This window comes from Mercenaria mercenaria, chromosome 1, assembly GCF_021730395.1.
Source record: "Mercenaria mercenaria strain notata chromosome 1, MADL_Memer_1, whole genome shotgun sequence".
In the NCBI taxonomy this organism is placed as follows: domain Eukaryota; kingdom Metazoa; phylum Mollusca; class Bivalvia; order Venerida; family Veneridae; genus Mercenaria; species Mercenaria mercenaria.
Genome location: NC_069361.1, coordinates 96,438,531 through 96,491,211, shown reverse-complemented (window position 1 = coordinate 96,491,211; position 52,681 = coordinate 96,438,531). Strand labels below are relative to the sequence as shown.

General features: G+C 34.9%; 2 protein-coding genes across 2 annotated transcripts; one reads left to right on the top strand and one right to left on the bottom strand.

Annotated features, from left to right (window-relative positions):
* Positions 1-4,417: 4,417 nt before the first annotated feature.
* LOC128548989 (EF-hand calcium-binding domain-containing protein 11-like) lies at positions 4,418-15,548 on the top strand. Its single transcript, XM_053524891.1, has 5 exons — positions 4,418-4,423; positions 6,279-6,336; positions 9,465-9,566; positions 13,593-13,683; positions 14,976-15,548. Exons 1-5 carry the CDS (start codon positions 4,418-4,420, stop codon positions 15,058-15,060), a joined length of 342 nt encoding a protein of 113 aa, XP_053380866.1. The 3' UTR covers positions 15,061-15,548.
* Positions 15,549-29,158: 13,610 nt separating this feature from the next.
* Positions 29,159-38,516, bottom strand: LOC123529629 (uncharacterized). The gene is made up of 3 exons (XM_045310030.2): positions 37,939-38,516; positions 33,910-34,146; positions 29,159-30,179 (listed from the first exon to the last, which is right to left on the bottom strand). The coding sequence occupies exons 1-3, from the start codon at positions 38,420-38,422 to the stop codon at positions 29,791-29,793; spliced, it is 1,110 nt and encodes a 369-aa protein (XP_045165965.2). The 5' UTR covers positions 38,423-38,516; the 3' UTR covers positions 29,159-29,790.
* Positions 38,517-52,681: the final 14,165 nt, after the last annotated feature.

Here is a 52,681-nt window from a genome sequence, read left to right as displayed (position 1 = left end):
TTCCTAACAACACTATTTATACCATATCTACCAGTATGAATATGTAGAGAGTGAGAAGACATTCTCATTTTACTGACAAAGACTCTTAAGTTACTAGGTAGTATATCTAGATATGCTTCATGTGCAAAAGAGGTTTAAGACTTGTATACAATGTTTAAACACCCGTTATTCTCCTTGTCGACGTGCCAATTTTGAATGAATGTATCTACAATTCTCTGTTTAAGAAGAAGTAAAAATGAGTTACTATTTACAACAGCTGGATCATTCCAAACATAGTTAAAGCCGTACTGAAATTAACAAATTATTAACCTTAGTTAACCAGTTATTTACCATTATTACAATCATTTAGGCACAAGTCATGTTATTTGTTTGTTTTGGGTTTAACGCCGTTTTTCAACAGTATTTCAGTTATGTAACGGCGGGCAGTTAACCTAACCAGTATTCCTGGATTCTGCAGCAGTACAAACCTGTTCTCCGCAAGTAACTGCCAACTTCCCCACAAGAATCAGAGGTGGAGGACTAATGATTTCAGACACAATGTCGTTTATCAAATAGTCACGGAGAACTCGCGACCCCGCGATCCGTAGACCGACGCTCTACCTACTGAGCTAAGCGGGCGGGTTCACAAGTCATGTTATAACTTCTTTGAGAATAATTTATGTTATCTGTTTCTAATAGACGAAACCAGTACTTAATTATCTTAACATATCTTGCAATATACAATGGATAACGCCCTAACTCGCCGTAAACGGCTGCATTTAAAGTTCATATATTTACATTTAATATCATTTTACAAAATTTCAAGTACACCCTTTCAATTTCTTTAGATTTACTGTGGCCCCAAATCTCGGCTGGATAACTTAAAATTGACCCTACAAAGGAATCGAACAGCTGGCAAAGTAATTTTGGTTTCAATTTATATTTGTTACAGTTGATCAATAAAACATTTAAAGCTTTCAAGGCTTTACCAACTATTTTTTCTTGGTTTAATGCAAAATTACCCGTATAATTAAAAGGTAAATAGTTAAAGTCATTAACAACTTCTATTTTCTTACCGTTATACAAAAACTCCTCAGAGCGCAATAAGCCGCCTCTTTTTCTAAAAGCAACTACCTTAGTTTTATCTATATTAACAACAAGACTCCATTTGTTGCAATATATAATAAATCTAAACGTCTGTTTATTTCATCAGGTGAATTCCCTAGTATAACCATATCATCTGCAAAAAGCAGTAGTATCACTATAATGTCATTTAATTCTAAACCTCAAGCTCAAGGTCATCTGTAAACAGAGACAAGAAATATCTTTAAAAATGATAGTCGGCGAATTGTAATAAGGAAAGAAGTTTATGAATTTTTCATCTAACATTCATCTTTCATCTAACATTTTTCAAATTGCAAAACTAAACACCGCACTTTAACAATTTAAATGGTTCTCTTTTAATTTTTCGCAAAGGTTTCGTAGGGTTGCAATTTTGTTTCGTTTATCCTTAGACGAATAATTACAGCAGTAGTCTGATGAAGATTCATGAAGGGGTTCATGAAAAGAGGCCATTAAACGTGTTTATATTTTTAGCTAAATTGGTCCCTATCCCCATTTGTAACAAAATAGCAGGAGACCTTACGATATTGTTACACATCGAGTTTGATAAAAATCCATTACATTCTAGTGGTTAATGCGAAGAAAGGCATATCTACTTTTAGCTATAGTGGTCCCTAATAGGGCCCAACTTCCTATATAAATAAATTTGGAAGAGGACCTTATAATGATGCTCCAGACCAAGTATGACAAAGATCCACCAAGCTGTTCATGAGACGCTGTATAAATAAAATCTGGAAAGTAGATCCCTCGGAAGCACCGAAAACAAGGCAAACAGTGAAAATTGCAGACTCGGTTTGATTGAGTCTGTTCATGGGCAGTAATGGAAAATGCAACACTGCCCACGCCCCCTAGCACCGACTTAAGCAGTATTCAATCTTCAAATCTAAATGAATTGAAATCAATGATCCCGAAGAACCAGAAAATAAGCAAAGTTTGACCGTAGTCATATCACATAGATAAACTGTATACAGTGTACCTTCATTTCAGTGTAATGAGATTCAGTCATTATATAGCATATATATAATGAAACAGATTTCAACTGAGTTCAATATTTGCATACCATACTAAAGAAAAATATTCATATAATAAATCAGTTAAATAATTTATAACAAATATATCAAAGCAAACAAGTACTCATTTTAATATGCAATCTGAATAAGTCACAAAAGCAAGAAACCTTTTCATAAAAAGACGACAATTGTAACAAGGAAAATCTTTTAAAAAGCACTTCTCTACATAAAAGACTCTTATCACACCCTTATTCATGTGATACGCAGACCGTATTCAGCTCTTTCTTTAATTTGATATATGTTGGTATTTGAACAGGTTTTTATCATTTTTATTAAACTTACTTATCATTTTGAGATATATCAATATTCTTGCTAAATATACTGAGCAGAAGTTAGCTTTAAAACTGCGAATAGCGTCGTTTAGGATAAACGCTTTTCAACATTTCACTCAGCGTAGCACAATCAACAGAGTGAAAGAAATTGACACTCTCGTCCAATCAGGCAGAGTGTTGCATAAATCTTCCATTTTGATAAATTATCTATAATGCGTTATCAAGCAGTTTGATTTGCAAACTGAAGTCACGTGGCATAGGTAACGAAAACGAATTTAGACGGCGTCGCCGAAAAATAATATTGGCGAGATTACCTCCCCTTGTCATAAGCCTACTGCATAATCAAAGAAATCCGAATATTTATTACATAATTTAATACAAGACTTGACTTTATTATACATATCCCTAACAATACGTAATAGTTTACCTCTGATACTAGTTTTATATAATTTCAGCCAAAGGGCATTTTTATACACACAATCAAAGGCCTTTTTAAGGAGGTAGGTTACCTTGTTCAAATTAGTTTAACCGCAGCATTTTTTTTTGTATTTCGTGTAATATGAAGTTTTAACTGCTACAATCTCAATTTTGTTTGTCTCTGTCCCTTCAAGTTCAGTTTTTATCCAGGTTTGAAGAACATGACCCTCCAAAGGTATTTCATATTGAAAGAAGAAGGAAAATACGGATATTTAACACTTTTCAGTGTATTTTAGTTTTACTGATATCCGTAGAAGTCTGCATAATTTATATTTTTACTAGTATGCACGTTAGCTTTCTAATATAAGCTTAAAATGTATATGTCGCGGGGCTCGTGTTTCCATGGTAACGCATTTTCTCACATTTTTAAACAACTATGTATAAAAATACGGGTTTCCAACGGCTTCAGCGCTATTCTGTTAATGACCAACATGGCATATTTGGGTAATATTATCAGCAAAATACCAAGCACTTTACATGGTACCCTATTTTTCTCAAAGTTTAAAGTAACCATGGCAACAGATGTTTAAAATAGCTTATATCTTGCTTTTTGTCGTAATTTCTTATAAAAAAATATTGAATAAGATTATCTTTCTAGTTAATGTAGCTTTAAAACATATTATTTCTAACGTAAGTTATATTTTCGTGTTATTTGCATTTATTCAAACAAATTTCACAGCTAAGAATACTCACAGCAGTACCCCTCGTCTGGCATTTTTCATGGAAAAATCGTTCAGCATGCTGCTATTATTCTCATGGATATTGTTGAAATGAAAATAAAAAGCCGAAGCTGTGTTTCTTGAATACACCAGTGTCAACGCTTTTGAATTTTACATTTAGATACATAGGTCACGGGCTTCGTTTCCATGGTAACATCAATTTAATTCAAGAAACCACAATTTTCTACTGAAATTTGAACAATTTTAGATCTTAATTTTAGTATATAAGTAACAAATTATCAACGGAACCTGAAAAATAGGTATTACAAATCAAACTGCTAGATTTTTTATTTGAAAATGGCCGTAACAAGTAACCTTTCACCCAACTGTATTCTAAATAACATTGGTTACCATCGTTCATTTTCTTACATTCCTCATAACATTTCAATAATACTACATAAAAGAAGCAAACTATTGATTATTATTCAGAGCAATGGACTCATAAAAAATGTTTCAGCAAATAATGGTTATTTGAAAATAGTTAAAATAAAGAAAATGCACAGAATTACGTACTTTCAAGATAAAGCTATTAATTTTGCGCGGTAACTGACGCGTAACGTCATGACGTCAATGACGTCATTTTAAGGCAACATTGTTTTGAAGCGTTTCTGCGGCAATTTATTCATTATTTCTGCATTATTAAGCCATAAAGCATCAGATCAAAGACAGGTTCATGATTTGTTTTCAGAAGAATGAATATACAAACACATTTAGTTTGTCGTAAACGTCGTCGTAAATCGTTACGTTAGCTTCCGGTTGGACATGCGCACATACAGATATGAAGGTAACCTACCTCCTTAAAGTCAACAAATACACAATATAAACGCTTATTATCATTAATGTAATTCTGCACAAAAGACGAAAGAATAAATAAAGCATCAATAGTAGATCTCCCTTTTCTAAATCCAAATTGAGCATCAGATAAAATCAAATTTTCTTCATAATAATTACTTATTCTTTTATTCACAATAGAAGTAAAAATCTTTGATAGACAACTTACTAGAGTTATTCCCCGTTATTTACATTATTTTTATCCCCCTTTTTGTGAAGAGGGACGATTACTCCTTCACACAAATTGTCTGAAAAATAACCGCTATCAAGTATTTTATTAAATATATCACATAAATGAGACAATTAAACCCAAACTAGTTACAACCTTCTACATGTATACTGTCGGTACCCGAACAGTGCGTTTTATTAACACTCAATATATCCGCACCGCATTTATTGATCAAATGAGTCCGAAGCTCTTTATTTTGTTCCGTCCATCCGCAAATATTAATGTGACCAACCGTGACGGACACATCGGGTCGGTCGTGTTCCTACGTAGCACTGCTGGTCGCACCCAACATCTGCTGTTTGTTTTTGCTTACGAGACTGAGTCCAAGTTGTTTCCTTTTTGCGTAACTGGTTGGTGCTATTGCAGTACATTTGATTTAGATATATTTTGTTAAAAAGAATGTATTATGTTCATGTCAAGTCAGTTTTGAAGAAGACGCAAAATATACTTAATTTGTAAAACTGCAAGAATTTTATTCCTCTTTAAGCACAAAAAAACTCCATCTTGAAGAGACAAGATAGAATTTATCGTTCCATTCGAGCTTGTTAAACAGGCACTAGCATTTATATAACATACATATACATATACATAATATACGCACACAGTACATCTAAGAGAAATTTAATTGATAAGAAAATGGAAATAATTTGAGGTGGCTATTTGTAATCATGATAGCTGCCAAGATAATGATTATAAAAAATATTAAAATAATAGATTTCGAGGGACATGGTGTTTGAATGTCTACAATATAGTAAACAAAATCACAAACAATTCACCATCAATTATATAAGCATTGTAATGCTTGTATTTTGATATCCACCGAGTCGCAGGTTTAGTATTTTATTCTACAGCGTTATGGAATGCATATATTTTAATGGCCAAAAAACTGTTCCAAGTTTTAAAGCAGTAGCTTTGACCGAAACGGAGAAAACTTGACCTAAATTTAAAAATTAACCAAGAAATTTGATATTTTCTAAGTCCAAAAGGGACCATAATTCTTGAAAATAAAAACAGAATGGAGTTATGTTTATTACTGTATAGAAACAGGTATTGATGGTTAACAAGTGCTACAAGTTTTAAAGCAATAGCTTTGATAGTTTAGAAGAAAAATTGACCTTAACACAAAACTTAACCAAGAAATCTGATATTTTCTAAGTCCAAAAGGGGCCATTAACGGCCAGTAATAAAAAAGTTAAAAAAGCCTTTGCGACCAGTGTAGATCATGATCAACCTGCACATCCATGCAGTCTGATAATGATCTGCACTTTTTGCCATGCAGTCAGTATCTTTTAGGTATGCACCCCTTTTACAGTTAATCATGTACTGTCCGAATTGAAAGATGGACAAGTTCATTATAGAAATGTAGCAGGGTATTGTGTTAAAATGCATGTGAGACAAATTTTCATGGTTGAGACAGTTCTTGAAATTTAAACCAAAACTCCTATTTATTTTTATGTGTTTAAAATTTGAAAGCCACAAATTAATATCCCAACCAAATATCTGTTTTGGCCAAAACAACAATATTTCATACCCACACAATTAAATGATTTTACAGTATGTCTATGCATTCCTGTTTCAGTTTGAAGTAAACCATTTACTACAGACATATGGAGAAGATATTGATGATCAAGTGAAAGGTTTGTTTTGTTGTTTAAACTAGCAAGCCTGATCATTCAACTTAAATAGCATTTCCAGACAGAAAGGCTGAATTCTTAAGGTGGAAAACTTTTAACCACTTGTCCTCACCACTGTGGGTTTGAAAATCTTTCATATGAGCAAGCCATCTAGCTGGTTAACAGAAGGACAGTGGTTGCACCAAAGTGCCTTTGCCTGACAAAGTTCCTGGAGGGGCAGCTGGAGTCTTCCTCCTGAACTAATTTGTGTTGGTGTTACTTTAAGCCTAACAAACACAAATTTAATGTGATAGTCAAACTTATTTCTAAAGACAAACAGTTTTCATGAGGTTGAATAGAGCCTACTTCTCATAGAATCTTGCTCAACTGAATACTGTGATATGCTATGAAGAAACACAATGAAAATCAAGTCTAAAATAAGATCCTTTTGATTCATAGAACCCATCCGAATGAAGTACTTGTAATAACTGACTCAGTTTGATTGAGTCTGTAACTGATGGATGAAGAAATGTGCAACACCCCTCATGCACCTAGCAGAACTCTATTACATAGTACTGGTATGTCATAACATTGAATGGACACCATGACCAAAAGAAGAAATCGCAAGTCAGACTACCAATTTGAAAACTTTACTAGTCTTTGCAAAAATTCAGCAGGCACAAACTGGCATGATACTTTATGCTCACCTGAGCATGAAGTGCTTGGGGTGAGCATTTATGATTACTCAGCATCCGTCCATCCTTAGTCAGTTCACATTTCCTTTGAAAGACATCTACGCTGAAACTGTTAAGTGGAAGTTGATGAAACTTGGCGTGGATGATCCTTTGATAGTCCTCTCTCAGAATTGTTCAAAAGGTTGCATATAGAGCTAGAAGTAGTAAAATCTTCGAATGACATTTCTTCCTATAAACTACTGTAACGATTTTGAAGTAATTTCACACAATTAATATATGTAGCAGAAAGTTTAAAAAACTTCTTGTCAGAAACTGCTGCAGTGAGGCTGAGGCTTAATTCTGTGTGACATGTACTTCCTATATAGGCTTGCATATAAGAAACTTTGAAAATCTTCTTCACTGAATCAGTAATAGCAAGAGCCTTGACATTTGGTGTGTGATATCAGAGTTGTACTGTCTTCGTATTTGTTCAAATTATTGCCCTAGGTTCAAAAATGTGTGTGACATGTATATAATATAGGCTAACATAGAAGAAACCTAACTCTGTACTTGTACCATTGCATTATACAAACACACTTGAAGCCTTGTACACAGGTGAGCGCTTTAGGGTCAGTGACCCTCTTGTTTCATTGTAAATCACTCTCGCCTCAGACAGAGTGATAAATGCAGGTTATCATGACAGAATTTTTTTTTTGTAAATGCAAAATGGCGCTCTAAAACTGTTGTCTTTTTGTTGTTGAATGGGTAACTGAACAAAACAGCAAAATATTTTCCTCCCCCCACCCCCTGCTATGACAGGATGATATTTTAAAGAAATTCAGATTATTCTTGTTATGGTTTGTGGGAGAGTGTGGAGGAGAACTGTATATGCTGGTATTTCTTTGTATCACCCCATGAAGATGAAAAAAGAAGAAAATGACAATTTTATGGCACTGGTTGATTGTGTTTGTAAGTGTCCTGTTTTCATTGTGATGCACTGCACTTATGTTTTTGTACGCCCGAAGGGACGTATTATGTTAAACTCCGGTGTCCGTCCATTAGCAATTTTGTGTCCGCTCTGTAACTCTTGAATCCCTTGAAGGATTTTGAGGAAACTTGACACAAATGTTTTCCACATCAAGACAACATGCAGAGCGCATGTTTCGGATGGCTTGCTTCAAGGTCAAGGTCACACTCAGGGGTCAAAGGTATCTGTTAATCGAGTTTGATATGAGTTTGTTTCGTGTCCGCTCTGTAACTCTTGAACTGCTTGAAGGATTTCAAAAAAACGTGGCACAAATATACACCACATCAAGACGACATGCAGAGTGCATGTTTCGGATGGCTTGCTTCAAGGTCAAGGTCACTCTTAGGGGTCAAAGTCATATGACTTTGTTTCGTGAGTATATTGCTCTGCATTGCGGTGTTCTTGTTTTTATTTGGCAGATCCCATTTTTGTTCACTTACAATATTATTTTTTTGAATTACTTCCCTTTTACGTTACTATAAATAGCTTATTTTTTAACTTTTTTATTACTGGCCGTAGGGAAAAACCGAAACCACTTTTCTGTGGTACAACATGGATGGTACCACCAATTTTTAGGTGTATTTTGACATATCTGTACCTGGTAAGGATTTTTTTTGTGGACTTAGAATTTTTTTTTGTCAACTTAGAATTTTTTTTTGAATTTCTTCCCTTTGTTGTTCCTGTCCTTTGGGCTTCAACAGTCAAGTTCTTTAAATTTTGCTTCCATCCTCTGATATAATCCTTCGGGTCGTTTGGCGGAGCTCTTGTTGTGACAGGGCGACATACCTGAGAAAAGGCAAAACAGCAAAATATTACATTTGTATTCTTTCATTGTGGCAGGGTCGACAGGGTGAAATTGGCAGAAATTTGCCGCTGTAAAAATGCCTTTATTTAACCCTTTGCCTGCTGGCGGCAAGTTATTCTGCCTTTGGGACCAGTGCAGACCAAGTGCAGGCTGAACATGGTCTGCACTGTTCGCCATTCAGTCAGTATCTTTTTTGGCAAGCACCCCTTTTAACAGTTAATGGTACTGTCTAAATTGAAAGATGGACAAGTTCATTATAGAAATTTAGCAGGGTTTTATTTTAAAAAAAGATTTAAGAAGTGCTGTAAAAATGAGATATGCTGGTTTGGCAAAAATACACACAGGTAAATTATGTGGGTCACATGTTTTGTTATAAATATTTTACATTGGTGTAACTGTAGACAATTTAATTAAATTTACTTGTTTTGATTATCTCCCTTGGTTTGTTATTGACAGCTTTCTAAGATGCTGATAGCTTTTTTTGGTATGAAGGTTGTAAGCAGATAAAAACTTGAAGAGTTTCTTTTTGATTGCTATGGACTCGAAGAAGATTTTGCATATGCTAAACAATAAAGCAGAAACTCGTCTGTTGTTTTTATACATGTACAACTTTAGCGCAAGCACTCACTTGTTAATTTCATTTTAGGTATGACACAGGAAAGATTTGTGTCATGTATGAAGGAGAAACTGGCATCACAAGATGAGGATGAGGAGATAAGACACACCTTCATGGCTTTTGATATACAGTGTATGTTCATAAATAATGAAATGGTAACACTTGAGTTTCATGCAACGTACTGTAGACCAAACTTTACTTTACATTTGTTGATAAGTTAATATATTAAAGGGACTAACTGATACATTTTAGGTGAAAAATAATTCCCTTCAAAAATCCATAAAGTGGAAATGAACGTGTTGAAAAATTCCACCTATTTAGTAAACAGTGGGCGAGTAGTTTTAATTTTTTAGTCAATTTCACATAATTATATACTGAAATGAAACCATTGAAACAAAAAAATTAGAATGCATTGCAGCTAATGAGGATTTACACATGTATGCCATAACAGAATTGAAAATGAAAACATGCACAAATTGGCTCCCTAATTCAGTTTAGTGAACAATTTCTGTCTGAATTTTTTTCTTGCTCATGTGAAAATAAGTTCAAAAATTGTCCAGGGTCCTCATGCTATTTCACAACATATTTATATGTATAGTATTAATGGTATTCTTCTCTGTAAATCCCTTCTCTTGACAGTGATGGTGGGGCCTAAGTTGTATGTTTAATTATCAAAGTAATAACATATCATCATCTTCATCCGTATTTAGGTCATTTCACATTTATTTCTATATACATTGTATATATGAAATATTACAAGAAATTAAGATAGGCATGAATTATATATAAAAGCAGTAGTTGATTCACAAACAACAATAAATGACTTTCATTCAGTATATATGTGAAACAGCCTCAAATGACTGGGTGTTGAAATAAAGATAATGGTGAGCTTTAAGCACACTATCCATTTCAGTTTAATTGAAACAGCATAAAGAAGTCTGTACATGAAAATACTCGCAGCATGATGCTTGCTAAATGTATTTTTAGCTCGACTATTCAAGGAATAGTCTGAGCTTAGTCTACTCACCCTGGCATTGACGTCAGCATCAACGTCATACCTTGGTTAAAATTTTGCATGCAAGTACATATAGCTATCATTAAATTAAAACTTACCCTTTGTTTTTCTAGGTCAATTAACAACCTCACTGGATCAGGTCTCGTAACTCTGACATGTATTTTGGCCAAATTTTGCCCCCTTTTGTACTTAGAAAATCCTGCTTAAGGTTTTGCAAGTTACAATCTCCAAAAGTAATGCAGATATTGAATTGAAACTTAACATGTGTCTTCGGGGTTATAAAACTAGGTGATAGCGATAGCATCAAGTCCCATAATTCTAACATGCATTTTGGCCAAATTATGCCCCCTATCCTGGTTTAAGTTTTGCATGCAAGAACATCTCCAAAACTAATGCAGGTATTGATTTGAACTTCACTTGTGTCTTTGGGGTTATAAAAATGGCCGCCAATTTTAATTTGCCACGGACAATAATTGGAAAAACGTCAAGTACTTCTACAAAGGCTTTGAACTTTAAAATAGTACTGAATGATAGCCCATATCTACCATATACCAGCCAACAACTTTCATCATTCTAGTCTTATTATCTTAATAAATATTGCTATTATAATATTCTGTTTCCCATGGGAAATGGCCGATTTCCTATGGGAAACGGTCATTTCCCATGGGAAAATGGCTTTCCCATGGGACGGCGTTTTCCCATGGGAAACATTTGGGAAATCTTTCCCATCGGAATTTCCCATGGGAAAACCTTATTTTTTTATTTTCATATAAACTATTAGAAAAACATCATAGCTGTTTTATAAAAAAAACTTTTATGGCACTGGCTAGTTTATTTGTAAAAAAAAGAAGATAATTTAGTTTTCCTATGGGAAAGAATTCCTTTGGGAATCCCATAGGAAATTGTTCCCTTGGGAAAAGTTTCCCATGGGAATACTTTCCTGTAGGAAACTGTTCCCTAGGGAAACATTTCCCATGGGAACAATAGGGAACAGTTATGCAAAAAAAATGTAGCCCGCCTGCTTAGTTCAAAAGGGACACCGCAAATCTACAAATCGTGTGCTCGTGAGATTGGTCCTCGGTCGAGGCGTATTCCGCACTATCTTCTCCATTACGATTTGATTAAAGACATTGTGTCTAAAAGCAAAGTGTTATAAATTTAATCCATTTTCTAGGCTCCCTTAAATAAATCGAGAAATATATTATAAAGAACAAAGTGCGACAATAATTTTCATCCTGTTTTAAGCAAATAATTCAAAATTCATACACAATGTATGAAGGGTCGGAGCTCATATCTCTCACAGTGTGAAAATATAGATTTCATATTTTCACAGTGTGAGCGATGAGATATGAATATTTAACTGATAGAATACAGTATTTCATTAGGTAGCATAAGATAAAAAAAATTCTATTGGAGGTAAAATACACTTTCACCTTCAAAAATGACCTTTTGGGCGATTTCATATACTAAGATTGATCTGGTAGTCGGATCATCTCGGCTGATGATTCACTTTAGAAAATCTAACAAAGACTGCACAGTTTATTAGTAAGAGTGTTTGACACACATACACAGAATGCGCATAACGTGTAGGTTCGAACCCAAGATGATTTTTAAGTATTAGCAATTATAATTAAATTAGTACGTATCATTTTCTATTGTTTTGAATCCTATATTCGAACCCATACCTACAACAAAGACATGGTGTTCGGCGTTCAGTCTAACCCACTGCGACAAGTTTAGTACATTAACTTTGTAAATGTCATTTTAAGTATGAAACATGTATTCAGTAAACTATAGCACCCTTAATTACACGATTTGAATAAAATAACATTAAAGGCTCTATGGGAAGAATTTTTATCACATGCAAGATTTGTTATGCTGAAACATAAACATTTCTTCTTTCTTTGTGGGGATAACGCATGTTTTTCGTGTTACAACGTATGTAGAACCTCGAGGTGTTCTAAATATGTTATTACACGAAATGGACATGAGTTAAAGCTATTTAAGCATAAAGCGCATAAAACGAATGCAGAATGAATAAATATACTCTACCTCAACGTCATTTAATTTCTTAAAAACTAGTTGATAGCATCAAGTCCCATAACTTTGACATGTATTTTGGAAAAGTTATGCCCCTTTTGGACTTTGAAAATCCTGGTTAAAGTTTTGAATGCAAGGTAATGTCTCTTAAACACATACAGATACTGGATTGAAACTTCATAGAGATATTTTAACATTCAGGGTAATATACCTGCATTTGGGACAACAATTCAAATAGTCGAGCATTGGTTGTCTTTCCGACAGCTCTTGTTATATGTAAAAGATGAAAATCTACAAAAAGTTGTAGGTTGCTTTCTGTATTGCCTCAAACAAAAATATATATTTATAAATTTAGATGATATATACATATATGCAATATAATTCTATATCTGTTTTATTTATCCAATCGTGAACGTTCATTTGCAACACATGACTGTACAACATATTACCGTATTGGACACACATGCGTACAAAAATACTGTATTTTTTCCATATTTGGACGGTTAAAAAAGTTCCATATTAAACATACGATAAAGCCCAAAATGCGTGAAAATGTTCTGAATGTAAATCGGGTGAAGTAGGCGATCTATGTACAGAGTTAGATTATGGTTCTTGAAATGAGGAAGGCAGAAATACAATATTCAGTGAATCATTTTTAATTTAAACTAAAATAAAATAGACATAGAATAAAAAGGTTATTTAACATTGAACTGTACAATACGAGATATATTTGGACTCGTACCTAGCTGGGAAAACCATATTGGACTCGCCTAGCAACTTATCCAATATGATTTTCTCAGCTGGGTACTCGTCCAAATAATCTCCATATTGTACAGAACAATGTTAAATAACCTAATATTATTGTACGTATGTGTCAGTGCTTTTCTAGTTCCTATCCGTCGTTTCTACTTTCTGTTTCAAATACATGTAGTAGAAAATACCAAATTGATATTTCCTGAAGTTGTATATTTATAAATGTCTTCTTTCTTTAGGATTAAAATATAGAATAAAAGGAACTTTTTGTCTTGCAAAATGCATTTTTTTTAGCTTCAGACTTAAAAAAATGTGTCCATTGTGTAATGGTAATTTGTTTATTTCTGTAGGTCGTGGTTTTCTCACTTTAGATGATGTAAAGAAAGTCTTCAGCAAGGTAGCTCCTCATGTACCAGAACAAACAGTTCATTCTGCCTTCAGGTAATTTTGCAAATGCCTGGTTTTAACTTGACTATACACAGTATAAGAAGAGCTTACCTTCTCACCTTAGTAGTCTGTTATCACCTTGAAGTTTTTGCACTCTTGTGTTTGAGTTTACCTAAATTGTTTTCTTTTAAATAAATTTTCTTCAGACTAATTGTTTCTGACAAGCAGTATACATGTTCCTTAACTTTATTTGCTTTTTATCCCCCGCCAAAGGCAGAGGGATATAGTTTTGGCGTCATGCGTCTGTCTGTCCGGAGACATATGTAGGAAGTGGTTGGGAATATCTAAATAAAACTTCATATACGTGTTCAGCACTATAGGGAAATGCAGCCCGTCAAGTTTCAGCCAGATTGCCCAAGTAACAAGTTATGGCCCTTAGAAGTTTCTAGTGTTAACTATATAGGGTACCATAAATATGGCAATTCTGCTTCATCACTTGTGACATATTTGGCCTAGAACTATGAAACTTAATTGAATTTAGATCACCATAATGCACACACAATTTCTCTTTAGTAACTTCAGAGGTATTGCCCTTTAATTGTTTAAAAATCCACATATTTGTACATAACAAAGTAACAAACTGGTAGAATTTCATTAAACTTCTTTCATTTTTTTCCATGAACATTTATTATCAGCATGTAAAGTTGTGTACCCACACCTGGTCATCCCACCCCCCTTAAATTCCTTTTTTAAAAGATTTTTCAAACCTTTCATGAATATTTATCAACATGCAAAGTTTTACTCCTCCACCCAGTCATCCCCATCACCCCGATCATGCATCCCCCCCACATTCCAACATTTTTCTTTCATTTTTATTTTCCATCAGTATTTATTATCAACATGTGAAGTTTTGTACCCTCACCCGGTCAACTCCCCACCCACCTCTAAATTTCTTCTTCATTCCTTTTGAAAAATGTTTTTCAAACCTTTGTCCCTGCCTGTCTGACTGTCTGTCTGTCTGTTTGCCAGAAACATGAAGTTGGATCCTGGGATAACTTTAGAAGTACACCACATTTATTTGAAACTTGGTATATAGATAGATAGCAATATGAGGAATAGATAGGTGATTTATTTTGTAACTAAATCAACAAATGTGGTTTTCCAGCCATCAAGATTAGATTTGACCTGGCAGCCTTTTAGTTGAAAGTATAAATTTAGTTATACTTAAAAAAGGTGATACCTGAAGAATTTTCCCTCAGCAGTTGTTATCAAGCTGAGTCATATCTAGAATAATTGCTGTTTAAATATTAAAATAAAAAAAATGTATTGTTATACTGACATTTCAGAGAGATAGATCAGGATGGGGATGGCAGAGTGAGCTACAAAGACTTTGAGTTTCTGATGAAGTACAACACTGATGACCATATCTAACTGGAATCATCCCATAATGTGATATGAGCAATGAGTGGAGACAAACATGCATATCTTACTTTTGTATTGTTTTGGTGGCAATTGGCAGAAAAGTACTAAGCTGAATGTTGGTTTGCTACTATAGGTTTTAGTGATGATACTGTGTAATATTAGGAAGTAAGGGTTATGAATAAGTGACTCTGTGCTTTTTATTTGGACATGAGAATCCCATGCAAACTATAGCATGTGCTGTATAAAGTATGTAATATAGATACAGCGGTTCTACAAGATGCATGAGTTATATTGTATTATTTGATAGATATCATTTCAATTCTACAAGTTTAAAGGAAATGTTATTGAGAATTTCTTACAGAAATGTTTCTTATGTTTTATTCATATTAGTGAATATGACTCCTGAAAACATACATAAACATATTGAAAAGACTAGACTTAAAGTAATATTAACCATACACTGTATTTTATGAATTGTTTCTGTTGAATAAACATCAAAATCATACTGCATTGTCAAAATATCTAACAAATGGCATGAAATTATTTTTAGCTTAAATGAAGTTCACCTGGCATTATGTTTTTATCCTTAACACCACAGCATATTTTGGTCCAGGCCTGTGTCCAGGATTTTTTTGCTGGTGGGGGCCCAACCTGGGGTGGGTTCGGGAAGGGATACCCCTCCTGATGTCGAAAAAGTTTTAATATGGCACATGAAAAGATGCATTTACCTGCTACCTGAAACACTTTTAAGGATGCATGAATGTATCATATATTTAAGGAAAAGTCTATTTTTAGCTCACCTGTCACATAGTGACAAGGTGAGCTTTTGTGATCACCCTTCGTCCGTCGTCAGTCCGTCAGAGCATGCGTGCGTCCGTCAACAATTTCTTGTCTGCAGATAGTGGTTTCATTTATGATTTTATTTTAACCAAACTTGCACACAACTTGTATCACCATAAGATCTCGGTTCCTTTCTTGAACTGGCGAGATCCCATTACAGGTTCCAGAGTTATGGCCCCTGAAAGGGCCAAAATTAGCTATTTTGACCTTGTCTGCACAAAAGCAGCTTTATTTATGACTTGATTTTTACCAAACTGGCACACAACTTGCATCACCATAAGATCTTGGTTCTTTTCTTGAACTGGCCAGATTCCTTAATGGGTTCCAGAGTTATGGCCCCTGAAAGGGCCAGAAATAGCTATTTTGACATTGTCTGCACAATAGCAGCTTCATTTATGATTTTATTTTAACTAAACTTGCACACAACTTGTATCACCATAAGATCTTGGTTCCTTTCTTGAACTGGCGAGATTCTATTATGGGTTCCAGAGTTATGGCCCCTGAAAGGGCCAGAATGAGCTATTTTGACCTTGTCTGCGCAATAGCAGCTTCATTTATGATTTGAATTTAATCAAACTTGCACAAAACTTGTGTTACCATAAGATCTTGATTCCTTAGTTGAACCGGCCAGATCCCTTAATGGGTTCCAAAGTTATTGCCCCTGAAAGGGCCAAAATTAGCTATTTTGACCTTGTCTGCACAATAGCAGCTTCATTTATCCCCCCGACAAAGGCGAAGGGGATATTAGAAATGCTCTCCGTCCGTGCGTGCGTCCGTCCGCAACGATCTTTGTCCGGAGCATAACTCCAAAAGTACTGGAGGGATTTTCTTCAAACTTCTTACACTGATAGAACACATTGGGTGGAAGTGCAGTGTGCAAGAACAATAACTCTACCTTGCCTATTTTTTGAGTTATTCCCCTTTATCTTATTTTCTTAAAAAAACTTGTCCGGAGCATAACTCAAAAAGTTCTAGAGGGATTTTCTTCAAACTTCATACACTGATAGAACCTATTGGGAGGAAGTGCAGTGTGCAAGAACAATAACTCTACCTTGCCTAGTTTTTGAGTTATTCCTCTTTATCTTATTTTCTTAAAAGAATTTGTCCGGAGCATAACTCCAAAAGTACTGGAGGGATTTTCTTCAAACTTCATACACTGATAGAACACATTGGGAGAAAGTGCAATGTGCAAGAACAATAACTCTATCTTGCCTATTATTTGAGTTATTCCCCTTTATCATATTTTCTTTAAAAAAATTGTCCGGAGCATATCTTTTTCATGCATGGAGGGATTTTGATATATCTTGGCACAAATGTTCACCATCACGAGGCGGAGTGTCATGCATAAGAAGCAGGTCCCTAGGTCTAAGGTCAAGGTCACACTTAGAGGTCAAAGGATACAAGAATGAAAACCTTGTCCGGAGCATTTCTTCTTCATGCATAGAGGGATTTTGATATAACTTGGCACAAATGTTCACCTCCACAAGACAGAGTGTCATGCATAAGATCCAGGTCCCTAGGTCTAAGGTCAAGGTCACACTTAGAGGCCAAAGGTCAGATACAAGAATGACTTCGTCCGAAACATTTCTTCTTCATGCATGGAGGGATTTTGATGTAACTTGGCACAATTATACACCATCATGTAACGAAGTGTCATGCGCAGTTCCCTTCTTTAGAATTACTTCCCTTTGTTGTTACTTTAAATAGCTTTTATTGTAACTTTTTCATTACTAGTCGTAGGGAAAAATCAAGACCACTTTTCTGTAGTACAACATGCATGCTACATCCAATTTTGAGGTGTATTTTGACTAATCTCTACCTGGAAAAGATTTCTGTGTGGACTTACAATTTTTTTTTTTAAGATTAACTTCCCTTAGTTGTTACTATAAATAACTTATATTGTAACATTTTTATAATTGACCATAGGGAAAAAACAAGACCACTTTTCTGTGGTACAACATGGATGTTACTTTCCAATTTTAGGTGTAATTTAAGATATCTCTACCTGGTAAGGAGTTTTTTTGTGGACTTAGAAAAACAAAAGACTTACAATGATTACTAAACAACCTCAAAATTAAAATTACAGCTGCTAGAGTAAAGAAATTTGCAGTGACGGGCATATATTGTGACATTCTGGCACTCTTGTTCCCTGTTAGCTTTCCATTCCTTCTTTTTTCAGTAGCCATATAGAAAAACTGTTCATGAAAATTAATAAAATTTAGCAGTAACCACCTAACCACTGACTTATTCTTTCTTCCACATCTTTAAAACCCCTGATGTGGACCTCAACTAAACGGTTCTTCAAAGCTTTCCCCAAAATTAATACTTTCAGACACTAACTTGCCAGGAACTTTAGCCTTCAATTATAATATGCCCGGCGGGGGGATTGGCCATGTCTAACATGGCTCTTGTTTATGATTTGATTTTAACCAAACTTGCACACAACTTGTATTACCACAAGATCTTGGTTCATTTCTTGAACTGGCCAGATTTCTTCATTGGTTCCAGTGTTATGGCCCCTTAAAGGTCCAAAATTGGCTATTTTGGCTTTTGCAGCCGTATAGAGACTTCATTTATGGTTTTATTTGATAGAAACTTCCAAAATAACTTCAACAACAATAATTCTTGGATTCCATGACAAATCAGATTCAAGCGTAGGTTCAGAGTTATTTTATATCTGATTACCTCCCCTGATTGTAATCAAAATGGATTTATATCAGTAAGTACTTATAGGACTTATTTGAAATTTCATTATTGTCATTAGTTGGACTGAGCCAATCAGGGTAGATAACTATGGACTGATTTTATGTCAAATTACCTCCCTTTATTTCAAATTAAAATGGGTATATCTCCGTAACTAATGAAGATACTGATCTGAAATTTCATTTATGTCAACAGATTTATTCGGCAGATCCTTCTTTTGTTCACTTACAATAAAAACTTTTTTCAATTACTTCCCTTTTACGTTACTATAAATAGCTTATTTTTAGTAACCTTTTTGTTATTGGCCGTAGGGAAAAACCGAGACCACTTTTCTGTGGTACAACATGGATGTTACCTCCAATTTTTAGGTGTATTTTGACATATCTGTACCTTGTAAGAATTTTTTTTTCTTTTTGGTTAAATTTATTCCCTTTGTTGTTACTGTCCTTTGGACTTAGATATTTTTTCTGAGGACCTTCTTGTCCTCAAGTGCAATGATAACAGGTGAGCGATATAGGGCCATCATGGCCCTCTTGTTTAATCATTTCATCAAGCCTTTTCAATGTATGTATGGTTGTACAGTCACAGTGTATGGACTTCATTTTTCTGTATGATACCCAGGTCTCAGTGTATTGGCTGTGATATCTACCAATCCAATGTATAACCAGCCACCAGTAATAAAGAAGCTAGTGGTTTGAAAATCAACTTTATTTATCATAATAAAACAAACTACAAAAACGTATTATATAGCCGCGCGCTCTGACTATCTTTGAAGTATCTACGTCCTTGCATACATTGTAAAGTGCAATAAAGTGATAATGGATGTGTTTTAAAAGTAGAATATAGTATATTTCAACTACGTTCAAATGAAAACAGTGTTTTTTGTTTGTTATGACAATTATTATCGACGAAATTTCCAACCACGAAATGTATACAAGGTTTTATAGGAAGGTATCATTGGACCTTCAAGCTATGTAACACTTGCAGATCTAATTGTCATATCCATAAAAACTGATTTATTTGATATTTAAACTTTTGCAGAGTCTTCTGTAGCTTAACTATCACAAATCTAACTCCATCTTTTTTATTTTATTTTTTGGTGGGGTTTATGTGTATGCGAATTTATCTACTAGTCTATTTATTTGAAGCAGGAATAATGTATTATATCTATTTATGTCCCTGTTTGAAGTCGTTAAAACACTATTTCAGTTATTTACATACAGGCAGTTGCTAAGCCTTGTCTTCGTTCATGGAAAGAACCAGTTATAGACTCACATATTATTAAGTCAAAATAATTCGATGTTTAGTTTGTTTTATATTTGTGACGGTCACTCTAAAAGGACCAAAATAATAAGGATAAATAACAGCACACCGTCATTTCAAGTTATTGGTTTTATTGCTTGCACATATGTGTAACGTTAATCATGTTAAGGGAAATTATGATAACTTTTACATAAATTAATGAGGAACTGAATCCCCCTTTTGAAAGTTTTGATTAGTCTAAATAATGAGACCTCGGGAAGACCGATTTTACATTTTGATATTTTACGTTGTCTACCTAAAGGGGATATCGACCAGTCAAAAAATTAACAATATTCAACTCTTGAGTACAATTATTTGGACTACCTTTTGATACATGTAAGTTTTATTTGAAATTATCTCATATTCGCAACAAAATCAGCATTTAAACCCAAATCTGATGACAATTTCTTTCGAGTGGAGAAAATAACTCATAACTGTTTCCTAGGATCGCGTTAGACTAAGACTCACATATTCCATAAGAAATTGCCAACTTTTTTTCAACTAAAGAGGCATGGTCGGTTCCGGGATTCGAACTTATGCCCTTCAATCAATGATGAGTGAATCCAACAACCCGAGTCAGGCACGTTTTATATTTATAGTGAAAACTAAACACGAGATACATTATTTAAAAGAAAATTCTGAAGTAAAATGTACTGAAATTTAGGCAGGAAAAGGCCTGTAATATAAGAGAGTTTCTTTTTTCACATCCACGCTACCTAAATGTAGTGTGCATTGTGGCAAGATTCATTTAAATTCTTAATGAAGATTAGATATGGCACATCTGTTACAATCCGGTTAAACACCTGTTCCAACAGTATTGAGGAGTATTTAAATCATCATTTCTCGATGATGCAGCCAATGTAAACAAATTCGTTCAGTACTTTTTTTCACTCATATCGGAAAGGCGGAGTTACCTGTATAGACGAGATCCAAAAATAGATTAAGCATCGATGCTTTTGTGACGTAAAGGTTCAAGTCTATCGATTTAAGAAAAGGCGAAAGGGCAATTTGATCTGCAAACAGTAGTAATTAACTAGCCTGACTACTATATACTCGAGATGAGCTGTTTTGATACCATGTGTTCATCTTCATAGTCAACATTTTTGTCGAGCCCGCTTGCGGATGTGAAGACATAGTTGTCCAAATGGCTGTTCGGTGTATATGCATGCGTGCATCCGTGCGTGCGTCCGTCCGGATTTGTTTGTCCGGACCATAACTTTGACATGCATGAAGCAATCTTGTTTATATTTGGCATGAATGTTAACCTCAGTGAGACGGAGTGTCACGCGCAAACCCCAGGTTCCTATCTCAAAGGTCAAGGTCACACAGGTTAAAGGTCAAATTCAAAAATGACTTTGTCCGGAGCATTTCTTTTTCATGCATGGAGGGATTTTGATGTAACTTGGCACAAATGTTCATCACCATGAGACGGAGTGTCATGCGCAAGAACCAGGTCCCTAGGTCTAAGGTCAAGGTCACACGTAGAGGTCAAAAGTCAGATACAAGAATGACTTTGTCTGGAGCATTTCTTTTTGATGCATAGAGGGATTTGATGTAACTTGGCACAATTGTTCATCATCATGAGGTGGAGTGTCATGTGCAAGATCGTAGAATTACTTCCCTTTGTTGTTACTATAAATAGCTTATATTTGTAACTTTTTTATTACTGGTCGTAGGGAAAAATCAAGACCACTTTTCTGTAGTACAACATGCATGTTACATCCAATTTTCAGGTGAATTTTGACCTATCTCTACTCGTGAGGATTTTTATGTGGACTTTAATTTTTTTTTAAAGATTTACGTCCCTTAGTTGTTACTTTAAATAACTTATATTGTAACTTTTTGCAATCTCTTTTTTATTTGGCATTAATGTTGGCCTCAATGAGACAGGGAGTATCATGTGCAACTCCCAGTCCTTTTGACAGCTGGCGGACTCGACATGTTGCCCGTGGGCATCTAGTTTGCTATTTAGAGATCATAATTCTATCCCAAACTTGGTCGGAACATTGGCCTCAATCAGATCTAATAGAACAAGTTTGATACTTGGTCATTTGGGGTTTAAAACTAAATCACAAGTTCAAATTATATACCCTTGTCAACACCCTAGTGGTCACATTTTCTATATGATCTTCGTAAAAACTGGTGAGAATTTGTAAAATTAGGTCACCTAAGGCCAAAATGCCAGTTTCCTGGATAATATAAATTATATCACAGAAATCTTGTTAACACTCTAGAGGTCACATTTTAAACTTTTTAAGCATAAATAATGGTTAGAATGTTTACTTTTGTAAAATCTGGGTCAAGATTAAAACTGGGACGTCTTGGTTCAAAAACAAGGTCATTGGGTCAAGTTCTAGATAATCCTTATTAACAGTTCTTAGGCCACATTATACCTGATTTACATGATACTACATGTAGTTCCATGATACTTGTTGAGCTTGTTTCTCTTACAGAAATCTTGTTGAAGGTAGAATTTGGATCATATTGGTTCAGAAACTGGGTTACTGGGTCAAATTATAGGAAAACTTTGTCAACAGTCTGGAGGCCACATTGTCAACTTGATTTACATAAAACTTGGGAAAAGTGTTTGTCTTTAACAAATCTTTTGGGTCATATTAGATAAAAAAAAACTAGGTCTCGGCATCAAATAATGGAAATACCTTGTTAACGTATTTTATACCTGGCATAGATGAAACTTAGTCATATTGTTTGCTTTTGTGTGTGTGTGTTTCCATTAACTATTCTTACCACGGACGAATCATATGGGCAGGCATTTTCAAAGATGATTAAGATGGTCTAAAGTTATTGTCAATGCTGTTTAGTTATGTTGTTTTTACACTTATTGTCTCATCACATGGTACAGTTCATAGTTTTGTCTAATCATTACTGATTGGCCAAAGTCAGCCACACTGTTCCAATTGACCCAGTTCTGGATTCTGTAGTTCTTTTGATCAGCATGTGTACTCCGCCATTCTTGAATCTGCGTTTATGTCTTCTAATGTTTATATTTTGTGGGATTGATAATCATCATGTTAAACCCATTGTCTGTCCCAATCTGGCCTCCATTCTGATCTTCTTCAGTTCCCTCAAATCTTTCTGTTCCCTTTAAACATATGGCCACCAGGTTGCGGGGCTAGTTTTACCACTTGGCTATTCGGAAAAAGTTGAAGAGCTCCTCTGAAACTACTGGCCTGATTTTAAAATGGTATCTCAGCCTTGTCCTGATTCCAAAATTATTCAATCCAACTGTGAATATCAAATGAGTGATCTTGGGCAATCAAGGCAATCAAGGCTCTTTCGGTTTGGAGTTTCAAGGTCAAGTTAGAAGGACTGTATTTTTGATTTCATTTTCAGAGCCTAAAAATATGCTAGGTATGGCTTTCAAACATCACACCTTGACTAGAGCAAAATCCTATTATTTTTGGGGTCAGTGGCACAAAATTGAAGTGCTTAAGAACTAAAGTTAATTTTCTTTTTGTTGGGATGGGGTCATCTTGCTCATTTAATACATGTTTTCAGCTAGCTAATGGATTGTTATAGTGAAAAATAAAAAATGAATGCCATGGTATTAGTAATTTAATACCACAGAAGTGTATTTCCTTGGTTAACTTTTCTTTACTCGTTAATTCCCTTTTGTTTGCATAATATTTTAATAATTTGTGTGAATTAGAAGAGATTTGGATGAAACTTAGGACAATGAAAAATAACAAAAAGCAATAAAAACCTTCAGAATCATAATTTTTGTCTATAATACTGATAAAATTATTTCATTTTTATACGCCCAAAGGGACGTATTACGTTATAGCCACATTGTCCCTCTGTCCGTCTGTTAGCAATTTCGTGTCCGCTCTGTTACTCTTGAACCCCCTGAAGGATTTCAAAGAAACTTGACACAAATATTCACCACACTGAGATGACGTGTAGAGCGCATGTTCCAGATGACTTGCTTCAAGGTCAAGGTCACACTTAGGGGTCAAATGTCATATCAGTTTGTTTCGTGTCTGCTCTGTAACTCTTGAACTGCTGGAAGGATTTAAAAGAAACTTGGCAAAAATGTTCACCACACTAAACAACATGCAGAGCGCATGTTTTGGATGACTCGCTTCAAGGTCACGGTCACACTTAGGGGTCAAAGGTCATATATGACTTTACTTTGTGTATAATACTCTGCATTGCAGTGCTCTTGTTTTTATTTCGCAGATCCCTTTTTTGTTCACTTACAATAATTTTTGTTTAGAATTACTTCCCTTTTATGTAACTATAAATAGCTTATTTTAAATCTTTTTTATTACTGGCGGTAGGGAAAAACCAAGGCCACTTTTCTGTGGTACAACATGGATGGTACCTTTAGGTGTATTTTGACATACCTGTACCTGGTAAGGATTTTTTGTGGACTTTGAATATATTTTGTGGACTTAGATTGTTTTTTTTTCTTAAGTTCTTCCCTTTGTTGTTACAGTCCTTTGGGTGTCAACAGTCAAGTTCTTTAAATTTTGCTCCCATCCTCTTAAGTAAATCTTCAGGCGTAGATTGTCCCACTTGGCAGAGTTCTTAACATTTAATGCTTTCACATGTTTTAAATATCTAAGTAGCTTTGACTTCCCAAAAGGAAATTCTTCTGTGACACTGAGCAGTATTTTTTGGCGTATATTGTCCCACTTGGCAGAGTTCTTAACATTCAATGCTTTCACATGTTTTAATATCTAAGTAGCTTTCACTTCCCAAAAGGAAATTCTTCTGTGACACTGAGCAGTATTTTTTTGTGGAATGGGATGTTAGTCACTACCACTCAGTTCTAGTTTTTTTTTGCAGCAAACCAATTAGTGGCAAAATTTCTTAAGCAGATTCTATAAAACTTTTACGGAAAATGTGCAACTACAAAATTTCATACAAATTTGATAACAGATAAGATAGCTCTAACTTTTTTAGCTCATCTGTCACAAAGTGACAAGGTGAGCTTTTGTGATCGCGCAGCGTCCGTCGTCCGTCCGTGCGTGTGTCCGTGCGTAAACATTTGCTTGTGACCACTCTAGAGGTCACATTTTTCATGGGGTCTTTATGAAAATTGGTCAGAATGTTCAACTTGATGATATCTAGGTCCAGTTCGAAACTGGGTTACCTGCGGTCAAAAACTAGGTCAGTAGGTCTTAAAATAGAAAAAACCTTGTGACCTCTCTATAGGCCATATATTTGACAAGATCTTCATGAAATTGGTCAGAATGTTCTCCTTGATGATATCTAGGTCAAGTTCAAAACTGGGTCACATGCCGTCAAAAACTAGGTCAGTAGGTCAAATAATAGAAAAACCTTGTGACCTCTCTAAAGGCCATATTTTTCATGGGATCTATATGAAAGTTAGTCTGAATGTTCATCTTGATGATATCTAGGTCAAGTTTGAAACTGGGTCACATGCGGTCAAAAGCTAGGTCAGTAGGTCTAAAAATAGAAAAACCTTGTGACCTCTCTAGAGGCCATACTTGTGAATGGATCTTCATAAAAATTTGTCAGAATGTTCATCTTGATGATATCTAGGTCAAGTTTGAAAGTGGGTCACGTGCCAACAAAAAGTAGGACAGTAGGTCAAATAATAAAAAAAACTTTGTGACCTCTCTAGAGGCCATATTTTTCATGGGATCTCTATGAAAGTTGGTCTAAATGTTAATCTTGATGATATATAGGTCAAATTTGAAACTGGTTCAACTGCGATCAAAAACTAGGTCAGTAGGTCTTAAAATAGAAAAACATTGTGACCTCTCTAGAGGCCATACCCTTGAATGGATCTTCATGGAAATTGGTCAGAATGTTCACCTTGATGATATCAAGGTCAAGTTTGAAACTGGGTCATGTGCCATCAAAAACTAGATCAGTAGGATAAATAATAAAAATAACATTTTGACCTCTCTAGAGGCCATACTTTTCATGGGATCTGTATGAAAGTTGGTCTGAATGTTTATCTTGATGATATTTAGGTCAAGTTTAAAACTGGGTCAACTGCGGTCAAAAACTAGGTCAGTAGGTCTAAAATTAGAAAATTTTTTTGACCTCTCCAGAGGCCATATTTTTCAATGGATCTTCATGAAAATTGGTCTGAGTGTTCACCTTGATGATATCTAGGTCAAGTTCTAAACTGGGTCATGTGCGGTCAAAAACTAGGCCAGTAGGTATAAAAATAGAAAAACATTGTGACCTCTCTAGAGGCCATATTTTTCATGAGATCTTCATGAAAATTAGTGAGAATGTTCACCTTGATGATATCTAGGTCAAGTTCAAAACAGGGTCACGTACCTTTGAAAACTAGGTCAGTAGGTCAAATAATAAAAACTTTGTGACCTCTCTAGAGGCCATATTTTTCAATGGATCTCCATGAAAATTGGTCAGAATTTTTATCTTGATGATATCTAGGTCAAGTTCAAAACTGGGTCACATGAGCTCAAAAACTAGGTAACTATATCAAATAATAGAAAAAATGATGTCATACTCAAAACTGGGTCATGTGGGAACAGGTGAGCGATTCAGGACCATCATGGTCATATTTGTGTTAAAAGGCTTTTTATTAATATAAAATAAAGGCACTTCTGAAGTTACAAGCAAGGAAACAATAATGATATGAACATACCAATTAAAGGCAAATCTGACAGTTTCGTTGTTCTGAAATATTGCTTATTTGTTGACTATGTCAAATGAACTTGCTGCTTAAACTAGTAAAAAACACACAACAACAACAAAAAATTACATGAAAAATGTGGGGTTTTCAACCTTCAAATTAGACAAAAACTACTTTTTACGATGCTTTTTTTGTGAAATAAATTGTATGTTTTGATCTATTGTAAAGCATTCCATCTCAAAACAAATTAACCATGCCATGAGAAAAAATAAAATACAATGTAGTGTGTTTACAATCAGCATGGATCCAGACCAGCCTGTGCAGCCTGGTCAGGATCCATGCTGTTTGCTTTCAAAGCCTATTGCAATTAGAGAAACCATTAGTGAACAGCATAGTTCCTGACAGACTGCGCGGATGCACAGACTGGTCTCGGTCTATGCTGGTCGCAAACGCACTATGATGTTTTTCTTATGACTCAAATGTCGGCTCAAATGACATTTATATATATGTGGCCAAAATAGCTAGTTTTGCCTTTAAAGGAGGTAGTGATAAAGAAGATAAAATGTCTTGAATATGAAAATATGAAATCATATACTATTGCACACCTAGAAATGTAGTTTCAAAAAACATGTATGAATTGGATAAACCAGTAAAAAGCTGACAGTAGGTACTTGAAAGACTAAATGAATACAACTGTCAATTTCCTTTACATTTTAAGAAATGTAGAACCTGAGTTGAACATAGAAATCTACCATATAAAACAAATCTGAATGTGCATTTTTAGCTCACCTGTCACAAAGTGACAAGGTGAGCTTTTGTGATCGCGCGGTGTCCGTCGTCCGTCGTCCGTGCGTCCGTGCGTGCGTGCGTCCGTCCGTAAACTTTTTGCTTGTGACCACTCTAGAGGTCACATTTTTCATTGGATCTTTATGAAAGTTGGTCAGAATGTTTATCTTGATAATATCTAGGTCAAGTTCGAAACTGGGTCACGTGCCTTTAAAAACTAGGTCAGTAGGTCTAAAAATAGAAAAACCTTGTGACCTCTCTAGAGGCCATATATTTCACAAGATCTTCATGAAAATTGGTCAGAATGTTCAACTTGATGATGTCTAGGTTAAATTTGAAACTGGGTCACGTGGGGTCAAAAACTAGGTCAGTAGGTCTAAAAATAGAAAAACCTTGTGACCTCTCTAAAGGCCATATATTTCACAAGATCTTTATGAAAATTGGTCAGAACGTTATCTTGATGATTTCTAGGTCAAGTTCGAAACTGGGTCACATGCCTTCAAAAACCTGGTCAGTAGGTCAAATAATAGAAAAACCTTGTGACCTCTCTAAAGGCCACATTTTTCATGGGATCTGTATGAAAGTTGATCTGAATGTTCATCTGGATGATATCTAGGTCAAGATTGAAACTGGATCACCTGCGGTCAAAAACTAGGTCAGTAGGTCTAAAAATAGAAAAACCTTGTGACCTCTCTAGGGGCCATATATTTCATGAGATCTTCATGAAAATTGGTCAGAATGTTTATCTTGATGATATCTAGGTCAAGTTTGAAAGTGGGTTACGTGCCCTCAAAAACTAGGTCAGTAGGTCAAATAATAGAAAAACCTTGTGACCTCTCTAGAGGCCATATTTTTCATGGGATCTGTATGAAAGTTAGTCTGAATGTTCATCTTTATGATATCTAGGTCATTTTCGAAAGTGGGTCACGTGCCGTCAAAAACTAGGTCAGTAGGTCAAATAATAGAAAAACCTTGTGACCTCTCTAAAGGCCATATTTTTCATGGGATATGTATGAAAGTTGGTCTGAATGTTCATCTTGATGATATATAGGTAAAGTTCGAAACAGGGTCATGTGCGGTCAAAAACTAGGTCGGTAGGTCTAAAAATAGAAAAACCTTGTGACCTCTCTAGAGGCCACACTTGTGAATGGATCTCCATAAAAATTGGTCAGAATGTTCACCTTGATGATATTTAGGTCAAGTTTGAAACTGGGTCACGTGCCTTAAAAAACTAGGTCAGTAGGTCAAATAAAATAAAACTTGTGACCTCTGTAGAGGCCATACTTTTCATGGGATCTGTATGAATGTTGGTCTGAATGTTCATCTTGATAATATCTAGGTCAAGTTTGAAACTGGGTCAACTGCGGTCAAAAACTAGGTCAGTAGGTCTAAAATTAGAAAAATCTGTTGACCTCTCTAGAGGCCATATTTTTCAATGGATCTTCATAAAAATTGATCTGAATTTTCACCTTGATGATATCTAGGTTTCGAAACTGGGTCACGTGCGGTCAAAAACTAGGCCAGTAGGTATAAAAATAGAAAAACCTTGTGACCTCTCTAGAGACCATATTTTTCAATGGATCTTCTTGAAAATTGGTCAGAATTTTTATCCTGATAATATCTAGGTCAAGTTCAAAACTGGGTCACATGAGCTCAAAAAGTAGGTCACTATGTCAAATAATAGAAAAAACGACTTCATACTCAAAACTGGGTCATGTGGGAAGAGGTGAGCGATTCAGGACCATCATGGTCCTCTTGTTTGCATACACCGCTAGCACAGAAGTTTCGAAGACTTTGCTATGAACTCTTGCAGAAAAGACATCAATTAACTCTCATTTAGCAGCACTTTGTAATGACCTTCCATGTGTTTAAACTACAATTGCCGATATACTTTACAATCCTGAAATTCTTAAGTTCATAAACTCTGAATTTTCCTCCAAACTTCTTGTTTAAATTTAGTGACCAAGTGGTACATGACGGTTGCTGACTTCGAATATCCTTTACCCCTCACCGATACGAGTTCAAAACATCGCTAGGGGTGTATAAATGCTTTATGTGGGGAAGTCATGCTGCTGGCTTACGAAATGTCAGTGTTTCTACCCAGGTGCCCGCCCATGCCTGAAAAAATGCCAGGAGGGGTACCTGAGGTATTCCTCATCCATCGAAAGCTGGTTAAGTTGCCATATGATCTACATTGTGTTGTTGTGTCTCTAAATACAACCAAAATTACATAAAAAATGTTTAGATTTATATGTATGATTGTACATAACCTCCTGTTAAATAGGTGTGTAAGTCTCCCTTCATAACAATTATATGTGAAAACATGTAACATCCATGGTGAAAGTAAGTATTTTAATGTGCAGAAGTCCACTTTACCTTTAAATACATTTGAATGTGCAAGCACGTTACCTCCATGGTGAAAATAACGATTTTAATGGCACTTAGTTTCCATATCACACAACCTTGTTTGATATCCAATATAAACCACTCTCTTACATAATGCTTTAGGACGTCTGGAAAAGCAGTTTTTCAGTTTTACCACCTAAGTCAATATCTACACTATATGCATCTTTTAAAAGTTTCTCTGAATACCGTGCCGCCTCTCGTAGACGTAAAAGTTTTTCCTTCGTGTAAACAGTATGTAGAAGTTCTATATGTTTTGCTTCGTTTGTTTTACGATGAAAATTACCCTCCTGAAGTTTAACTGTACAATCTATATCTTTATCAGAGACACTTAGATTAAAGAATGTGGCAAGCTTTCTCAGCTCACGTGCCATGTCACTTTGAAGTCTTTCATACTGTACAACATGCACAGGTCCTTTGAACTTTCTTATGGTGTTCCTGGTCAGGTTAACATACCATTTCAAAGAGTGCTCGAACATTTTGGTGCTGGCTGAAAGAGAAGTTATATTCAGAGTAAGCAGTACAAAATGCATACAGTTGAATAGCCGTTTCGTTTTTGACAAGAATATAGCCGTAAAGTGTTTAGTCTTGTACAACTTATGGTTTACGAACCACTTCAAGGATAGAAACTTTTTATTGTAGCTTCATGTAAAACAATATTATTGATGGTGGTAGAAGGCATGTACTAGAAAGAACAAAGGCGTGATGAAAAGATCTTGGTGAAATCAAATAGTACTGAAATGTTACAAACAGTCGATTCAGTAACTGTATATAATTTGACTTTTTTCCCGATAATATGTTCTTCTACAAAGCAACATATTGTAGCTTTAATTATAGTTTTGGCTTCATTTTAATCTAAACATATAAAATACAAGGCACTACATAAAGAAAGCGTTAAAGAATTGGAATAAAGATATCAAACTTTTAATTCAGTTAGTTATAACTTTGCAACAGCTAGAATTAAGAGCACCGCCTTGCATGTACAGACGCCCATCTGAATTTTTATCTCTTTATAATAGAAATATTGTCCTACCAGTGTGTTTTTATGATATTTTCCAAGTCCAAAAGGGGCTATAATTCTTGCAAAAAGCAGGATGGAGTTATGTTACTTGCTGTATAGAGTCAGCTTTTGATAGTGAACACGTGTTGCAAGTTTTAAAGCAATAGCTTTCATTGTTTAGGAGAAAAGCTGACCTAAACACAAAGCTTCACCAAGAAATATGATTTTCCAAGTCCAAAAGGGGTCATAATTCTTGCAAAGATCAATGTAGAGTTATGGTACTTGTTGTACAGAGTCAGTTTTTAATGGTAAATGACTGCAAACAGTTTTAAAGCAATAGCTTTGACCATTAAGGAGAAAAGTTGACCTAAACACAAAACTTAATGAAGAAATCTGATATTTTCTAAGTCCAAAAGGGGCCATAATTGTTGCAAAAAGCAGGCTGGAGTTATGGTTTTTGCTTTACGTACAGAATCAGCTATTGATGGTGAACAAGTGTTGTAAGTTTTAAAGCAATATCTTTGATAGTTTAGGAGAAAAGCTGACCTAAACATAAAATTTGACCATGCAACGCCGACGCCGACGCTGATCAAGTGATGGCAATAACTCATCTTGTTTTCCCAAAAAATCAGATTAGCTCAAAATGGAAAAAAATCGATAGCGATTGAAATTTTGCACGCTTGTTAAAATTTATTCAAAAAACTACCCGGCAGTTTCTTAAATACTTAAATATGGGCGTCTTTACTCAAAATTTTGGATGAAGCTCGACGTCAGTTTTGCGTTCATAAAATGTTTACCGTCGATGTGACGTCGAAATAAACTTGACAAATTATATATCAGAGATAATTCTAATACAAACTTGAAAAAAAACAACAAAAAAAAAAAAACATTTTTGCCGCATTTTTGTTGTATATAAAAACGCTTCTTAAAAAAACCTGTCAAGTACGTCCTTTTGCGCTCTGCTTAAAAAATGACGTTAGTGGTCATTTTTGAAGATTTACAGCTGCAAAATGGAGAATAACAGAAAAATGGAAAAATACCAGTCAATCGTAAATATCGTCAACTTTAATTTTGCAAAATTTCATAACAGTCCGTTGAAAACCGTTAGGTCACGCATATTACCTTAACGCGTCGGTTTTTTTTTGTCACCGTCTTTCTTTTGTTACCAGAAAAGATGTACCTTTCTTTGCCACCCAAAATTAATGCATCTTTCATTTGTCACGGAATAAATGCATCTTTCTTTTACAACCAACAACTAACGAGTCTTTCTTTAGCCAACCATACTTAATGCATGTTTCTTTCATTGTTATCAGTCTAATAATTATTCTAACACGACCAGCAAATAACCTACATACATGTAGAGCAAAATCTATCCCGATTTATTCTGCAATAAACCACTGGCGTGCAACGACGTCATCCGATCCAGGTGCGTAGAATGGTCATAAAAAGTAGTTACCATTTCTTTTAACATTGTTGATACTAGTATGCAGAATAGCCTTGATCTTCTTCATGATTATTGTAATACTTGGGGGTTAGAAGTAAATCCAGATAAGAGTAAAATTGTTGTATTCAGAAAACGTGGCCCTCTTAAAAATGACGAAACATGGACTTATAATAATGTTCAATTAGAAACTGTAGATAATTTCAATTATCTTGGCACTGTATTCAATTACACTGGAAGTTTTATTCTAAATCAGGAAACATTAGCTGGAAAAGGTTTAAAAGCGTTAAATACATTGCCGGTTAATACACGTGGTATGCCATTAAAACCTAGTACACTATGTCAATTGTTCGATGCCTTTGTTTGTTCTGTATTGAATAATGCAAGTGAAATTTGGGGTTTCAGTAAAAGTAAAGAAATCGGGAGAATTCATTTGAAATTCTGTAAGTCTTTACTCTATGTTAAACAGACAAGTAGCAGTATGGCTGTCTACGGCGAGTTATGCCGATACCCATTATATATTGGTAGATACGTAAGGATCATAAAATACTGGTTGAAGATTGTTAACTGTGATAATGTTATTGTAAGCAAATTATATGAATCCATGTTGAGTGATTGTCAAAGAGGCAAAAATAATTGGGCAACTAAAGTAAAATCGTTGTTAGATAACAGTGTTTTTTCAAATGTTTGGATAAATCCTGACATTGTTAATGCTAATACATTTCCAGCGTTATTTAAGCAAAGACTTGTTGATCTGTTATTCAGTTTGTGCAGGTATGGTTTACCACAGTATCTGGACGTCCAAGTTTATGCACTTATAAATTGTTTAAAACATCTTTTAACCGTGAATACTATTTGGATAAAATACCACTTAAGCTACGAATACCATTTACAAAGTTAAGACTATCATCGCACCAACTACGTATTGAAACTGGTCGTTATGGTAATGATAGAATTGAACATAATCAACGTTATTGTATGATATGCAACTCTGATGATCTTGAAGACGAGTCCCATTTTATTTGTATATGTTCAGCGTATGACCAAATCCGCAGACGTTATATTAGTAGACATTATGTTTGTAGACCAAGTGTTGTAAAATTTCTAGAACTAATGCAGTCTAGTCTGTAAATTAAGAAGTTGTATTTAAACTATGTAAGTTTATAAATGAAGCATTTGCAATTAGACAAGGTATAATAAATAGTCATAATTAGACATGTATTTACTGTCAATTTTCCCTAACCATCATTTACATGCCCCACTTTTATCATTATAAGCCATGATAGCATGTAACCTTAGGATTATATTGTACTGTTGTTCCTTTTCATATGATAATAAATGTGATGTCCGTAGTTCATCTTCATGTACATGTTTATATCTAGAACTAATATAGATGTTGTTGTATGTAGTTTTCCATGTCCTTGTACATATTTGTCATGTTTGTATGTTACATTTAGCAAATTATTGTATCATGTAACAAGAAACGTTTATATGTTTACGTTACTTAATAAAGAATCTTGAATCATGAATCTATTTCGTGTTAGAATCGAAATAATAAGGTCCCAAGTGTGACTTATCGTTGAATAGTATAACCCGAGTTTTTCGTTCTTATACGAAGCAATATATCACGGCCTTCGTGATATATTCTTACGTGTAAGAACTCAAAACTCTGGTTATTCTCCGATAAACCACGTTTGGGAACTTATTATTTCTTAATTTGACGGCTGCACGGCCTGCGAATGCGACAATAGCGCAGCATGCTTAATACATACTATGTACCTTGAATCAAGACTTGTTTTGATGGATGGCCTGTGTGTCCAGCCTTTGCAAAGTTTGCATACGACAATAGGGCATCGTATGGATTCCTCACAAGCAGCACTATCTTTTTGAAAAGGTTAAAATGTCTTCCTTCATGCGTCTTCACCACCAAAGTCTTAGCCCTGTCACGGTGACATTCATACGGGAAACCCCGCGTTCTTAATCCTTCGTCACAGTACACACTGGATGTTCCAAGCCCTACAATTTAAAGTTATAATAGATATCTCCAGAGAGTGTGTAAATACTGGAAATAAATTAATGTTTAGATTGTTAGAATGTTTCATTTCTTAGCCCGTTGTTGGGCCTTTGATTGGAAATCTTTGACAACACCGGCAACAACCGATCGCAAACGTGTATCTTGTTAACTATTTATGTCAACGAGTTTTATTTTCATAACATTAATGAAATACAAATATCGGAAAAATGATCGACAACTTAAATAGATTTTCCTGTTTCGTCATTCATCACTACGTAATCACACTGGCCATAGCTTTCGCAGAAGCGGTGGTTCCAACGCCGCGGCGGTGGAGGATTCGTCGCAGCAGTGGAGAAATATGGCCGACTGACTACATTTATGCTGTCATCGGAAAGTTTTCTAATGAGTTTTTCACGTTTGACTGAAAACAACCAGTGAGACAGGAGCCCACATGTGTGCTCTTTCAACCACAATAACTCTTTGTCATTAATGTAAACACTTCTGTACAGTTTAACGAGGGACTGCCGTTTTTGTAGAATTCCCAACAAAAATGGTAAAATCTTGTACAAAACGACCCCTGAGCACGTTTGCAACAAATCGTTAAGTACGGCACTATCAAGCAAAAACTATTTCTGCGTAACAGGTGAATTTTCATTATAGGGATATGAAAAACTCGACCAAAAATGATTCCAACGCTGTGTGCGATGGGTACAATTGCAACGCATTACGGTGGATCTTGTTTCTTAATGTTAGCTATGGACTTTTAACTTAAGTAAACAGCATTTTTCTGGGATTTTGATTGGAGTAGGTCCATGAAATCACTTTGACATCAGACAGCAATAGAAGTTTAATGTTTAGTAATAATATACTATTGACTTGCACTTCCGTTCTGTTAACTTTATTTTAAACCATTATTATTTTACTAAATCAACTGCCAAATAACGCCATGTTCTTTCGTACTAAATACACCTCAGTTATGATTATTATATTAACGCATGAAGGTTTTCTTCATTTTCCTTTTCCCTTATTTTAAACAAAATATCAACTGATAATATCGATCGTTTGATTAGATGCTTACCACATGCGACTTTTACATCATAGAACAGACCGACTTATCTAATATACAAACTGACAGGGTTTCTGCTGTCCCTTATTTCTGTTTTTGCCAAATACTATCGAAGTCGGGTACGCATTGGGGTGTGGGGTGGGAGGTTGGGGGGGGGGGGGGCAGTATTCTCCAACACACTGCACATGCTGCAACAATTTGTCATTTTTATAGTTTTTTAAATCGTGTTTAGCATATTTAAGTATGTTCCCAGCTGTAATTTCTCTTCAGTTGTTATAATAAGAATAACTGAAATGAGTTGATTCTTTGCCGTCCTCTTGGCACTAGAACAAGGAGTTAAAGGTCTCTTAATATATTTGATTGGAGCTGTGACAGTTTTCAGAGGAGAATTAAGTTTTTGTCTTTCATTTATTGTAACATTTGTTTTTGCTTGTCTGTTGTTAGTTATGTCTACTCTGTTTCACCGTTTATCTTTCAATGTTAAACTTAGCCATAGAATTATATGAAAAACATTACTGAAGATAAGGCCATGAATGTGGCGTATGGTGTTAACAAGCTTTTCCTTTGATTTGACCTGGTGACCTAGCTTTTGACCCCACATGACCAAGTTTCGAACTTGACCTAGAGATTATTAAGATAAAAATTCCATGCACACTATGCCTAATCACGTGATCGCGCTACGTCATTTTGAGCTCGAAAGTGAAAGTAGAAAGGTAAACAAAAATTGAAAATCAGGGCGTAAGTTTTTTAATCTACATATCGTGTTTATACCATGCATATGATTCGAAAACTATTTGAAAGTTTTTGTTTACGTTTCCACTTTCAATTTCGAGCTCAAAATGACGTAGCGCGATCACATGATTGGTTACACTGATGCAAGTTTGTATCATATCCAAGCATAAATGAAACCTTATATGGCTGAGTGGACCTGAATAGAAAAGTTGCCCCTTTCAAGGGTAGTATCTCTTGAACATATGATGCAATCTAGCTGGTTTTCAATAGGAACCGAGATCTTATTGTGACTTAATTTGTGTGTAAGTGTGGTTAAAGTCAAAAGTAAATGCCACTGCTATCATGTTCATAAAGTGAACAATTTGTCTCCTTCAAGGATTAAAATCTGTTGAAAAATGAGGCCTCTATCGTGTTCACAAGAAATTATGGACGGACGACGGACGGACAGACGACTGACGGACGACGGACGAAGGGCAATCAAATAATCTCATCTTGTCAATACGAAAAATTCTAAACTTTTTCCTTGACACTTCGAGATTCTGTGGTAAACGTCTGAAAATAAAAGGATATTGTTGAAAATGAGGTAAATTAGCCTACTTGTAAAAAGTTTTAACTCCTATAACACAGCTGCTCAATGGCATTTTGATATGGTATACTACGAATTAGTTATTGTTTTGTACTTTAGTCAAGTTGGTTTATCATACGATGCAGAAGTCGCATGTGGTCAGCATTTAATTAGAAAATCGATATTGTCACTTGATATTTTGTATCTACGGATGTGCAAATCATTATCATATTTATTCTAAACTTTCAGTTTCTGTTGCTATCAAATGTCAAAGTGATTTCATGGCCCAACACAAATAAAATTCTGGGAAAATGCTGTTTACTCCAATTTAAAGTCCATAGTGAACATTAAAGAAACAAGATCCACCGTAATGCGTTGCAATTGTACCCACCGCACACTGCGTTGGAATAATTTTTGGTCGATAGTTTTGTATGCTTGCAATGAAAAATCACCGATTACAGAGAAAAAGCTTTTGCTTGACAGTGTCAGACTAACATTTGGATGCAAGCGTGCTCAGGGGTCGTTTTGTACAAGATTTTACCATTTCTGGTAGAAATTCGACAAAAACGGCAGTCCCTCATTAAACTGTACAGCAGTGTTTACATTAATGACAAAGAATTGCACTGAACAAGTGTTTGTGGCTGGAAGAGTACACATGTGGGCTCCTGTCTCACTGGTTGTTTTCAGTCAAACGTGAAGCACTCGTTAGAAAAAGTACCGATGAGAGCGTAAATATAGTCAGTCAGCCATATTCTCCACCGCTTCTGCGACGAATCCTCCACCGCCATGGCGTTGGAACCACCGCTTCTGTGAAAGCTATGGCCAGTGTGGTAATTGGCGTGCTCAGAAACCTTACCAGGACCGTTTTCAAAGATGTTAGAAAAATATTTACTACATTATAATGCTTTGGTTATTCAGATGCGACAAGGTATTCACTATAGATCATTTGATAATACCTGTATTGTGTATGAAAATTATATATTGCAAATTCGAAAAGTTCGGCGTAAAAGAAACCCGTTGCCCTGAGGTACATTACAGGTTGTAAATATAATAGCCTTGGAAGTACTTAACTACCTGTTAAACAAACACAATAGGTCAATCAATGGCTATTTCTTCCTTGTTCAATAGCCATTTATTTATACGACGGACGACTTTCTAAAAACCTAGATATCAATCAACGAAATGGCATCGATCTACTGATGTTAATCAAATGTATCTCATCAGCGCTCTGTCAGGCGGAATAATTTCCGTCATAAGACAAAATTAGACTACAGGAACCTAAAATTCTACCCATAAGCAACCACAAATCTATATACAAGTAGATGGGGAGGGGTGGGGGTGGGTATTCTTACACTTGTGGTGGCTTATGGATAAAAGTTCAGATTTTCTGTGCTTAGACCAATATATGAAATATAAACATTGCAGATGTACCTGTCATCTGTTGTATGAGGTGCCGGGTCCACGTATTTCCAGATCCTGGAAAACTGACCAGACCAGTTATAGGTAGCACTGTTTGAGATAACTTCACTTTCTTCTTGCTACAGTTTACAGATCCGTCCGAACTGGCATTACCTAGTCTGCCAACAACATTCGTGACCTGTACTTTCGGATAGTATTTCTTTCTTGTACCTTGAACAATTTTGTGTTTCGTATCATTTAATCTTTGACTCCCCGTTGCAAACAGCTTCTGCCCTTTCGATATTTTTATATTCGGACCCTTTTCTGCTTTACTTAAATTCATTGAAGGTTGTTGCGTTTCTTCTAAATTTGGATAAACAATCGGTCTTAACCATACTGCTGGCCCAAAATGTAACTTGCTATTTCCGAAAGTATTTGTGCGTAAACCTATTAAAACACAAAATATCAAAAATAAAGAAAAGCATCCTATGAACAAGTTTTTAAATCTCGCAGACATTTCACTATAACACTAGAATAGTTTTAGTCCACCGCAAGCCGTGTTTAAACAAATGAAGAACCGCGCACTGTAAACTATTTTTCAGATCATCTCAGTTTTTAATTCTTTAGAGCAATATAAATAGAGAATAATAGGTTAGTGCCGTAGATGAGAAAGTTTATCTGGCGAGGTGGAGGAGGTTATCGGATGAGCCGAAGGCGAACCTGATAACGTCCGGAGCCGAGCCAGATAAACTTTCTCCAACTTAGGCACTAACCTATTATTCTATTTATCTTGTCATTACTTCATTTTCCGATATTTAGCAATTTATTTTACAAAAATAAGTGTGCGACAACCGTTTTAATGACGTCATATTCGTAATGACGTCACTTATATAATAACATTATCACCGACAAAATCGCAACAACTTCTTCGTTTTTGGATAAAATCTCTTTATTTGACCACTCATTTTCTTAGTTCGGACATTTCCAACACAATGGTGATGGTTTCAATGCAACCTTTCTTATGACAATATCGATCAAAAGGTCACATGATCAACTGACCGTATATCACTGGTCACGTGTCAACTGACGGTATATCAAGAAAGATATACGGCACCCTGATATTGGGTCGAAAATACTGCAAGTGACAGGATAATACTCTGTATTGATGACCATTTACAATCGAAAGTTTAATCCATTTTAGTACGTATTATTTTCTATTAGCATGTTTAGGCCAGTACAGTTTTATGTTTTTATCGGTTTGATAAATCAATTTTAACAATTGTGGAATGCTTTTCTCGCAGATATTTAAACAGCGGTTCGTCCTTTCAAAAATGCTATAGACGCGGCAATATACAAGGAAACCGAATGCGTCCAGCTATTGGTTGAATCACATCATTGTGGGCATGGATCAGTAAAAGGCATGCACTATTAACGTTAACTGGTTGCATGCCATGTCACCAGTATATCAACAATGGTGTTTATTTTCTAAAATGTTTCCTATTCAGTTCCCACTGGAATATTAATATTGACGAGTACGTAATATACAACTTTCTACCAGGTTAAAATTATTCAGCCAAGGGCGAAGTTAATAATTTATTGATGACATTTTCTGAGGCTGAAACATTTTAATACATTGACATTCTGAAGGTGTGTTGTTTTATCATATTGAATGGCACAAGACGGACGCATTTTAGCGCTTTGATTCATTCTAAAATATTTGGATATTTCTTTCGCATTTTGTTATTCCCCTTTTGATCAAACCCAAAAGATAAATACTGACAAAAGCACAGAAGGAGTTACATTGAGTTTTGTTATAAATCAAATGCAACGACTCACTGATAACCGAATAATTTTTTCAGGTCCGCCTATAGATGGCTCAGTATTACGAGGTATTTTTTTTACCTTACTTTCTGTGAAATTGCAACTGCATTGACAAGATGAGAACCAGCTATTGCAACATATTAATGCAAAGAGACTTTCTAAAGATTGATCAATCGTTTATTACAGTGACATTTGTACATCATAGCAATTAGAACAATATCATACAAATGAAATATAGTACAGCCGGTGTAATGAAGTATTTCGACCCCCATAGAATAATGACCCCCCGGTCATTATTCTATAGAAAAAGTGACCCCCCGGTCATAGTATTATGACCTCCAGATCATAGTACTATGACTCCCCCACGTGAAGTAAACTGAACCTCACGAAGAATATTGACTCCCATAAAAAAACGACCCCCGGTCATTTGGTCAAATTTAGTGATAACTCATGTTTCTAAGGCCTAATTGCTGCATTTTATGCCCCCACATGGGGGAGGGAGGCATATAGATTTGCCCTTGTCCGTCCGTCCGTCCGCCCTTCCGTTTGACCATTAGCCGCAGATAGCATTACTTGACACAGAAATCAGAGCATTCCGCAACGGGAAAAGGGATTCTATTTCTAGACGCTGTATCTTGGTGTATACATTTTTTCATGAAAATAATTCACAATACGTTCACAAAACACACCAGTGTCAATAATCCCTGCAAACTTCGGTATGAAGTAATTCTTCAGAAGAAAACTGCACAAGAAACTGCTAGCATAGAACTTAGTATTTAATAGAAGTTGCAATACTTAGCAGTGGCAGTAAAGTACGGTAGCGGCAACAACAGAAAGTAGTAGTAGTAGTAGTAGTAGTGGCAGTGGGAGTGGCAGTTGCAGTAGCAGCAGTAGCAGCAGTAGCAGCAGCAGCAGCAGCAGCAGCAGCAGAGGAATAAGTGACAGCAACAACAGCAGCAGGAGAAGAAGAGGTAGATGTACAAGACGTATTAGTGGAAGCAGGTATAGTAGTATCAGTAGTAGCAGTTGTAGTAGTAGTAGTAGTAGAAGTAGTAGTAGTAGTAGAAGAAGAAGAAGTACATGTAGTAATAGCAATAGAAGTAGCGGCACCAGTAGTAGTAGTACAATCAAAATGTTAACTATTGGCAATGGAGGGTATTAGAGTTGTAGATCTAGGTAAATTGTCCGTTAGGTTTGGTGGGGATCACTTTTTAATAGATATTATCGTCGAAAGTCTTTTTAGGAGCTAATGTTTTACACGGAAAGAGTAACTTTTTAAATAAAATAATGTCCGGGAATCGATTTTGTATGAGAGTTCGAATGTAGTAATTTCGGCAGTGAGTATTTTACATGGAAGGAGTCACTTTTTCTATAGGATAATAACCGGGGTCGTTATTCTATGAGATTCAAAGGGAGTCATCTTTAGGGAGTCAGTATTTTACTTGGAGGGGTCAGTTTTTCTATAGAATAATGACCGGAGGTCGTTATTCTATAGAGTTTTCAAAAGGAGTCAGTTTTTTATAAGGGGAGTCAATATTTTACAGGAAAGGAGTCACATTTTCTATAGAATTATGACCGGGGGGTCGTTATTCTATGGGGGTCGAAATACTTCATTACCCCGGCCCGACAAAACAATAGAAATTGCTGATCTGAAAAGCAATGTATGGACATTTTAAATGATTACAGAAAACAAATATAATGCAGTTACATAATATTTGAAAACTGATTTGAATTAACGATTGGTTAATGACCTTCGCCTAGCAAACGCACATAACAGATATTTAGCTGTCCTCCTCGGAAAGTCCAACAACAGAGTTTTCACAAGTTCTTCTTCTGACTGTAAGTTTAAATGTGACAGAGTTGAGTTTCATCATAAAGTCTCTGTCTTAGATCGTTGTACATATCACATTTAAGTAAGAAATGTATTTCATATTCTACTAGTACTTCATTTCGTACAGACTGTCTGCACAACCTGTTTTCTAGTATTTCACCAGTGAAGCGTCCAGTTTATAGGCGTTAAGTTGGTCTGCAGTTTGCAGTTTGCAGTTTGCAGTTCGTAATTCGAATTGCAAACCGCAAACTATTTTGCATTTTGCAGTTCGAATTGCAAACTGCGATTCGAATGGTGTTTTGCAGTTTGCGATTCGAATTGCAAAATGAATTTTTATTTTGCAATTCAAGATTTGCATGAACCGCGATTGCTTTCCGAGAAAGCTGTTATTGTTTTTGGGCTTTTTAGGATTGAAACTTTATCAATTCAATCTAATTTGTGTATTGTTATATTAATTGCAAACTGCAAAACATTTTGCATTTTGCAGTTCGAATTGTAAATTGAATTTTTATTTTGCGATTCACGATACATATAAAGCGCATTCTTTTAGGCTTTGAAAGTTAACATTTCAACCTAATTTGCACTTTGTAATTTGAATTGCAAGGTGCAAAACATTTTGCATTTTGCAGTTCGAATTGCAAAATGATTTTTTATTTTGCTATTCAAGACTAATATAAACCACGATCGCTTTCCGAGAAAGATTCTATTGTTTTAAGCTTTTAAGGATTATAAATTAAACATTTCAATCTAATTTGAACATTGTAATATGAATTGGAAACTGCAAAACATTTCGCATTTTAAGATTCGAATTTCAAAATGAATTTCTATTTTGCGGTTCACAATATATATAAACAGCGATTCGCTATCCGAGAAAGATGTTATTGTAATTTGCTTTTCAGGCTTTGAAATTTAACATTTCAATCTAATGTTCACTGTGAAATTTGAATTACAAACTGCAAAACATTTTGCATTTTACAGTTCGAATTGCAAAATGAATTTTTATTTCGCGGTTCAAGATATATATGAAGGCGATTCTCTTTCTAAGAAATAATCTATTATTTTTTGCTTTTCAGGCCTTATTATTAAAGATTTCAATCTTATTTGCACTTTGTAATTTGAAACGCAAACTGCAAACTATTTTGCATTTTGCACTTTGCAGTTCGAATTGCAAAATAAACTTTTATTTTGCAGTTCGAGAGAGATATATATAATCCGAGATTCGCTTTCCATGAAAAATGTTAATATTTTGAGCAACTCGGGCTTTAACATTGAATATTTCAGTCACGTCGTTTTTCTTTTCTGCGATTCGCGATTCGAATGGCAAAATGAAGTTTTGTTTATTATTCATTATATATACGAATTGTGATGTTTTGAGCTTTTCAGTGTTTAAAATTGAATATATTTCAGGCTTTAAAATCGAACTTTTCAGTCACTTTTGCGCTTTGTATTTTTAATTGCTAACTGCAAAATATTTTGCGCTTTGCTTTTCAAATTGAAAAATGATTTTTTTTCCGCCCTTTAAGATATAAATTAATCGCGATTCGCTTTCCGAGAAAGATGTTCATGTTTTGAACTTTTCAGAATTTTGAATTAAACATTTCATTCTCATTTGCGCTTTGCATTTCAAAATGAATGTATGGATAACGCACGTTTTTTTTCTTGTTATATCTCCAGAATCATGAGGGATCGGTTTGTGCCCAAGCTCGGTAGGGCGAGAGTACCAACGTATCCCGAGGGATATCTGATGATGTTATAACACGAAATGAACATGCGTTAACGCAATTCTAGCATAAAATGCGCATATATAAAAAAAAGTTTTAATGGCACGTGGACACGAGAACACGTTTGCTCTCCTGTTAAAACATCCTCGAAACGTGTCAAAAACAGCAGTTTTATGCTAGATTTTAATTTTGCGGTTCAAGAAATATATACTGCGATTTGCTTTCCGAGAAAATAATTTTCAGACTTTAAAAATCATTTCCATGCTTGTAATTTGAATTGCAAACCGCGAAATATTTTCCATTTTTGCATTTTGCAGTTCGAATTTCAAATGCGTTTTTTCCAATTCCGGTTAAGATTCAACAAGTTGTCTTTTTGGCGATGCTAGGAAAAGAATATGGGCTGTGTACACTGACCTCAGATCACAATCAAGGTCAGTAGGTACGGTTAGTTTAGTTTACTCGGCAAAGAGAAGTATGAACGGAAAAATTGTGAAAAATGTATTTCCACATTGGGGCTATATTATGTGCAGAAACAATGTACCCCAGTATGCTGGAAACCGAATATTATTAAATGAATCATTTGCACAAAGCTATGCCATTTCTGACCCCCCCCCCCCCCCCCCGCTCCCTTCAATACGAAGGCAACAGAAATCAAGATCCCCGCCAGCAAACCGTGGTTAGCGCCGGCAAGCTCCCACTTGGTACGACCAAAAAAGAATGTCTGGATCAAGCGTCCGAGGTCTCACGAAAAACAATCTCAGTCGATGTAGCAGATTTTAGCAAAACCCCAATAGGACAATAGGGACGGGGATGTCTAAATATTACGAATGACTGTAATTTGACATTTGCCTCACTGAATGCCAGTTACTTCAAACAGAATCTCTCTTTTCTGTATCAGAAACAAATATATATATATATATATATGTGTATGATATTGTAGATATTGATGGTTATTTGCGATATCTTGCGTATATTTTGAAATATTTTTCAGTTTGCGATTCAAATTACAAAGCGAAAATAAGATTGAAACGTTAAATTTTCAAGTCTGAAAAGCCCCATTTTGCAGTTTGTAATTCAAATTACAAAGCGCAATTGACATTGAAATCTTGAATTTTGAAACGCAAAATAAAAATTCATTTAGCAATTCGAACTGCAAAATGCAAAATAATTTGCAGTTTGCAATTCAAATTACAAAGCGCAATTGACACTGAAATCTTGAATTCTGAAACGCAAAACAAAAATTCATTTAGCAATTCGAACTGCAAAATGCAAAATAATTTGCAGTTTGCAATTCAAATTACAAAGCGCAGTTGACATTGAAATCTTGAATTCTGAAACGCAAAACAAAAATTCATTTTGCAATTCGAACTGCAAAATGCAAAATATTTTGCAGTTTGCAATCATCAAATCAAAAAACGCGAATAAGACTGAATTGTTAAATTTTAAAGTCTGGAAAATCCTAACCAATACCACTTTTCTAAGAAACTGAAAAGCAGCTTATTACATATATATTGAATCGAAAATAAAAAATTATATTGCGATTCGAATTGCATAATGCACAATATTTTGCAGTTTGTTATTCAAATTAAAAGTTCCAAAGTTTATTTCATTTTCAGTTTGTACATATATACAAAAACATGAATTTCAATTCTGAAAAGCAAAATAAAAATTGTAGTTTGGAGTTCAAATTACAAAGCGAAAAGGACATTGAAATACTGAATACTGAAACGCAACATAAAAACTCGTTTTGCAATTCGAACTGCAAAATGTTTTGCAGTTGGCAGTTCAAATTACAAAGTGCAAATAAGATTGAAATGTTAAATGTTAAAGCAGAATACCATGTTTCTGAAAAACTGCACCGCAGTTCAATACATAGAGTGAATCGAAAGTAAAAATTCATTTTGCAATTCGAACTGAAAAATGCAAACTATTTTGCAGTTTGCAATTCAAATTACAAAGCGCAAAGGAGACAAAAAGGTGAAATTTTAATGTTTCAAAACCGTCATTAACATCTTTCTTGGAAAGCAAATCATGGATCATATATAAAAATCCATTTTGCAATTCGAACTGCAAAATGCAAAACAGTTTGCGGTTTGCAATTCGAATTGCGAACTGCAAACTGCAGACCAACTTAACGCCTATGTCCAGTTTCAACATTGTGCCATAATCGAGCGATCACTTCTCGATAAATTAAGCTTCACGTACATTTCTGTTTCATATCTACATTTCTGTTTCATATCTACTTTTAAAGAGTTTATAAGTTCTAGGTTTTGGCGAATAGTTCAATTTGTCTGGCCAAGGATGTGCATAATTACGAAATAGTCTATGTTTTTCCATGGCAATCTACTTGTGATTTATTAACAAAAACATCAGGTAAATCTATATTAAAAACTTGTCAGATTTCTGAACACCATGCAGTTACAAATAAAATTTGAATGTTCGTAGTCATATTATATAAATATCATATGACAGCGTGTGTGACACTGATATTGTCAACCCTCGAAACAGAATGTCACCACTCGGCGAAAGAGTATGTGACATTGATATTGTCAACCCGAGGACAGAATGTCACCACAGCCGGCCATTGACTATGTACAAAATAGAGCCATTCGTTTCTTTTTTGGTGTGCACCGATTCACACCAACTTCGGCAATTGATTGTGACATTGGTTGGCTTCCAGCTACACCAAGGCAAGAAGATGGCTGAATATGGTTAGATCATGGATTAGACTTCTTAAGGTATTAGATCACTAATAGTAATGTTTTCAAAATGGCCTTTGCTTGGTATATTCTGAAAGGTAACAGTGTTTTGAACTATTTTGCAAGTTTTAAACAACTTTTACCGTGCCGTTTTTTTTTATAAATTTTGTATTACTTATGCTATCTCCTCAAGCTCAAGTAGAGACAAATTTCAATGTGGTGGCCACAATCCAAAACGTTTGCAGAGAACTCATTTTACCATTAATTTTAATAAAAGAAACATCAAACTATTGGTAAACAATTATAAAACACAAAATAAAAATGTCAATTTCATTTTTTCTATGGTGCCTCATGTACACAGATTTAATGAGACAGAATTCATACTTCAACATTGAAAAAATAAGGTCGAATGCTGTGTTTCTGTTTTGAATTTTGCTTACTGCATTTAAAAATAACCTTAGGGTAGACGTAAAACCTACCTAAATTTCTTCCACAATATATAATCTAAGAGTGAAAGCAAAACAGAGAACTTTCACCGCATGTAACTCAATATTTTTAAAGATGTGTAACTCTACCCCTTCTATTTAAGTAGTAAATTCACTTTTAACACCAAGAAATCGCTTATAAGATTCATCTTTTTCCATTTTTGTACAAGAAATCAATAATAAGTCTTGAAAGAAGTAAAAACTTACTAGAAAAAAAGGAAAATAAGAAAGAAAAAAATTTGGTCCCAGTAGGGCTTGAACCTACGCACCCCTAAGAATTGCAGTAAAAGTAGGTTTATGGTAGGAATTGAATACTCTTCAAAAAGGAGGTTCTCTATTAGTGATCTAATACCTTAAGTTTGAAAACACACGGCTTACGAAGAACATTTTTGATTAATATACCTCACTTTTGTCAACAATGGTAAAATCCCATTACCCGAAAAAGAGATATTTTGACTATCAGAAACATTTTCAACCTTTTTGACACGTGACCAAGCGAAAGTGACTATCGGGTCATATGACCGCGCTGATATTTTGAATGTCATATAAGGGCAAATAACTGCTTCATTTTTTAGCCAAATGATTGCCTCCCTCACATAATGTCTTATTGTAATGACGTCACTATTCAATGTGTACACAGGTGATTACCGCGCTAAAGATGAAACTGTTGAATTAGATGAATGAAAAACATTTGAAAAAACACTTTTTTATGTGCTTAATTTTGTTCGGTATAATGAAATAAATATCATATGACAGCGGAGCAATAGTCTATGACTGGGATAACACAAGCATTATAAAGCTTTTCAAAAGTAGAGAAACCTAACTCTTTAATACAGTTAACTTTTGCACAAATACCACCAAGTGCTCGTCCAGCGCCTGTAGAAAGAGCTTAAGAGGTGATTGAAAAGTCTTATTATCATGAAAAATAATCCCTAAGTATTTATATTGGTCAACCGTCCCGATAATATTCTCACGTACTACCTTAAATATGTATTGTTTCAGTGGCTGTCTTGATAGCCAGAAATGCACTACTTTTGACGTTGATGTATTGATCAACAGCCTCCATCGCTTACACTATTCATGCATTGTGTTTAACATCAGCTGAAGGTCATGTCGGCATAGCCAAGATAAAGGGCACCCCTGATGTTGCACATATGGTGAATTTTAAACTCAATCAAAATTTCATATTTTATCATGTGATTTCAAGGTACATCCTTTGAGCACAAGAATCTATCAGGGTTTTCTTCAATTATGCAAAATAAAAAAGTTACGGATGCTCAAGGAACCACACCTCTTAGGGCCTACGGACTCTACATGCCAAAGCATAACATACCTAGATAACACAGAAAAAGTTATTCATGGTGTTGAAAATAAGTTAAATAGTTGCATTCAGATGTTTTCAATATTGCTTCATGGAATATAAAGTTGATTTTATGAATTTCATAATATATCCAGAGCTGGATATCAAAGTACCATCAAATGAGACAATATGCACTGCCTTCCAATTTACATTCTGAACAGAAAACTAAGAAGAGTATGGCAAGCTTCCTTGAAACCTATTAAGAAATATGTATATAGATAGAATTAAAGGTTTCAGATAATAACTTTCAACACTTTTCTGATACAGAACCCAATACAAATTGATATCAAGGCCTACGGACTCTACATCCATGTATGGTTACTAGTAAAATAGTTGCTGCAGTATAATATTTCATAGTCAGTTTCCAGAATTAGTGATATTTTCTGAGAGTCTTATAATTCTTAGATCATTTAAGAGCATTATATAACTAACAATTTTATTTTTTTAATTTTTTTTTGCATTTTGATTATTTAAACTTTGTAAAGAGTAAGACACAAGTGAACAAACTGTTTCATCATGAACATGAAGAACATGAACAAATCATTGAAATGTTTCAGTGTACCTCACTTTTGATTTTAACAGGAAGATTAATCACATTCTAATAATGACTAACAATGCTTTAATCATCACAACGATATAATGTTGACGTTTCGTCAATGTGATATTTAGCGCCATGTACCCATCAAGAAATAGCACGTTCAAATGTCATGAAATATTTAATTTAATAACATGTTTTAAACAAAATGTCACACTGCACAGATGTGTTGATTAATTTACAAACATACTTAGTTGATCGCTTTGCTGAATAATTCACAATAATTTTCATCCGAATTGAACTCTACCGCAAGACGCATTACCATTTCCGGTCCTGGCATAAAAGACCTACCATTGGTGCCATCCTTGCGGGAAGAAACAGTTCCATTATGATTATATCTGATATAAATTTTACAATAAAGAAATTATTAGAATCGAAATAATTTATAGCAAAACAGTGCTTTATCAATATCACTATTTATACACTCGGGTGGTTATACGTCGTCCGAAATAATTTCACTCGGCCTGTGCCCTCGTGAAATTAATATGTCCGATGTATAACCGCCCACTGTGTATAAATAGTGATAAAACACTGTTTTGGTATAAATTATTTCTTAAATAAAACATATTTAAACCTAGAAAAGAAGTTCCTGAATTCAAATATAGAATGGTTGCCTATTTAAAATACAGACTAATATAGGGCTACGGACTCTACACAATATGTTTCATCCCTGCTTCAATCAACAGTACACAAAATTATGCAAAAAAAAATTGCTTTCTTCAGCTATTTGGTTCCTTGTTACAGGTCTCATGTTTGAATGTTTGAAATGTTTGTTTCTTTACATTATCTGGAAATAGATTGGTAAATGTAACAGAAACGGGACTCGTTATGGAAGTGTAGAGTCCATAGGCCCCTTGTATACCATTTTAGCTTGTATTTATTATCAATATATAAATACTTTGTTAATACAAGTTTTATTATAAGTCTGATACAGTGTATCCTTAACCATACTTTATGATACTAAACAAACATCAATATGCGTTAGATCTGTAAGATTAGTGTTGGAAATTGGCAAAAATATTATTATTTTTTTACAATTGTATCTTTTTTCCCATTATACTGTTTACTATCAACATCTTAGATGTTTAAAAGAATGAAGCTCTTTTGATATATCATAAATGAGAAAAATTATTAGTATTAGATATGATTATTGCATAAACAATTTTGATTGAGTTGCATGAATATAGTGGGACTACGGACTCTACAGGGCTACGAACAACCATTTTTTGTTCAAAACTTTTTTCTGCTTCTTCTCTGAAGAAATGTTTTTTCTGTAGTTAGTATGACTGTGGGATAACCCGAAAATAATCAAAGTTTCATTTTTATATTGCTCTTGTTTTTGTGCAAGCGGTACACTGTTGAAAATGGGGCTACGGACTCTACATAAAAATGTCAAGATTCAGCTATCATTTTTCAGAAAATAATGTAGTGCAAATCAATATCTTGCTTTTAGATGCTGGCAAATGTGTTTCTTTTTCATGATTATAGTGATTATATCTGCCAGTTTAAAGAATAACTTTGGTATTTCCTTTGTAGAAACAGAGCAGGTAAAAACCATCAAGGCATAACGAAGTGATGGATTTAGTTATTTATAAATATCTTGAATATTTTCGGACCAATTTCAGATCTGTAAAAAGTATGTCTTACCTGAATGTCATTTGAAGTTTGAAAACTTGAAATAAAAACTGTAACAAACTAAAATAGTAATTAAATAAATGGTCAAAAAGTAATGAATTTTCCGTGCAACAGCATAACGATTAAAAATGAGCCATTTTTCGACTCTCCAACCCTTGTAAATAGAAAAATACTGAACAAAAGTATGATAAACCATACATCACCAGAAAGCCCTTATAAATATCTTTTTAAAAAAGAATAAGATGATATTGTATTCCTTAAATATTGTCAGAAATCAACATATAACACAGAGGAATATGAAAGTGCCCATTTATTTTGGCATTGCCGATGTTCATTTTCGGCAAGAAACACAAAATCGTCCGCATATAACAGAAAGGAGCACTTAATATTACCAAGTTGAACTCCAACGTCTAGTCCGTTAATTTCAGTGGCTAAATCATTGGCGAAAATTGAAAAAAAAATGTGGGGATAGATTATCCCCCTGTCAGACCCCCGAGAAACACTCGAACCAGTTTGTCAACGATCCATTTATCTTGATACACGATACAGTATCAGTATATTTACCATCCACATTGTTCTTGAGCAGTTTTTATAAAAGTAAGTCTCTGTCCACAAAATCAAAAGCCTTTTGTTACGTTCAAGAAAGCCGTTAACACATTATTCTTGTTTCTTTTTTTATCATTTTATAATGCTATTTATAGCAAAAATATGGTTCTCACATGAACGCGACTTTCGAAAGCCATTTTGTTCCTCGGCTATTATCTCATTATTTTCCAGATACGCACTTAAGTTTTATGTTAAAAAACTACTGTACAGTTTCGACACACATGATAGTGAACTCATCCCTCGGTAATTTAGGGGCACACATTTATCAGAAGATGGGTCTTTCAGAATAGGGAATATAGTTGCTTTCCGCCATAATGATGGTATAATACCCGAGTCAAATATAATTTGAAATAGCTGTCTTAATACAATAATTATGTTGTGGTATTTGAGAACAACATACTTAGGATTGAGTCAATGCCAACAGACGATTTATTTTTCGCTGCCATAACTACACTCGATATTTCTTCAATAGATAATTCATAGTTTAACTGGTCATTGCTAACATACAAGGGGTCAACATGTTATTTTCACCATAGATGTTTGCTATTTACACTGCTCATAAAAAGTTTGATCAAAATCTGCATTATGATCGCCGTTATACAAGTTCTCGGAATCGAATTCCCCTTTTTCGAAAACAACATTTTCATCCAAGCAACTATTTCCCACATTGCCTATAATTTCAGCTGGGACAGTAGAGTTTTTCCTAGGCCCTAAAGATTTCACCTTATTCCAGAATTCATTTGGGTTCTCCGTAGTAAAGTCTTCAATTTCATTGGCAAAAGACTTCCGGTATGCGCGCTCACATTGCCTTAAACGTTTGTCAAACATATTACGTGATGCCTTATATTCTTGTCTTTTTAAAACAGATAAGGGCCGAAACTTTTATCTCAAGTACTGTTTTTCTTTTAAGAGCATATTGTGCCATACTGGGTCAATTCCTCATTCCAGTAGGGTTTGGTGTATTTATAACGTTTTCTTGTCGCTTTATTTGGAGAGTAGCACGGGATATTTTCATTCATTACTCTCGTGATAACTTCACACAACTGATCGTAAGTATTATCAACCGTTCAATTTGCGTTTCTCGGCTAAGTTCTATGCCTAGAATTATTTCCTGGAGTGCAAGCCTACTCATCTCAAAATGAAACATATCGTTGGGAATACGCGTATAGTTTCGAACTTGGCCTAAGAATCATCAAGATAAACATTCTTACCAAGTTTCATGAAGATAGGGTAAAAAATATGGCCTCTAAAGTGTTAACAAGCTTTTCCTTTGATTTGAGCGGGTGACCTAGTTTTTGACCCCACATGACTTAGTTTCAAGCCTGTTCTAGGAATCATCAAGATAAACATTCTTACCAAGTTGCATGAAGATAGGATCATAGATGTGGCCTCAACAGTGTTAACAAGCTTTTCCTTTGATTTGACCAGTTGACCTAGTTTTTGACCCAATATGACCCAGTTTTGAACTTGGCATAGGAATCATCAAGAAAAACATTCTGATTAAGTTTCATGAAGATAGACTAATAAATGTGGCCTCTAGGTTGTTAAGAAGCCTTTCCTTTGATTTGACCTAGTGACCTAGATTTTGATCCCATATGACCCAGTTGTGATTCTGGCCTGGAGATCATCAAGATAAACATTTTGTGTAAGTTTGTATCAAATCAAAGCATAAATGAAACCTGTAAATGGCTGAAAGGGCCAAAATAGAAAATTTTGCCACTTTCAGGGGCAATAACTCTAGAACCCATGAGGAAATCCCGCCAGTTTTCCAAAGGAACCGAGATCTTATTGTGATTTAAGTTGTGTGTAAATGTGGTTAAAATCAAATGCAAAATGTGACTTCTATCGTCACAAGGTAAACATTAACAAAATTTTGGCCTTTTCTGGGGTCAATTAGGGACCGTAAGTCCGGAACCTATAATTGGATTTGACGGATTCATCATGGGAACAAAGATCTATTGTTGTTAAAGATATTTTGCAAGTTTGTATCAAATACAACCATAAATGAAGTCTCTATAAGGCT

Bases quoted from the DNA above. Each gene is read 5' to 3' on its own strand.
- LOC128548989 (XM_053524891.1), top strand. The intron at 9,567-13,592 runs GTATGTTCATAA...TTATTTCTGTAG, and splicing joins CATGGCTTTTGATATACAGT to GTCGTGGTTTTCTCACTTTA. The intron at 13,684-14,975 runs GTAATTTTGCAA...CTGACATTTCAG, and splicing joins ACAGTTCATTCTGCCTTCAG to AGAGATAGATCAGGATGGGG.
- LOC123529629 (XM_045310030.2), bottom strand. From the start codon at position 38,422: ATGTCTGCGAGATTTAAAAACTTGTTCATAGGATGCTTTTCTTTATTT. The intron at 34,147-37,938 runs GTACATCTGCAA...TTTAAATTGTAG, and splicing joins CCTCATACAACAGATGACAG to GGCTTGGAACATCCAGTGTG. The intron at 30,180-33,909 runs GTACATAGTATG...CTTCTCTTTCAG, and splicing joins AAAACAAGTCTTGATTCAAG to CCAGCACCAAAATGTTCGAG.